The sequence below is a fragment of the Gymnodraco acuticeps genome, unplaced genomic scaffold, assembly GCF_902827175.1.
Source record: "Gymnodraco acuticeps unplaced genomic scaffold, fGymAcu1.1, whole genome shotgun sequence".
NCBI lineage: Eukaryota > Metazoa > Chordata > Actinopteri > Perciformes > Bathydraconidae > Gymnodraco > Gymnodraco acuticeps.
In genome coordinates, this window is record NW_022990254.1 from 131,778 (window position 1) to 203,866 (window position 72,089).

Genomic DNA, 72,089 nt, shown 5'->3' on the forward strand with positions numbered 1-72,089 from the left:
ATCTTTGTATTGATTGCAAGTCTCAAATGAGTATTTACTCTTCCATTCATTTCATCTAATCGAGGTGGGAGTAGTGTTGGAGCTCCAGACAGCGTACCATCTGTTTTCCACTGTTCCACAGAAACGTACAGGGCATGCACGGACACGTCTGTCTGTCTGCTTGGTTGGCACAAGCACAGCTGTATTTACTAACTTGATTACAGACTCTTTTTACTACCAAAACACTCAGGCGTCCTTTTCCATCATTCCACTCTTACTTACTCACTCTCTTGACTGGCTTTCTTCTCACCTCCCCTCTGCACTCTGCCCTGAGCTCCACCTCCAGTTCAGCTGGAATGGTACTGTTTGTCCATGGAAACCATATATGACATGTCAGACACTGCATCGTTGAAGTCATATACAGAATGGGACTTTGACTGGAGGGAGCATCCACATGAAAAAGCTCAACTACTTTCCTCTACGGAAGCTAAAGAGACATTTACATTTTTTCAAACATATACTATATTACATCATACATAAGAGCAGACAGGAAATTGCAAGAAAGCCCCAGACAGATTCGAATAGTGTATTGCAGGAATGAGTCCTAAATTCAAGTCAAAAAATGAGTCCTGTTCTCTTGTCTCAAAGTCAATCGTTTGAATGGGTTTTGGTTAGATGACTGAAATCAAGTCTGGGGTTAACTCAAGCATAAGAGATTTTGAGAAAGTCATAGCTAACCAGTGGCTAGGTAGGGACATTACACATAAACACGGCCGTAGCTTTGTCGTGGTTGCGTTGTCATGAATACACTACTGGATGTCAAGCCTATAACAGCAATGTTTTTTTTTGTATTTTTTTTAACTTATTTTTATGGTTTTTCAAGCATTTCAGATTGTATTACATTCTATTATCAAAGAGCAGACAGGAAATGAGGAAGTGGTAGTCTGATAGGTTTGTAGCCTTTAGCTTTGTGGTATGTCTCAACATTACATTGAGCCAATGAACACACCAGCCAGGGTGAGCACCTGGACCCCCACACTGCTCCCCGGATTTTAAGACTACATTAGGTTAAATGTCTAAATGACACTGTGTGTTATGCTGTGTACATGTGTGACAGTAAAAAGTACATTTGAATACTCCATTTATTTCATTATAAGAGATTTAAGTTTATTAAAGGAGGACATTTAATACATATACAGTATTTCAGTTGCAGAGAAACAAAGAAAAGCAGACGTACACACAGGAGTATGCCATACAAAATGTAAAAGAAGCAGATGTAATGATGGGGAATGCATCTTGACTATAGTATTAGAATCCTTGATATTTACATAAATGTTACTTTACATTTGACTTTACTGTACTATAACTCTACCAAGACCTTGCTGAACAACCCACCCAGAAAGACGCTGTGGAAACCGAAATACACGTTTTGTCTTTTTATGAAAATGTAGTACTGGAGCGCCCTCTAGCGGCTTTCCCTTGACAAAGAAAAGGAAAGTTGAGGAAAGTGAGTAGATAAAAGTAAGGTAGGAAGGAGAAGTGAAGAAGCACTTACTACGAATGCCTGCACTGTTTCCTGCAGAGGTGACACTCTCTTGCACTTTATAGGATATACACCTTCATTAGGTGGAAAAGGATGTTTACAACATAGTAATCACAGTTGGCTGGAGCACAGTGTAGAAGTTCATCCCCCCCCGTGCAGCAACGGTCACTTATTCCTCCATTGCTGGCCAGACCACCGAACAGGACACAGACTCGTGGGATTGGTCTAGCTTTCGTCGGCCTGGAGCATCTTCTCGATCTCCTGATCCCACTGCTCGTCTCTGTTTTCTGACTCCGGCACCACCTCGTACTCCTGGAGCTCCTGCTGCAGCTCCTTCTCCCAGTCCGCTGTCTCTTCTGAATATACAAAAAAGGAAGACAATTATTTAGTACACAATTTAATAACACTGAATACAATCAATGTTTTATTCTCTAAAGTGGCTAGATAGGGACAGGGGGTGTTTCTCAATGTTGAGTATGCTTGCTTGGTAGCACATGTCTTCCGAGTCACTTGCTTCAGAAGCGAGGCAAGAATACTTCCTGGCATTCGGAAAACGAAGAGTGGAACAGGCTAGCAAGTGTGCAGGTGTGCGTCATATGAGAGGCCCCGCCTTACATTTTCCGCAACAGATTTGGGGAAATTGGTCCGTGCGCAAAGCATTGTGGGGATTTTAAGACCGGAGTCTACACATGGGCAGCCTCGAAAATTCTCGCTACGAAGTACGCCGGGCTCGGTAGAATTCCAAGTATGCTGGACATTGGAACAGTCCTTCAGCGGCACTCGATGACGTAGTATGCTTGAAATAGTGGCTCTGGAGCAGCTTTACTCGACATTGAGAAACACCCAATAATTAGGAGTATGCGTATAAAAGGCAATATATTGTGACAGGCACTAAACTACAAATAAATAAAGTTGCTAAGAGGCTAAGTTAGGCTTTCAGAATGTCTAATCGAGAGAAAAAAACGAACAATTACAAAATTCGAATTATAGCTATCCGAGCTAGCTCACCTTCTTTGTCTTCAAAACCCCGGCAAACAACAGGTAGACGGAGTACCATTACATTTTAAAAAGGCGAATATTTCCGGAAGTGAAAGCCAAATGGTGTGCAATGTGAACAATTGATGATAATAATAGAAATGATCAACTTAAAATAAATAAGCATTTTAGCTCCTACATTGATATTGCCTAACAATAATATATGGTCTTAAAATGTGGACATCGAAATATCAAATACAGCAGACGTGTTGTCTTTTTCTGGTTTGTGATATTATTGTCATATCATTTTCTGAACTTAACAAACTTTTCTAGCTGTTCTGTAAAGTTCCTTTACACACTAACATATTATATCAACATTACAGATGGATGTAGCTACAATTCCAAGACCAATCATTCAGCCGCTGAGAGGTTTGTCCGACGCTGTGTCCGTACATGGGAGACGTAGGCTCCCTGAACTCTCTTCCCTTTCAAGCAAACAAAACTATTTATCAGCAGGTGCGCTGTTGTTGACCAGCAACAGCAGCTGCATAGTGATAGTGTAAACCAAAATACATTCCTCAACCCCACATAGATAATTATTCTTTAACATTTTTATTGTTTAAATATTTTTGCAAAAAGCATATATATTTGATAGTCTCCATATCCCAAGAACATCTTGCAGGCACTTAAAAGTGTTCTTATCAAAATGTTAATAGCAATCTTTTAGTTCTCTGGTCCCTACGATAGTCTGCTGAAGGCCTTTCCTTTACACCGGTGCAGCTATGTTGCACACTGTTAAGCTGCACTAAATAAATGTTTTGCTATCAGCACCAGACTGTTGTAAAATGAGATGTTAACACCCTGTGCTTATGTGCACTTTGACACTTGATGTTTCTACACTCCTACAATTAAAACAGGTGTGTTGAGAAGAATGCATTGAAATAACAGTTTATACGGCTCCAAGAAAACATTATACGTTTCTACAACTCCTCGTTGTTCATTCCTCTCAATCTTTCACCTGCTGCCTCTACCCTAAACACCGGGTAGCGACTGAATGTTTTTTTAAATACGCTAGCAGACATGCAGTTGCTCGATCCACAACTCCCAAAATGTGTGCGTCAAGAAGGGGAGACTCTGGGATTAAAGGGAGTTAATTAAACTCAACGTGATTGCCACAACATTTAATGCACCCGAACAAATGCCTTGTTTCTGATCCCACCTCATTCCCAAGTAACAGAAGAGAGCATGGCCACAAATTGAGCAAAAGTGCATTTGGCACGCTACCAAAGCACTTCGCAAGGCAGGGCAACACTGACTGCTATATGGGCAAAGAGACAAACGCTGGGTTCACGAAAAAGTAGAACCCGTCCAATTATGACATGTTTTCTGGCTGACGCTTTTATCCAAAGCAACTTACCAAGTGCCCAAGGGCATGCCGACATCTTCACTGCAGGGGTTTGGATTGAGCCGCTAACCCTAACCCTCCTGCACCACTGATCATCGTGATTTCATTTAGATTACACAATGATTGTCAACCTTCTACCATTAATACTTAAACCTTACCATGACCTTTAAGTCATTACCATTATGCATAAAAGTCTTGTTGTCCCCCTATTGGGTGGCAGTTTGTAACAGACGACATTTGTCTGAAGAACCCGTGGAGAATGTATTAATTAACACATGTATTGTAATGTATTAATGCCAACCATCGAGGGACTGGGGGCTGTCCTTCTTGTCCAGCACCAGCTGCTCCATCTCTTTCCGCAGGTCCTCCTGGTCGATGCCTGTCGAGTCGAAAGCGTCGCTCACAAACTCGGACACCCCGGGACTCATCGACATCTCCTCCTCTTCCTCGTGTGCTGGCTGAGAGTAAGAGAAGACAACCCACTGTACTACTTTGTTAAGTTTTTAAATGATGGAAGAACGTATCATTATATGCATTTTGGTATTGTAAAATGTTACAAACCCAGACATGTTTTTATTTGAGTTGTCTTACCTCCTGTGTGTTTTTGATGGAAACTGGTGGAGTTTTTGGTCTGGCGTTGTCTGCAAAACACAACACAGTGCTGTTAAATGTGGTGCGCAGATCAATATGCGTAAATAGTCAATGGATGGAAACGACTGAAGATTTCTTATTCTCATGACTTACTCTAATACACACAAACCTCCTTAACATAATTCTTTGCCATACCACACCTAATCAATTGTATTTTTGTACGCTTCTAGGCATCCAATCAGATCTCTATCTGCTTTCCCAAGAGTATAAAAAAAACTCCCAGCACACATCAACGCAGAAATCCACGCGCTGATATTAATCAAACAAGAACACATGCAACAGAAATGTTTGCGGTAACCAATCTGTGAAGTCATTGGGGGACAAAGCAGAATATTCTATTTTACCACATATTCTGTTTTGAAGTTCAAACAAATGTGTGCTAGTTAACGCAACAAAGGAGTGCAATAAGTATGCACCTTGGGCAGGGACTCATTTTCTATTAGCCACATTTGAACTGGTATTCATAAGTGAATACATTGTGGTGAGAATGTGCGCACCACAGCATACCTCGTGTCTTATGTACATATTTGGATGCTAGCTATGTTTACTTCGGGTTAACATTCTACCCAGTGACTTGTAAAATGTTAGTCAAAGGCGCAACTACCTGAACATGCCACTATTTTTCATCAACTTGTCTAACAGCTAGATGCGGAGTACTGATAGAAGTGCTGGGGAGGAAATCAGGTTCATGCATGTTTGAAGTACTGAACACCTTGTACAAATAGTTATGATAGGCCAAGACGAGACACCACTTAAAAAGGGACAGCTCAAAGAAGTGTCTTTCCTGTAGTGATATTATTTATTGCTCAAGATTGCTTTGGTGTTGGTGGCTGAGTGTTAGCGGTACAAATGTTAATCTTAATGTGGTGCTCAAAGTTCCAAAAAACAACATATTCAAAAACACAACTTCAATGTGTCTGAACCGAAATCATGACCCCAGTAACTCAAGATAATCCCCTAACCTTGTTGTTCTTTCTACCAGACTACGCCCTGCATAAAGCTGCACAGAAGGAAGTGTCTACGTCCTCATGGAGAGGTTCTCCTGAGCTAGCTTACATTACAGCGAGGGGGAAGTTGTTAATGTTGATATCTCGCTGTTCAGAGCCCCAAACCCATAATTGCTTACTTTTGCGCGGTGAAGCGGTAGAAAGAAAATAGTTCCTAGTTGTTAAGATGTATATTTTGTGCCCACTACTTTCATTATATTAGAGAGAGGGCAGACATCTGTATGTTCAGAATTGGGTATTTTTCAGGGCGGGACTTTTTAAATGTTTTATTGTGCCAGTTTTATAATAGTTTCTTTTATTTGCATATTGACTGGTTAGTGTGCCATTTCATTTGTGTTTTACAACCGCTGTATTCGTCTGCCTGGATTGTTTGTGTTCATTTTTTGTAACCTTGTTCAGGCTGCCCGCTTGGCCAGGTCGCTCTTGAAAAAGAGATTTTAATCTCAATGAGACTTTTACCTGGTTAAATAAAGGATATATATATTAAACACTGACGAAAACACAATGCATATAAATGTTATTGAGTCTAATAAATCCCTACAGGGAGAGCAAACAATTCCAGGCGTACAGCTATTTGGGAGCAGCTCCGGGGTCAGTGTGAATGAGCTATAGGATGACAGGCATACCTGTTAAGACGACGTCCTCAGGTGAGACCCCGGCCCCTCGGTCCTCACCGTCCTTCTGCTGCTGCTGCGCTGCCAGCGCTGTGAGCTGGGCCGACTGTTTGACCAGAGACACCCGGTAGAAATAATTCCTCCAGAAAGCCTCCTCCTTCACACTGTCAGACACAAACAAATCCATTTTATTAGTATTCAGTATTTTTGTATAATGAGATTCCAGTAGTATCTGCATAGTATTGTTACCAACTTATGTGATGAACATTTCCAAACACTCCAGAGCATTATAAAGTCCAAATATGTAAATCTATTGAAAAAAGACAAATGTTATAATTGTTCTAAATTTCAAACATGTTTTGATCAAATACATATCATGCTTCAATGCATATTTGTTGACGTTTAGACTTTCAATAAAAGCATTTTCATCAAAAAAAGTTTGCTCTTCCACTTGCTGTACGAATCATGCTCCTGTATTTAAGGGAACTCTAGAGTCAATCTAACAGCACCATATATACTTTTTATATCACCTTAATAACTAAAAATGATTTGTTTTCTTTCTTGTTGTTAGGGTGGCGACATCACATATTATGAAAACAGACATTTGAGATTCAATTAGCACACAATACAAACATATGTTCTGAGGAGAAAAGCACAAGGGTGGAAGAATACTGACTGTTTAGGCACCAGGTCGAAGCGCATGCGGTTGAGCAGCTGGTCTTCCTCCAGCATCACTGCAGCCATGGGATACATCTGCTCCATCTCGAAGTGGAACTGAACTCCAGCGGGAGGGTCGCGCAGGAAGTTCCTCTTGTCCTAGAAATCAGCAGCAAGGGAGATCAGTTTGCACACAGAGTATTAGATACGTATGCAGATTTCCCCTCTGGGACGAATAAAGGCATTCTGATTCTGAAATATAGAGCGATAATATCACGGACACAAGTGTATTTTCTTACAGCGGACAAAGCGAGGATCTGCTGCTGGATTGTCTCCTCCTCATTGTAGCCGACCCAGGGAGGCACCGCTGCATCTAGACACAAACATCAGCACACACACGACTTTAGTTAAATGACACAATAAATGGCCCAGATTTGTACACATCGAAATCTTGTAGTGCAGGAAGAAATACACACTGGCTAAGCCTGCAGGTGATATAGGCTTTGTTTTGCAATATTTATTCAGAGGTCACTTCTTATTTAAATAAATATCTGAAATATATATAATTATGTCTTATCAAAGATAGCAGAATGCATGAAAGAATGTACTTAGGACAGGAGTTTGACCTAGTATTACTCAAAAAGTACAGAGTAAAAGTACTTGATTGTACTTGTGGTAGCATAGTCTAACAAGTACTGAGTCCAACAGTACACATTTTATTAAGAACTTATTGCTACAAATAATTGTATCTCTCATCAAATATAGCAGAAGTGGCATGATTTTGTTCTCAGGAGGGGACTTTGAGAGAGTATTACCCACAAAGTACACAGTAAAAACTTCATTTTATTGTAGCAGTCAAACTAGGACTGAGTCAAACAGTGACAGTTTTATTAAGAACTTTTGGTATAAATGACTTGTATTGCAAATAAAGCGGAACAAACATGCATTATTTTACTCTTGTACAGCGATTACCATAAAGGCGCTATTCATTGCGCACTCAAAAATGAATAGCTGCTGATTTGACCAAGCGAACTCGAGAGACGGCTGAGTTGACCGCAGTTATGTAACAGCAACCGAAGCTAAACTGACTATCTTGACTACTTGTTGCTATCCTATTGTGGCATAAGCCGTTTTCTACAGGCACATTTGACCTTTTCATTATGATTCTACTTGTCCGACAGCACAGCCTGTGCAGCCCATGTATTGATTACATCTGATAGCTGCTATAATACAAAACAACACTTCTGCCTCTCTCCACAATGATCAATGACAGTGAACGGTGGTCAAAGTAAGGTACACATAAACAGAATCACACGAAGCCTGGTTAGTGTTGCCTCACTTTATAAAGTGTGTTATGTTTTTATAAGTGTGTGGTTGAGTTCTAGTCACTTTGCTCAGCGCTACTGCTTGTTACAACTTTCATTTGCCATACTCGCCATAAACTGTTATTATGGCTCAGGTTAATCTCTCCCCCTTCCGACGTGAGCGTGGTTCTTGGTTCTTGCCGGGCAGCCAAGTGGGGTCAGCTAAGAACCGGTTTCGGTGTTTAGAGCCGGCTCCGCTGCGGTTGAAACAGGAAGAACCAGAGCTAAATCAGGCTGTAGCCCGGAACTGGCTCTGGACTCAGAACCAGAAGAACACAAGAACGGTTCTTGAACCGGAACCGGTTAGGTTTATTGGCAGTTTGCAAACCACTTAAGAGTACTGGAGTGTGAAACAAGAGCTATTGAGTCAGTATTGTGGTGCTGTTGCTTTGGTCTGGATCTGTGAGCTAACCACGCCCCGTTCATTTGCATATAAGGAATGAAAATGTGGCATTATGAAATACAAGTATCTTGAAATAAATAAATGTGTATTTAAATGTACATGTATACATATTTATTGCCTCATTTATTTATTTCAGAATTTATTTCATAGGCATATTTATATATGTATTTATTTAATTAATTATTAATGTATTTATTTATTTAATTGTGGCTTAAATGGCATTCCATATAGCCATGCCCCTTTGTAGCGTCACGCAGATTTCCCCTGCTACTGCTAGAGACAGATTTCTACCGGGAGATCTTAAACGCTGCCGTGATTAAATGCCATGTTATGCTCCTAACCAGTTCAAGCTTTATTTCTGAAACAGTATGGAGCTCAAACCTTTCTCTCTCGCAGGGTTTACCACAAGGACAGTACGCAGGGCTGCCAACCTTTGAGTTCAGCTTGGAGTGAGATTTTTTTTTTGTGTACAGTGTTACAAAAGTATTGAACATGTACAAACTAGGGTTTCCCATGAATGTACCGGGCGCTACAGTGGAATACGCACATACACACACAGTGTACCCGCGACTCTTACAATGAAGGCTCGATAATCAGCTCTCAGCATATCAAATGGCATTGGTAAGCAGAGGTAAAGTGATATTTTATGGGGGGGGGACCTCACCCGGGGGCATGCTCCACCGGGACGATTTTTATTAAAATATTGAAGTAAAATGCATCAATCTGGTGCACTTTAAGAGCACCATTAAGAGACCTATGGATACATCTCTCAACACCCATATGAAACAGAACTGTAAACAGATTTTCTTTTTCTTTATGGATATTTTACAAATCACTCTCCTTTTAAACTGTATTCTTGTTTTACGGTCATATAGTATTTCATAACTGTTTTTCATTTATTCTCATAAATGGTGACCAAACCGTTTGAGACCCACTGAGATAACTAGACTAAAGTGAACTAAACGGAGTCCCTTACCTCACTGAGCTGTAGTTCTCTCAGTCTGACAGGACAGAGCTCTCCCTCTCCTTGTTTTAGAAACGGCTTCTAATATCCGTTAGCGCAGCTAGCTAACCAGATGCTAACAACAACAATGCAAATAGTGAGTTTGGTAGAAATACACTGTATAATAGTAAAGTTATTTAAGATGATGCCAGTTATTGAAGATTTACATTATAAATATTCCCCAAAATTATTTAAAAGCATATTCTTCAAAACTCTCTGCTGTAGTATGACACACAGGAGACTATTGATGTGTGTGGTGAGTTTGGTAGCAATATACTGTAATAGTGATTGAATATTATGATTTGATTGTAGTTCGTTGCCAACCTTACCACGGTACTTAAGAGACGTCATTTGTGTCTGAATAACGTTGTGTTCATGAGTTATTGATCCGTGAAATCCGAATCTCCCAATATCGTTCCAACTTTACTGAACTAAGCCAGAAGACCGTCTCATTTCGTAGACCGCTCGGTTTGCTGTTCCTTCACTTTATTTTTACATTTATATACATTTATTTTGGACGAAAGCTTAGCGTGAGGAAAGGCATGTGAGTGCGTGAGATATGGGTTAATTGCGTGACTCTCACGCTCAATGCGTGAGTGTTGGCAGCCCTGCATTACGTTACACATTCTCTCCAGTAGTCTACAGCGTTAGCTCCATGGTTAGCATGCTTGCTAATGTAAACACACAGCATATTACTCCCAAAACACGCCGCGTATTGTTTCTGATACAGCACATGTTCTTGACGTGTGCCGGAGAATATAGGTTGGAACGTGTCATGTGTGCCGGAGACGATAGGTTGGGACGTGTCGAGGGGGGTGCTAACAAGCAGATCCAGACAATTCTGGATCTGCTTGCTAGCACCCCCCTTTTTTCTTTTTATTTAGAGATGTGGGTGCGGAGGAAAAGAGAGAGTTTTGTTTTCTGACACTTTTGCATAATAGGTAGGGATGGGTATCGTTTGAAATTTATCGATTCCGATTTCGATTCCGGTTCTGCTTATCGATTCCGGTTCTTATCGATTCCCCGTTTCGATTCCAAAATTGTAAAATAAAGAGGTCAAACGTTTAGATAACAAAAATATATTTATTCTTAAAAGCTTTAACTGAAATTGTTACTAAAAAATATACATGCAATACAAATGTATTGCACAATAGCTGTGCTTTATTTTAACTGAGCTATGCCTGTGGCAAGCTATTAACAGGCATTACACTTTGCCTTTTCTTTTTCTTTTTTAGTGTAGTGGAGCCTCACTTCAGAGTGTTTACCGCGACCTATCTTTGGTGTTATGAAGTGACTGAGCTCGTGAAATGTCTACGGGAGGGCGGGGGAGCATCGCTGCGGGGCAACTGTGGACCTCTGTCGCCTGTCAGCGCAATTTATATGATGCCGTTTAAAAAAATGAAGGGCGGTGCCGGCCGTCAGCGTACCGAGCCGGCCGTCAACGGCCCGCTGACGACCGGCCGTTCTGTGATTCTCCAGGTCCGCCCTGTATTCCACCGGGTCACCGCAGCACCGCGGTGCAGACGGACCCGCTGGAATACAGGGTCTACCGCGTTTAGGAACCGTTAAGCAGAACCGAAATTGTGTATTTTGTATGGGTACCCGGTACCCGGCATTTTCTTATCGGTTCTCATCTGGAACCGAGTTTCGGTTCCCAACCCTAATAATAGGTCCCCTTTAAGTTATTTAAACTGATAATGTACATTTACTGACAGATGGCAGATGTGAAGATTTCCACATTTTGTATCAATAAAGTTTGACAAGATTGCAATTTGAATAAACATCTGTATCTTTCAGTAGTGGTTTTTTTGAGTCGGGGAAAAAATAAGAAGCAATAATAGCTCTTATGGCATGTTATGGTATAAGCTTGCACACCAGACAAAGCATTCAGTGGTGTACTCGTATGTTACATGTTTAGATCATTTGCCATCATCTTATTAAATATGAAGTCAGTCCCATGCTCCTATCACATGTTTGTCCCACACTCTTGAACTGTGTGAGCCAAAGAAACTCATATGTTCATGTAAGTTTTGACTATATTCCTGGAGCAAATATGGATTTTGGGAATTTTTTATTTAACCTGAAGATAGCAGCCTAAAGCAAAGTGCACCGTTTAAAACGTAGTAACACCTTAGCTAGTTCTAGTTGTTGCTAGTTAGCTCTGTGTGGGATGTAACTTGAGCCTGCTAATTGAAGGCGTACGCCTTCTATCCACTGCGACACACGTGTGGCGCAGTGGATAGAGCCTTGGCATAGGGATCAGGGGGTCACAGGCTCAAACCCCACTGCAGTCAGCATGTCGTTGTGTCCCTGGGCACTTGACCCCAAATTGCTCCTGTGGGGATTGTCCACAGTATTGAGTATGTAAGTCGCTTTGGTTAAAAGCGTCTAACAAGTAACATGTAATGTAATGAAGGGTTAAATTCCCCTTTCTATATTAAGTATTTATTATAAAACTGTGACTGAGTTGATCACTGTAATCATTAAACCCACATTGTGTGCTTGAATAACTTCTTAAAGGGAAAACATGCTCGCTAGCTAACTCACTACATGGGACACTTCACACTGTATGTGACAAATTAAAGAGAGTGTCTGCCAATTATATGTTAAACGTTTGTTTCTATCTGCACATGACATAGTGAATAAGCCTGAGCAGATAACCCCTATAGTGAGGTTAAAACACGAGGCAACATTTTAGTGTAATCATCAAAATAAGCTTCCCTTTACTCACACATTACTGTTACTCTTTGATGTATCACTATTTCCCCGAAGAGCTAGAATTCCAAGACATTTTCATTGTGTTTCCCACAACAAACCATGACATGCTAATCGAGTGGATACATTGATGCTGGTTTGCCTTGAAAGTCAAGGGGCTCTTTCACAGAAGATACATCCATTTGGAAGAGATTCCTTTGTTAGCTTATTCATATATAAGATTCTTGCCGGTTCAATCTGGTTTTACCTGATTTTTTGGACTTGTTCTCTTGGACGAACTTCTCCTGCTCTTTTTGAAAGTCTCCTAGGAAAGTCTGCAAATACACAAGTGTAACAAACAGATGCACATTAAATGTAGGTTAAGGACTGGGGGGGGGGGGGGGGGGGGGGGGGGGGGGGTGATAGTATGTAGGGAATAACACAATATATATTTTTAATCACCATCGCTGTGTCAACTTCCACAATAACCACAATTTAAATATTGTAACAATGCATGAAGCGACATGATTCTGTTCATAGTCGTTATTTGGTCTAAAATGTGCCATGCCGTGAACTAGTGCAGACTAGTGTATTTTGGATTATTGCAGAAAACAAGATGTTTGGTAAACTAACGTTTAGGATATTTACATATTTTGTTCAGCAGGAATATCTCCAGGTTTCAGGACTCATTGCTGCACCATTACATCAAATAAGGTTGGAAATATTTTCCTTTCATTTTTTTCTACAATCAATTGGTTGTTTTTAGCAGTATGCTGAAGCAGCAGAAAGGCAGAGCTGAGTACACTTAAATATCTGCTCCTGCTGTTTATAGTGTGCAGCACTTTATCATGTTACAGAGGGCACTATCATGCTTTTTGGGTTCTCCCTCTCCTGTGCTGTGTTTTATAGTTTTGTGTGCATGTAAATGGTCTGTAAAGTCTAAAATCCCTGGGTTCCCTCCAGAGGGAGTTTCTCTCTCCCCCCCCCCGCCTGAAACACCTCCATTGGACTCCTTTGTTTACTTCTTTAACATAGTGACATCACTGTAATACTCGTGCTTCTATTGGCTAGCGCTCCAACACATTGTACGTGATAGGCGATTGACCAATCACAACAGATCAGCTAACCAATCAGAGCAGACTGGGCTCTGGTTTCAGACAGAGGGTGAAAAGAGGTGCTGCAGCAACAATGAAGAGCTTTACACATTTCACAGTAGAGGCACAAACATAAACCTGAAAATGAGCATAATAGGCCCCATTTAAGCAAGTTGCTGTACTTGACAACAAGTAACCCCTTCCACAAAGTTGTGTTCTACATGCCCATTGCATGTATGATATGTGTAATGTGTATTTGTAAAGCGCTTTGAGCATCTGGAAAAGCGCTATAATAAATGTAAGGAATTATTATTATTATTAATTATTATTACATGCTTTTAAACTTGTGAAACCAGAAACAACTGCAACATGCCTTGTCTATGATGCCGTCGATCTTCCCCTCTTCCACACTCTTCTTGATGGTCTGAGCCGTCTCCACCACAGACTCCGAGATCTTCTTGGTGGCACTGGAGGCAAAACTGAAGATGTAATCTTCAGGAAGAGAAATGCAATTAGAAGTTAGCATGGGTGTCAAATCATCATCCTGTGGGGCTATTGCTAAAAAAATATCTACAACAACAACAACAAACATAAGTAAGACAGATACCCCTTTAGGTAGGGAGGTATTTTGAGCTTTACACCACTTCTTATTTGCTTCTATTTTGTTTTTTTGTATTCATATTTCTCTATATTTTAATGTTAGAATAGTTCTTTTTTATTATTATTATTATTATTATTATAACTATTTCATATTATATAATTATTTTTGGGTGGTTTTTCTTACAATAGATCTTCTTTAACTGTGTGTATGTATGCACTACATACATACATGTGTAAACCTACTTAGCAATACACCTGATTCTGATATTTTGCTGCTTAAAGAACGGTGACATTTAACTGGTTTACTTTGTGTTTTAAATAAATGATATGAAGGGTTAACATTGAACAAATAACCATTGTAGAACTTCATTTCTGTATGACGTGTTAAAACAGACTGCCAGATAACAGGCACGGTACATGACCAGCTAATTACCTAGCTTAATCTCAAACACAGCAATGCATCGTATGTATTTCTCACCGCTGAGTCCTTTCCCGTGCACAGAGTCTTCCTGGCTGGCCTCTGGGTGTCCATGGTCAGCTGCTTGCTGTTTGTTTACTTCGTTTTGTGCCTCCACCACCTTTTCTTCCTGCTCCACTGTCAGGGCTTCTTGGTCGTCCGACGTCTTGCTGTACGTCTGGTTCTCCAACCCCAACCACGACCCAAAACCTTTAAACATGTTGGTCGGATAAAGCGACCGTGAAGCTTAAAGATAAGAACAACAACACTCAGAAAAAAGAGGAGGATTCTTGACTTTATGCAGCCAGGAACTAAACCGACAGGTTTTCTTCTTCTCTGTTTTCTTTGATTCTTTGTAGATATGTAGGCTGTTTGATACTGCCGCCCAGTGGGCAAAAGGGGGAAATGATGCATTCAGTGTTGTCTGTGTCAATGGGTAAAATATATGCAGTTGATTTAAATGTGAAATGCCGACATAAATGTAACACCCTGGCTTGGCATCATGACATTTGTTTGAACAAAGTATTATCAAAAGAGTTTATCAATCAATCTAATGGGTTTTCTGTCGATGATTAAAATGTTTTGGGCACGACAATCCAAATGTGTACAGTTACTGAAGCTGTAACATAATTGTGGTGCAGTAAAGAGTACAATGTTTGTATTAAGTGGCATGAAAAAGAAGACTCCAGTAAAACACAAGTACCTCAAATGTGTATTTAACAGCAGCCTACTTGATTACATGGAGTTACATTATTTTTGCAGCATTATTACACAGTTGCAAACTATAACACTATTACAAAGATAAGTATAATTTCTCAAAGTCTGGTAGTTTTACATGGGATATTTATATATAGCCAAGAGTCTGAGGTTATTACGGGTACTGCTGCTATGATAACAGCAAGTCATTTTAAAAGCGGCCCTTCACCAGCAGGAGGCGGTAATGAGACCAGATGAAGATCACATCGTGTCGTGCGACAGACAAGAAGACCGGTAGGAAGTCAGAGCCGTGGACCGATGTCATACAGACTCAGGTCAGTTTCATCACAGTTTCATCCAACATTATGCATGTTACGTATGTGAACGTGATAGATAGTGTAGTACAACTATCGCTACCCCTGTTTTCCCCCTGAGCCGGATCTTGATAGCTGGAGTAGAATATGAATAGAGGGGTTAGCAGAGAGGCTAGGCCGATGACTTGTAAGGAGGCGAAGTTACACCAGACCTCTAATAAAAATGCGTCATTTAAAACACAATTCGTTTTTCATTAATCTTATACATTTATTAGAAAATAACTTACACCATATTAGGGTTGATACAGGACCTGTGGTTCAGTCGGCATATAATAGTTTGGCGATGTATTGAGGTTGTTTGGTACAGTCACAGTTTGTGCTTATGGAAGATAAGGTGGCAGTGCAACAAATATGTTGTTAACTGACCAAACCCTAGTGTCATGTCATGAACGAGAAAACCTGCGTAGTACAACGATACTATAATAATAATAATAATAATAGTAGTAATCATAATATCTTCTTCACTTCTTGTACAATTTTCTATATCTGACCCAATGTTTTATTTCAGCTGAAACATGAAGACTCTGATGGTGTTTGACTTTGACCACACTGTGGTTGATGACAACAGTGACACTTGGGTGATAAGGTAAATAATATGATTTAATGAATTTATGAATCAATACAAAAATTCATTAAAAAAACAGGTTTGGTAGTATTTTTTATACTCCTGCAAAATGTAAACAAATGTTTGACTATTCACTGACAGGTTCAAGATACAGTTAAAATATGCAGAGGAAATATTCATTCATATATTTTAATATCAAGCAACAATGTTATCCACTGTGGATCTTTCCTGCTTTTACTCTCCACAGAAGCCTTCCCTCTCAGACTCTTCCTGACTCTGTAAAGAAATCCTACAGAAAAGGCCACTGGACTGAGTTCATGGGCAGCGTGATGAAGTACATAGGTGAGCATTTACTATCCTGTTAGCTGGCAACTCATTCATTCATACAACTAGAAAGCTGCTAAACATTTGATCAATAACCTTTTATTTCGACTTTCAAGCTATGGAAGCCGTTTTCTGACAATGTGAGAAAAAAAACCCTGTAGGTCATTTTAAGGAAAATGTCTTAGTACCTTCAAATATTGCTTTAGTATCTCAAATAATAATTTAATTTGTCAAAAATATTGACTTAATGTATCATATTTATGAAATACTTACACAAAACCATTACTTTGTATCTCAAATGTATGAACTCCTATTGCAATATAGTGACAAAATGATGCTATATTTCCAAGTAATAGTTTATCCTCTCTAAATAATTACTTAAAATATCCCCAAAAATATAGTAATTCCAAAATAGTGACTTAGTATCTCATAGTAAAGAGAAACGTACTCAAAACAATGACTTAATATCCTTAAATAATGTGTACAAAGTCATTTTCCCCCCGATACTCGATCATTATTTTGAAATAATTATTTTGAGATATTAAGTTATTGTTATTTAAAGATGTTTGGCATTTTTTTCCATCACAATGCTATGTTTTCAATTATTTTTGACTGGTAGAAATGTGCTTCCATACAGACCGTTACATCTCAGCTCTCTGATCATTTTTCTGTCTGTCCAACCAGGAGAGCAGGAGGTCAGCTCCGACAGCATCCGCAGCGTTATGGAGACCATCCCCTTCACAGCTGGGATGAAAGACTTGCTGACCTTCATTTCAGAGCATAAAAGCACCATTGACTGTATAGTCATCTCTGACTCCAACTCCTTGTTCATAGACTGGATCATCCAGGCATCTGGATTCCACGCAGCCATCGATCAGGTTTACACCAACCCAGCTAAGTTCAACGAGCTCGGGTACATGGAGGTGCAGAACTACCACTCTCATGACTGTGATCAATGCTCCGTAAACCTCTGCAAGAAAAAGGTTCTGGAGGTGTATCTGTCAGAGCAGTCCAATAGAGGGGTAGAGTACGAGCAGGTATTTTACTCAGGGGATGGCAGGAATGATTTCTGCCCCACTTCCTGTCTGAGAGGGAATGATTTTGTGATGCCCAGGAAGGGGTACCCCCTGGAGAAACTGCTGGTCACACTACAAGATCAGAAAGATAACTCTTCTCTGAGAGCTAAAGTCATAGTCTGGAGCAGTGGCACTGACATCCTCGAGGAACTGAAAGCAAGTATCAAGTTTTAGCCATGAAGTAGCAAACTTGGTCCAATCCTAAGTGGTAGCACTAATGGAAAGAAATGTAGTCTGTACTGTTGAGGGCACATGCTGCTCCCCATAATTGTTGGATTTTAGTTTTTCAAATTGTTGAGAAAGTAGTACAATTCTGTTTCTAAAATGTTTTCAATCATCATTAAATCCCTTGAGATGTGGTTTTTACTTTGAAAAACAGTAATTACCAGTCGAACAAGATTGGACTCGAAAAAATACAGTACAAAATCAATGTTTACATTGAACTGAAATGTAGTGATCAAAGTTTACAAAAAAAAACCTGTTCGAGACACTGGGTTAACTTGCAACTAAGTCTTGAACTTTCCCATCAAATGAAGGATACAGTTAGAGTTAGAGCAGAAATACATTTAGCAGATAGGGCTGCTGTTTAATGGCAACTGGTGCTGAATACAAGTATACATTTTACATTTTCTAAAATCAGCTTTTTTAATGTTACGTTTTTTCTTATTTCAGATGGAGTCAAGCTAGCCAATTCCCTGTGCTCTCGGTCTTCGTGCTACGCTAAGCTAATGGATCTCCATTTTTGGATGATCGACATTGTAGAAGTACCAAAATTCTCTTTCAACTTTTGGCAAATAAGTATATTTTTCCGCCCACAAAAATCCCTTGAAGCCAGCAAGAGTAAGGTACTTAAAAAACTCAAAAATGATCCACCCACGTGTTAAGAAGTATGCAGGGCCGCCCCTCCCTACACGCAGAACACAAGCAGTGTGTAGGGCCTCATCTTATGTGCAAATGCGGCGCAATTTCGCGCGCCGCAGTTTCCCCGCGCTAACAGTTCATGAGCGTTCGCGAGTTGTGTACAGGCCGCAACCCAGCAGCTTGTGGAAGATTCTGGTGACGCGCAATGAAAGCGCGGACCGGTAGATTTGCAGGTATTTATTGTTGCGGTCACATTGTGAAGGGCATTTGAAGATACTGTATACAAAAATCTAAAATGCATTTACAACTACAAGGTAGCTTTAACCACAGCTATCAACATATGTTATCACAATCTTCTAAACACACTGAAACGCAATACTTTATCCCCTTGCTCAATGTCAACAGTATATAAATAAGAGTTTATAATTAGCAACCTCTGCAGAGCACTTCATCTAACTTACATGCTTCTTGAAAAACACTATAAAACATACAAATAAACAAACTACTATGACTTGTATTGAATTGCAATAGGCCTTTTAGACTTGTCATAATAGGAACATACTAGTGTAACATGGTTCTGTTCTTTGTAAAAGTAAACTGAATTTGTGATCATGGCTAGTATCTTCAGCATTTTGAATGTAACACCACAATATGACTTATTTTCCTATATGCTGTTAAAATTAAATTTAAATTAACTATTGTGCCAAATACATTTTTTTCATTTGCCAAAATGGTCTAATGTTTCTGAATCTCAAAACAGAAAGAATAACCTTTAATACAAATATGATTTTAAGATCATATCATACACTCGCATAACTTAACACATAGCTTTTTAGGTATTTCATTGGTTGAACTATATTTTTGTTCTTTTTACAATGTGTGCGTGTGCTTCTCTGCGGCAGTGAACATCCCTGCCTTTTGGTGATTTTCACTGTTTTATATTAGGGATGGGAACGATTCATCAAATATTCTAATATTTTCTTTTTTTGGGAGGGGTGCCTAAGGTGATTACATATTATCAAATGGAATAATTCAATGTATACGACAGTGCCATAGCTAAATGTGTTAGGTGACGTCTAAAGGTGTGTTTTGCTCCGCTCACCGGTCCCTCACAGCGGGCAGAGCTGCAGGTGCTGATCTCTCTCTCTCGCGTCCGGTTAGACTTCACTCGCGTTTATGTCCAAATCCATCAGATCTAGCTAGTTCTAGCCAATGATATGGCTGCTGCCCCTCCCTACACGCAGACCACGCAGACTCAAACCTCATCTTATGTCCAAATTCCAGCTGAGAGGGTCTTCTCTACAGCTGGCCTGATTGTGAATCGCCTCCGCACCCACCTCTCCCCTGAGTAGACATGCTCATATTCTTAAAGAAGAATGAGTATTGAATAGCAGCATTCTGTGCATAGGCCCTGTTATAGGTTGTTGATCTCTGTTGTAATAGGGTTGCGTTACCCTAACCCGTTATGTTGTTCGTGTATGATCCCTCATTAATTTAAAAACCAAGTTATGTTTTAAGCATGAAAGCTGTAGGCCTATAGCTGTCAACTGTTCAAACAGTGATCACCAGTTCAATACATCTGACAAATTCGACTTGGTTTCTATACTTATTTGAACATGTATTTATTTATTTTTCAAAATTAAATCTTTTTTCTTTTTTTTTTTTCCCGTAAACCTTTTTCCCACATTTTTACTGGATATGTACATTTCGGTTAATCGGTTAACCGTTTTTTGGGGGTTGAATATTCGAATATACATTTGCTTTCAAATTCCCATCCCTATTTTATATGTAGTTTGTAGTCCTGTGTGATCGTTTATAACAGGTTTGGATTAACCTCATGTTACCTCCGAGTTGGCTATATTGCAAAAACCTCAACCTATTGTTTATGCTGAATTAACAAAAGGTCCTGGTCTCTGAACAGCTGTCTTTCCATCCATCCATGATTCACTCATGTGAGAAGGCCCCATGTTTTATTCAATAATTAATATCCAGATTACTAGGAGACTTTCTCTTGGATAATATTAGAATATTCATAGGACTTTGTCAATATCTAGTAAAGCACCTGGATAGAGTATTGCTTTGACAACCTTAATGTTCATGGAAACATGTGTTGAGAGATTTTGGTTGACATTGTCATGAAACATAATGTGAAATGTGTATTTTCTTAATCTTGTGATTCTAAGGATGCAATTAAAACCAGAAACCTCTTGGATCCCTTTAGTCTTTTATTTACTTTTTCTATTGGTGTAAAGTAACTTAGTACATTTACTCAAGTATTATACTTTAGTACAATTTAGATGTACAATACTTCGTACTTCTACTCCACTACAGTTCAGAGGTAAATGGTGTACTTTTACTAATTATTTAATACCTTTAGTTACTTTACAGATTTGGATGAATGATGTGAAATATGATCAACATTTAAATCAGACTTTAGTATACAAATTCATTAAAACTAGCTGCACCTTTACCAGATTTGAGAACACTTTAATTCATCAATATAATCAAACATCTCATATATATCTTATATATTATTCTGAAATTGACTAATCTGCACAATGACTACTTTTACTTTTGGCACTTTAAGTATATTTTGATGCTAATACTTTTGTAATTGTACTTGAGTAACAATGAGATACACTCTGGTACTTCTAATTATACTCAAGTTCAAGATCTAAGTACTTTTGCCACCTCAGTGACCAGAAAAACTGCATTGCATTCAAACAGCAGATGGTGATGAGCTGGATTACATTGCAATCATTTAGTTTTGTAATAGATAAATGTAGTAACAAGAAACACGTAATGCAGTCCAATTAAGTTAGTGGTTCCCAATTTAGGGTCAGGTCCCCAAGTGGCGGTGTTAAGCTTCAAGGGGAATTATTTAGTTTAATGTGTGTAAAATAAATATTAAGATAACTTGTACAATCCATAAACATGTGTTCAGCATAATGGTTCTCTTAACCCTTATGTTGTGTTCGGGTCTCCCGTGACCCGTTTCAAGTTAAAATTATATAATAACTACGCTCTAGTTTTTTTTATCGGAACAAGGCTTCATGATATCCTCCACAAAGCTATATAAACACTACAAAACTGATTTTGACAATTTTAGCCAAGTCTGAAGGTTTCTAAAAAAAAAAGTGTATAATTTGGTGTTCGGGTCTGGGAAGACCCAGCAGAATTGTTTTGGGTCACTCGGGGTCAGATTTCACCAAATCAAGATTCATCTTTGACTTTAGACACCCCAGCCCCACCCCCCTTCATCCACTGTAACAATCATTGTTCGCAACATGCACCTGGTCTCCCATCCCTCTGGCCCCCTCCCCCCACGGGAACTCAACCTTTCTCAAATAATATGTACACTAACACTTGAACACACACATGCACGTGTGCAATATGTGGTGTAATGTGTTTTGGGGCAATACAATAAAATTACAACAGAATTGTACGGTTATGGATGCATTATAAGTTAGTTAGGATGTAGTTAAAACAATATTGGATGATAGTCATTCTTTTTGAGTGTTTTGGACTGAGATAAATCATGGGTCAAAATGTACCCGCGAACACCATGAACGGTAACAGCTTTCGAACACAACACAAGGGTTAAAGGTCCCATGTCTTGGCCATCTCTACTGATCATAATTCCATTGTTGAGGTCTACTAGAATAGATTTACATTGATCAATGTTCCAAAATCACATTGGTTTTCTCATACAGCATCTCTGTATATTCACTCTCCTACACGCCTTGTTGGAGCTCCCGCTCCCTATGAGCCCACAGTGCTCTGATTGGTCAGCTCGCCCACTCTGTACTGATTAGTCAACCACCGTTACGGCGGAACATCAGTGTTTATGTTTTACAATGGCGTTTGTTAGCAACCAGAAAATGACACCAGTAATGACAAACAGATGAGAATGCTGTGTGGGGTCTGGGTGCCGAGTTGGCAGGACGTTGCGGGGCTCGCTGGTCCGCCCTTTGGGGCTCGAGAAGCGGACAGTGTGAGCTGGACTACTGGTGTTGTTTCCTGGTTGCTGCGTGGGGTGTCGTAAACAAAGCGGTTTTAATTAGGTCAACTAAAATATGCGTCATATCCTGCTACGGTCCCTCGCCAGCGCCTTTTCTTGTAGACGAATAACCTGATCCCCGGCTCAATGAGCAAACTATGGATAAATCAACGAAAATAAAAGTATCGGAGGAACACAGGATTTAATTCTGCGTGGTTAGAGTTATATGCTTTCACAGCAAACGATGCCGGCTTCCCGGTATGTTTGATATGTAGAGAGAAGTTGTTAAAGGTGCTGCAGCCTTTACGTATTGAGGGAAAAAACGGAAGAGGAAGACAGCTGACGATCTTATGTCATAATTCAATCAGTTAACTCTTTTTAGGGTGCAGCTATGTGTTTTATTTATTTCAAAGTGGGTCAATTCTTATTCTATTTTCTTTCCTTCAAATGTGCAGAGGACTCCCCAAGTGCTGTGTTGATTTATTTTAAAGTGGACCTATCATGCTATATTTGAAACATATATTGTGAAGTTTTGTTTTCAAAATACCAAACAGATCATGCATTTTACAGCCTGTCCTCCTACAAAAAACGACGATATAGGCCGATTGTTCAAGCCCTTATTATGATCCAGAGACACGTTTTAAAGTGTATGTTGTTTCTTACACGACCACTAGAGGTGCTCTAGTGGTCGTGTAAGAAACAACATGCTCCCGGCCCGTTCATTGCAAACGCTCCGGAGGGACGTTTATTCACAAATAACCCTCTCTGGAAAATCCTAAATTGTGGAATACTTTGGCCATTAAAATGCTTTTTGATTCGATTTCTGGCGAGAAGTGTGTATTGTATTCTTAGAATCCACGTCCAGTCGATGTGTAGGATCTATAGTTTGATAGATATTACGAAGATGATTTGAGGTCTCGCCAAGATAACGTGTATGCACTATGCAGCTTCCATGTAAAGTTAGCGTCAACCCTCACGGGGTGAAAACAGTTTTTCCGGTCTCGAAGTTTTCATAATAAAACCGGATATATTCCCCTCACTGTCAAATGATTACACAGTGATATCTGCATTACTCATCCACTAAAAACATCAGTTTATCCTTGTTAACTACACAATATTGATTGGTTTAAATTGTGTACAATGGTTTTGTGTTTTTAACCTTCGATTCAGAGAAACAAATGTTTTTTTCGGAATTTAGACACTACAGTTTCCGAAGACACTACACTACCCAGAATCCCCAGCTATCGTTTGGGACTACAACATCCGCCTTGCTTTACAAACCCTGTGATTAGTCATCAAGCCCTGTGATTGGATGTTGGAGTGGCAGTGCGACAAGGTTACGCTGAGCGTCAACAGCTCTTTGAAATGGAATGGAACCACGGCAGACTTTCCAAAACTGGAATTGGACAGGTCCAGTGCCCCCCTCCCCCCCCCCCAGAACTACACATGCTGGCTATTGTGTGTTTCGCAACATGTTCTATGACACGTCTCATTATAAGACGTTTTCGTATTTCCCACAATTAGAAGTTGCCAGTATTAAACTGTGTACACCTTGGAGGTTTAGGGGATACGAAACACAGTGGTGTTATCAAATTTAAAACATATAATTAATAAATAGGTGAATTAATATACCCACATGACACCTAAGGTCAGAAGAGCTTTGTTTAACAGCTGGTCTTATGTCTGTGACCCCTCTTGTTGTTCATTGATAAGCCTGAAACATGCACTTGTCAAGGTTCAGAGGCACATTTTGCAAATATGGCAGTAGCCATCGATCATCTTAAGATAAGATAAGATATACTTTATTGATCCCAAGTTGGGAAATGTTTTTGTTACAGCAGCATACTACTTTGTTCTACTCCACTACAATTCAGAGGTTAACCTGGTATTTTTACTCCACTACATGTATTTGAGTTACTTTGCAGATTCTGATTAATGATGTGAAATATAAACAACCCTTAAATCAGACTTTAGTTACACCTGAGTCAAATTCAGGGAAGGTGATTGTCAAGTGCCAAAATAAACTATGCATTATATTGGACGTTAAGTACTTTGTCAGACTTCATATTTATCTGTGGATAACCCCAACGTTTTCTTCTTATTCAAAAGAAGACCTTAACTTAAAGTATTCTTTAATGTTTAAATAAAGCCTTATTAGTTTGTCTGTTTTGCACATCCTCCTGTTAATATCTTTGGACGTCCTGCACTAAACTGTTTTATTGTAGAGATCACTACAGTATCTTCTTGATATTTTCTATTCTATATTTCTATCATGCCTTCTACTTTCCCCCAATTGTGTATGTACACTCTAAAAACAAATGCCTTGGCTCAACAAAGAAAATCAATGCAACAGTTTGCATCAATGTTTATTGAGTTAAGACAACTTCTAATGAAATTGTCTTAAAGCAACAAAGTTATTTGAGTTAGGGGAGAAGGCTTTTCCTCTACAATCAGAGGTGTTTTCAATGACCACTTACTTAATAATTGGTAGCATAAACCGATAGTTACGGCTGTAACTACGGTTCTATGAGTCCCGGATGACCGCCAGAGGCGGTGCTTTAAGCACTGGATATGTCCATCGCGCGCATGCGCAGCTCGAGTACCAATAACAACAAAGTTATATCAGCCGGTGTCGTCAGAGGATCTGTTCCCAGAATCTTCTCGTGAGCACACAAGAATTCTGAGTGACAGGGAACTCTGGCGGTCATCCGGGACTCATAGAACCGTAGTTACAGCCGTAACTATCGTTCTATTTCGTCCCTACTGACCGCCAGAGGCGGTGTTTTAAGCACTGGATGACTTATACCAACAATGTCATGAAGAATCCAAGCCCTTGCTCACCACTGGAAACAGTGGAGCTCGGCAAAAGGACCACGCCCAAAGAATGGGGAGTGGCGACATTGACCTGATGACAACTGGAGAATGTGCCAGAAGATGCCCACGACGCCGCGGCGCAAATGGTCTCCAGGGGCACCACCCTCAGGGCAGCCCAAGATGTTGAGATGCTCCTTGTAGAGTGGCATCTCAGCCTGATGGCAGGGGGCGGCCACTGGCCCCGTAAGCCTGTGAGATGGTATCGACAACCCAGTGGGGCAGCCACTGGTTAGAGGGCATAACCTCCTTTAGTGCTGCCAGGGCAAAATCAAGAGTTGCTCCTACTGCCGTATACAGGCAGTAGCCTTGATATACGCCCTTTGTGCACCCCCCAGGGCACAGCAACTTCGACGTGCCGTACTCCTGAATGTCAAAGCGTGCCAGCTGGGCAGGCTGATTGAAGTGGGTTTGTGGAAGGACCCCGGGCAGGAATGCCACATTTGCCCAAAGGGCAACGCCTGAGAGCCCCACCTCGGGCATGTATTGTTTATGGAGAGGACATGCAACTCCCCGACTCGCTTCCCTGAGGCTATGGCAAGCAGAAATGCTGCCCTCGTGGGCAGCCACCTAAGCCCCACCTGGGCCAGGGGCTCGAAGGGAGGAGATGATCAGGCATCCGGCAGCAGGGGCAGGTCCCAAGCCGGAGCCCTCGGGGTGCTAGGGGGAGGGACGCTGCCGTAAAGCCCCTCTCATAAAGAGGGACACCGACCAGAAATCGCAGCCACATAAATTCAGAGTGGAGTGAGAACGTCCACTATCTAGAAGGGACTGTTGTCTAAGCAACAACGTACATGCTGTCCCCAAGGAACACACATATTCTTGCCCCCCAGTTGGGGTAGAAAGTGCGTGAGTGCAAGCTGCACAGCCCGAAGCTCTAGCACGTTGACCTGGCGCGCACTCTCCTGGGCAGACCGCTGACCCTGAACGGTCCTGCCCTGCCGCACTGCACCCCACCCTGAGAGACATGCACCTATGGTGATGGTCTCCTGGCGGGATGGGATGGCGCCCATGGGCACGCCCACTAGGAGATAGGCCCTGCCCCTCCAGCGTGACAGAGAGTGGAGGCAATGCTGCGACACCCTGACTTCCCTGTGCCTGTGCCACTTGGCGTCCAAGTGAAGGCTGTTCAGCCACATCTGCATGGGGCGCAACGACAGCGGGCCTAAGGGCCCAGCGGTCGAGGCAGCTGCCAGTCTGCCCAAGGGCCGGAGGAACTGAATATAAGGCACCATCTTGCCTGGCCCACGTGGAAGTAGGCATCCCTCAAAGTACGCCGAGTAGAACCCCCTGGGCTAAGCAGAGGGTCTTACTGGCTTGATTACGTCCTTGGACAGAAGGACGGCCAACTCTTGGGCCAGAGCTAGGGCCCCTGCCGGATCGCTGACAACTGTCAATTAGACCCAGCCGAAGGCTAGGGGCCGGAGCTGCGGTCCGTACCCCTGGGTTAAGGTGAAAACCACCCAAGGGACGGAAGTACAGACCGCCCAGTAACTGAGCTGCTGCTGGGAAAGCAGCCGACGACCGCCCCCGGGATTTCAGGGCCCAGCCCCCCGGCCCCTGGAGCCTCTTGGGGGGCGCCGGTAAGGCTCTGGGGCACGAGGCCGCCTGGAAGGCGGGCGACCTGGGGCACGAAAGTCATTGGGTCGCGCCGCTAAGACCTCTGCAGACCACCCCTGTAATCCGGCGGCTGAGTGCGGCTGCTAGAGCGGCCCCTGGGCCTTCTGGGAGTGGGCACAGGTCTGCGAAGACCCGAGAGCTGCTGCCTGGTCTGCCTAGCTTGGGCGGCACGCTCCAGTGCCTCCAGGGCAGCTGACCTAAACAGCTCCCCTGGCTCGACTGGTACGCTACGGAGGACTCTCTTACATGCCTCCGTTAGTGGTGACTGGGCCAGCGAAACCTGGCGACGAGTCTGTACCAGCGACAAGGCGTCCTCATACAGAGGTGAGTCAACCGAAGGAGGTGCGTCAGCCGAAGGAGGTGCGCCAACCGAAGGAGGTGCGCCAACCGAAGGAGGGGCGTCAACCGAAGGGGGGGGGGGGGGGGACAGGCGGCCCGCTAGCAGCCCCTACACCGGGCCCAGGCTGAAGGGCCAAGAGGCGACTTCATCATGCCCCTATTGGCAGCTAGCCGATCCACTTTAGAGGACAGCCTGTTTCTAGTCCTTCTATTGGGGGGAGCACACATAGCCATCGCTCCCTCAAGTCGCCGGGAACGGCCGAATTGATCTGGAGGAGGATGTGACAAGGAGAGGTGTCTGTTGGCTGCTGCCAGACGTTCCACCTCAGTGATTCTAGCCACTCTGAGCGCCCGAGGCATGCAGCTACAGCTCATGCAGGCGTTTACCGTGAGAACCTCCCTCAGATGCTCACATTTCGTCCCCACTGACCGCCAGAGGCGGCCGAGGCAGGAGGGGCAGCGGTCATGGCCGTCCTCGGGCTCAAAAGAAGCCATGAGCCATTCTGTAGGTAGCCAGATGCAGCGTAGCCGGGAGCGGGTGCGGGAACAAAGCCTTCACCAGCTACCTGCTTAATGGAAAGAGTAGAGCGTTGCTGCGTCTCGCCGAACAGATAAGAGGGATGTAATTACACCCACGTTACCGGCAGAGGGAGCGGGAGCGAGAGCACTGCCTTCACCTGGCTGGATTAATAAACACGGCAGTTCAGCGTCTACCAGGAGCGGGGGCGAGAACACTGCCGGCTGAGTTAGAGACGAATGCCAGATGCAGCATAACCGGGAGCGGGTGCGGGAACACAGCCTTCACCAGCTACCTGCTTAACTGAATAACAGGGCAGTTCCGCGTCTACCAGGAGCGGGGGCGAGAACACTACCTTCACTGGTTGAGTTAGAGACGAATGCCAGATGCAGCGTAACCGGGAGCGGGGTGCGGGAACACAGCCTTCACCAGCTACCTGCTTAACGGAGAAACAAGGCAGTTCCGCGTCTACCAGGAGTGGGGGCGAGAACACTGCCTTCACTAGTTGAGTTAGAGACGAATGCCAGATGCAGCGTAACCGGGAGTGGGTGCGGGAACACAGCCTTCACCAGATACCTGCTTAACAGAAAAACAAGGCAGTTCTGCATCTGCCAGGAGCGGGGGCGAGAACACTGCCTTCACTGGTTGAGTTAGGACGAATGCAGATTGCAGCGTAACCGGGAGCGGGTGGCGGGAACACAGCCTTTACCGGCTACCTGCTTAACGGAAAAACGAGGCAGTTTGGCGTCTACCAGGAGCGGGGGCGAGAACTGCCTTCACTGGTTGAGTTAGAGACGAATGCCAGATGCAGCGTAACCGGGAGCGGGTGCAGGAACACAGCCTTCACCAGCTACCTGCTTAACGGAAAAACGTGGCAGTTCAGCGTCTACCAGGAGCGGGGGCGAGAACACGGCCTTCACTGGTTTGAGTTAGAGACGAATGCCAGATGCAGCGTAACCGGGAGCGGGTGCGGGAACACAGCCTTCACCAGCTACCTGCTTAACGGAAAAACGAGGCAGTTCAGTGTCTACCAGGAGCGGGGGCGAGAACACTGCCTTCACTGGTTGAGTTAGAGACGAATGCCAGATGCAGCGTAACCGGGAGCGGGTGCGGGAACACAGCCTTCACCAGCTACCTGCTGAACGGGAAGAGTAGAGCGGTGCTACTACTCAGCGAACAGAAAAAGGGATGTACTGTAGCTACATCCGCATTACCGGTAGAGGGAGCGGGAGCGAGAGCACTGCCTTCACCTAGTTGGGTAAAATAAAGAAGCTTAACAGTACACACAAGACGTTAGCCGAGCAGCTGCTGCTAACGATCAAGCGAGATCAAGTCAAATAACACACATGTTTAAGACCAAATAACTAGCTTCTAAAGAAGAGAACAGCACAGAGCCGTAGTTACAGCAGTAACCATGGCCAGTGCTCACACGGCATATAACCGTAGTTACAGTAGTAACTATGGCCAGTACTTACACGGCTTAGAACCGTAGTTACAGTCGTAACTATGGCCAGAACTTACACAGCATAGAGCCGTAGTTACAGTAGTAACTCTGGCCAGTACTTGCATGGCTTGGAACCGTAGTTACAGTAGTAACTATGGCCAGTACTTACATGGCTTGGAACCGTAGTTACAGTAGTAACTATGACCAGTACTTACACAGCATAGAGCCGTTTACGGTATTGACTATGGCCAGTACTTGCACGGCTTGGAACCGTAGTTACAGTAGTAACTATGGCCAGTACTTACAGCTTAAAACCGTAGTTACAGTAGTAACTATGACCAGTACTTACACAGCATAGAGCCGTAGTTACGGTATTGACTATGGCCAGTACTTACACGGCTTGGAACCGTAGTTACAGTAGTAATTATGGCCAGTACTTACGGCTTAGAACCTTAGTTACAGTAGTAACTGTGGCCGGTGCCTAAAAGTGTCAGCCAAACGGCTGCCCACTAGATAATATAATATTTGGAGGATGAAATCCTCCTTAATGGCCACACATGCAGAGCACACAGCGAAGATTGTTCTCTGCATATCGTCCTAGTGCTAGGAGTCTAGTACTAGGAGCAGTAAATACAACGATATAGCGCTACTGCAACCATACCATGCGTTTACCGCGAGTTAAATAATGAAGCTTAAAAGTACATGCAAGGTGTTAGCCAAGCGGCTGCTGCTAACAATCAAGCAACCAAGTCAGAACACAATGTTAAGACCAGATAATTAGCTTCTAAGAAAGAGAACAGCCCGCATAGAACCGTAGGCCATGGTTACAGTAGTAACCGCACATGTGGAGCACACAGCACCCGCAGTGAAGATGTTCTCTGCATATCATCCTAGTGCTAGGAGTCTAGTACTAGGAGCAGTAATAGTTAATAGTTAAGCTTAACAGCAAGGTGTTAGCCAAGCGGCTGCTGCTAACAATCAAGCGACCAAGTCAGAACACAAATGTTAAGACCAGATAATAGCTTCTAAGAAATAGAAAGTACTTACCTTACTCTCTGCATCTAAACGAAAAACGGGTTTAAAATATGACACTCTGGGCTTTCCATACTAAATTGAATGAGGAACACAGCCAAAGCTGGGACTCAAATGCTAATGATAGCTCGGGCACAACGCCACAAGCAGAACTTTCAAAAGAGCATAAGGGCAACTTTATGGGAGAGGAAGCGGGAACACTGTCGTCACCAGAAAGTCTAAGCCAAACAAAAAACAAGACAGCAATTAGGACAACTTGGCTGGGAGAGGGTGCGGGGACACAGCCATCACCAGCAACAAGCTGACACCAACCTGTCTGTCGAGGCTCTGCACAGCGCACAGCCGGCCACAGCTCCTGGAGGACGCGTTAACGACCCGTAGCTCCGACTGTCAGTCACGAAGCTGCACGCGGCCAGCTGCTTGCAGAGCAAATGAATTGGAAATGGGGGACCCTGATGTAAACAAGACCAAAGTCTTTCTCTGGTCTGCATCCCCTTAACAATTGTATGTTTTGAGCTGTACTGTACTGTACCCAATATACAAGCTGTTAATAAACGTTTCAATCAATCAATCAATCAATCAATCAATCAATCAATCCCTCAGATCAAACGTTCAAACCTGAACGCTGTAGGCTACAAAAATGTAGCCACGGTACACTCGCACAGCGAGAAGATGAAAGGGGAACAGATCCTCTGACGACACCGGCTGATATAGCCGGTGTCACGTGGGTCACAGGTGACTTTGTTGTTATTGGTATTCGAGCTGCGCATGCGCGCGATGGACATATCCAGTGCTTAAAGCACCGCCTCTGGCGGTCAGTAGGGACGAAATAGAAACAAGTTTTGAAGTTGATTACTCAAAAGATTAAGTTGTTCCGACTTGTTTTACCGCATGATTTAAAAGGAATTTTAAGTTGTATGTACTTAATTACCATTATTTTGAACACACGTTTTTAAGTTGACAACCATTTATAAATTAAGTTGCACCAAATATATTGTTTTCAATAGTTTTTTCATGTGTTTGCCTTTAAAGAAATAAATTAATTGATTCCACAACAAAAATATTAGGCAATTCACTTTTTATTTTGAACTGCAGTTGTTTATTTCAACACCTGATGTTTCAATCAGGAGAGAATTCATTTAGTTTGAACATTTATTGACACATGCCACACAGTATGATAAGGTGCATGAACACCTGAAATCACAGCTGACTGCAGGAGAGAGGAGAACCATTTTATAGTTTGGCTGCAGCACGGTGATTGGCTGCTGGAGAATGAGGTGAAATGCAATAGATTAAAGAGAACGCCTGTGATGAGCTGATTATATGCAGCTGCGGAGTGAATGTATATACACCCAGTCTTCCTGAAAGAACTTGCGCTGAGCTTCATTTAAATCTTGAAAAAAAAGATAAATAACACAAATTTAAATTTCCCCACAAATAATAAATTACAATCCATTACATTACATTGTATTTAGCTGACGCTTTTATCCAAAGCGACTTACAATGAGTACATTCGACCAGGAAGACACAACCTTGAAGAAAACAGAATCATATAAGTACATCAGGTTTCATAGAGCCAAACATTTCAAGTGCTACTCAACTGGCTTTAGGTGAGCCAGTCCTTTATTAGTATAAAAGTGCTTCGTTAATAGTTCTAACGCTCGAAGTGGAGTCGAAAGAGATGAGTTTTCAGTTTGCGCCGGAAGATGTGCAAGCTATCTGCCGTCCTGATGTCAATGGGGAGCTCATTCCACCATCCTGGAGCCAGGACAGATAAATAAACACATTAGCCATATTACCATGGGACATAGCAAATACATGCTGCCATCACATCGAAGTTAGAGGCCTTTGCATATTTAAAACCAGTGCCAAATATGTCAAATCTGTAAAGTTGTTGTGAAACTACAGAAACAAACTCTCAATGGCCACCAATCTGCAGATCACACACATCCATTTGACAAAAGATGTAACAAAGATGTTTACACTGCCGACAGTCATTATTTCAAACAGTATGAACACATTTAACGCAGAATGCTTGCTCATTCATTTGTTTCCCTTGACCACGATGGTTGCCATCGTATGGTCAGATCCTGGGGTGGACCGGTCACTGATGAAGGCGATATTCATGTCCTTTTGAAGCACATTAAATAATAGGTTAGCGCATAAGAGATAATGAATTAGGTAACTGCATACTTTTTAAACTATCACTCTTAGCTAATTCAGAGCCATTATTACCAGCTGCTAAAGCAACGCTGGTATTGTTTTCACCTATTGAGTCTGCATGTGTGTGTCGTCATGGCAATGTGGTCCTGAAGACACACAGAGGTGGTTTAGAGTACTTTGCCTAGTGTTTAAATGCATGTGGACAGATTTAGTAGATAAGTTTTAGTGTACCTTCTCATCTTTTTGCAGGTTCCATACAATATGTGAACTGGTTAAGTGAAGAGCAGAAGCCACTTTTCAAATGCGACACAATCCTTTTCCCATGCCATTGCTGTCAACACCTATCCATGCTGAACGTTGCTAAGATATTATTGATTGGGGTGTGGCCAAAAGTGCAATATGCTTCAAAATGTAACTGACAGAGAGCAGTGCTTTTGTCCTGTGACACTGTGCCCGTGGATTTTATGTTATTTCAAGATTTTGAATTACGTCGCTAAACTCCTTGAAAAGGTCCTTTTCTCCAAGGTACACGACAAGGCAGCAGATGGCTATAGTTCTCTGCGTACTTCAATTGTATTGTGCTATTTTTTAAAAAGGGAAAAAAGGGAAATGACCTAAATGAATATATTCTGAATGGGTGACTGCCAACAACTTGCATTTCAATGACAACTCTAAATAACGATCCTACCTCAAGAAGCATGTCCTTGATCTGCTTCACCGAGATTCATTTTTAATATAAAGCGATATCACAATAGTAACCAAAGTATTTGTACTCTCACAGTAGCCTCTAGTACTTTGTATCCTCTCACAGAACTATTCACAGTTCAAAGGCTGCTAGTTTTGGTCAAACAGCAATTTGCCTATACAGTGCAACTACAAGGCTATCTACTGTATTTAAATGACAAAAGATGACACTCACCTTAAAATGTCCTTTGTATATTTCTATTTGTTTGAACTGTGGGAACTTGTCCAGGCATGTTAAGTGGGAGTGGACTTGAAATCCTTAACTCAAGGTGTAGAACAATTAAGTTATCAAGCCAATTGCATTACTTACTACAACTTGAATTTAGTTTTTAAGTCAATTAACGCAGAAATCAGAGTTCAAATTACACACAATATCAAGTTGATGTAATTACCAACATTATTACGTCAACACAACTTATAAATTAATGTTTGCAACTTAAGATGTTCATCTAAATCAATTAACTCACATTTTTATCTTGCAACCATGCATTTAATTAAGTGGAGCTGAAAGGTCGCCTGAATTCGTTTTTAGAGTGTAGGCTACTCTTAATCAGTGTTGGGCAAGTTACTTCCAAAATGTAATATATTACATATTACTTATTACTGTCTTTTGAAAGTAATAAGTTACATTACAATATTACTGTCTCTGAAATGTAATGAGTTACACTACTTTAGTTACCTTTTAGTTACTTTCACCAAAATAACCGCAAAAGAATGGCTAGGTATTTTAAATGCTAAAATGTAGTTTAGTGCAGCTCATTATACATCCAGTGAAGGGCAATGTGGTATAGCATAACAACTGTGTAGGCCCTTAAGGCTACTAACAACCTGTATTACACGGCTTAGTTGAATACTCGATTCTGATTGTAACTTCTTAACATGTGACACGTTGTTAATCCAGTACAGACCGCTGTCAAGGACTATAATGAAGGTTGCTAAGGAGGATCAAGAAAGAGAAAGGAAAAGAGGTTAAAAGACGGAGCACTGGACGTCAGATAAATCACCAGAAGAAGGCAGACAGGAAGTAAACAATAACAGGACAGGGAATGGGCTCTGTAGTGTGTTTAGTATATGGCCGTGTACAGGCCCGGTTCCAGAACAAAATGACTCAGGGTGCATCTGAGATTACAGGGGGCGCAGCAGTAGTAGGTTTACATGAGCAATAGTGGCCGGCAACAGCAATGAAAAATAGCATTGATGGTCCCCAATGAACAGATTATGGCATTTGTTATGTTTTGAAACCAAGCAAGTGAGAACATTTCAAGTGAGTTAAAAGTGCAATCCTGAAATATGTCATATAGTCCAAAGTGGACTGTGGCAAAGAAAAGCACAACAGCTTCAAAACTGTACTGATAAAACAAATGAGAACATATTGTAAATCAAGGCAAATATTATTTGAACCAGCTCATGGTTTGAAATGACAAACATTGAAAAGCAAAAGTATTATTAAAACCATGTACTAAATCATCACCTTGGTCCCATCATATACTCTGGGAAGAGAATATTTACTGTGCTTGAAAACTGGTATCACATCATGTGAGGTTGACTTTGTGACCTGGAGAACATTTCAGCTGCAACATTAGCTTGTTGATAAGCTTTGGATATGAGATCTTTTTGTAGCCATTCTTGGTGAAGGCATCTGTGCTATTGTATGCATTCTTTTTGACCCAACATTTCTACAGGCATGGCAGAATATGGCACTATTTTCACATGAATATTCTAGCCCTTGTCTATTTTTATGCCACGAGCTGCAAGATGACCGCCTAACCCCACTGTACAGGCGGGTACTTGTTTAGATATACCTGGGCAGGCTCTGTTTTGCCGTGGTATCCTGGCACCTGCGGGCCGCAGAGGGCGTAGTTTCGGGCGACGAAGACTGCTGCTCCGGGAGCGAGGGGCGGCGAGTCAGGCGGGAGTAAGGTCCACAACGGAGGGTAACGTGATGTCCCCATCTGACCTGTTGCTACTGTCTGCAGTAGATGCAGTGTTGCTGGCCTTTAGTGATGGTTGCTTTAACCATTTTCGTATAAATGATTATCCACAGATGTGTGTCACTGCTGTGGAAGCACTTTGGAAATGATGCACGCGCAGCGGAGCAGGTCACGCGCACCTGACACAATTTGTTGTTTGTATTTTTCGCTCCATTCTCTTTTTTGAATAGAGGGTGCATAACATTCAACTGCCCCGAAGATCCCGACGCGAAGCCTGAAGGGTAAACACACCAGGTTTACTAATATACCCGCACAATTTGTCTCTGGTGTCGGAATGTCTCTATGTTAGTACATTCTTAAAAAACAAAACACCATTTAATTTCGGGTTGAAATGTGTTGTAACTGCGTTACTGAGCATTGAAACGGGTAATATATTACCCACATTTAATTAGTAATGCGTTACATTACTTCGTTACAGCAAAAAGTAATATATTACTGTAACTCCGTTACTTTTGTAACGCGTTACACCCAACACTGCTCTTAATATTTAAATGTTTTCATCAAATAAAACGTATTCAACAACAAAATACAATAACGTGCTTTAACCACTAGGTGGTGCGGGTTAAAAAAACAGTGGTGTAGTTAACAAAACATAATAATATCAAACATAATATGACTATTAACTTTATTGTGAAATTACAACAGAACGGTAAAGGAAAATACAGTTTCAGTCTCTCGATTTGAAGCTTATGCATTGTACCATGAACCTGTATAGACCTGTAACAGTCAACTGCACGAGGAGTTGGAAAGGTAGTAAATAACTACAACAAAATCCCTTTCTATCAGCTGTGCACCGTTATGGTGTAAATACAGCCTATCTACCAATTGGATCAAATATAAAAGTCAGCCGAATTAGTGTTGATACTGTAAGGAGACGTATTGTGTGAAAAGAAATGGAAGATGTTGTTTAATTGCTGATATATTTATGATCCACGTCACGTATTCAGTTTTGGCGACATTTCTTACAGTTTGTCAAAAGTGTCTTCTGATCAGGGCTCTATAAATACATATCTACGGCAGATATGTAATATTTAATGCAGCCGAACCGTGTATTACAATGCCGTTATGTCATGACTTCCAAAGAGAAAAGCAAGAACACTCGGAATAAAGTATTATTTTATTTAAAAAAAAATGTTGTTCCGATTTCATATCATATAAACACCATCTCCCAACATGCATTGCGGCTAAAACAATCAAAACCTCTGAAAAAAGAAAGGTGTCTCTCAGAATCGAAAGAGAAAAACCTATGGGAAAAACACAAAAGCATTGTACACAATTTAAAACCAATACATGTCGTATAATTAACAAGGATAAACTGGTGTTTTTTACTTGATGAGTACTGCAGATATCATTGTTATATCATTTGATCATTGGTTTTATTTTGAAAACCTCGAGACCGGAAATACTGTTTTCAACCCGTAACTTTACATGGAGGCTGCCGCATACCTCAAATCATCTTCGTAATATCTATCAAACTATAGATCCTACATATCAACTGGACGTGGATTCTAAAAGTACAATATATACTTCTCGCTAGAAATCTAATCAAAAAGCGTTTTAATGGCCAAACTATCCTACAATTTAGGATTTTACAGAGAGGGTTATTTGTGAATAAACAACCATCTGTAACGTTAGCATTCAACGGGAGCACTAGAGGGCGAAAACTTTAAAACGTAATTATAGGACGTATTAAGCGCTTGAACAAACAACATATTTGGTCGTAATAAGGGCCTGAACAATCGGCCCATTTGGTTGTATGAGTTGGAGGACTTGTTGGCATTTTAGCCATGCCTCATTTCGCTCTATTTGCTCTTTTCCAGCCCTGTTTTTGCAAGGGCTGATTCTGCTTTTGTGGCAGACTACAGCGCCACTTACAGGCCTGGCATATGTACTACATCGACTCCAGCGCTTTCGAGCGGTCTCTCATTCCCCTGATAGGTGGAGAGTTGCCCATATAGGCGGAGCACCCCTTTTCAGACGTCAGAAAAATTCAAATAATAATCAGCTCCGTTGCAGCCCCGTTTTTAGAGATTTGGGTATGGAGGAAAAGAGAGAGAGTGTTGTGTTTTCTGATACTTGATGAGTTCCCGGACACATCTAAAACTTCCATAGATCGCGAAATTTGCGCTGAGAAAATACGGAAAACATCGTGTCGGCTTTTGATATGGCGGCCATTACTGAACTCACGAAGTCTCGCAAAATATCGCAACTGCTCGCGAGATCTGTGTGACGTCAAGGGAAGCTAGTGATGTGATTGGCTTAGACATAGTGGATTGTCAAAATTGTATGTATGTATGTACATCACTATGTATGTAGTATGTACTGTATAATGTACACATGTAGAGTTGTAGAAAATACATGGTGTACAGACAGTACAGTACACTCTGACTGTACAGTCACTATAGTGTATACTGTATAGTAGGTGTGTAACAGTGTAATGCGTATAGTCTACTCTACACTCTACCTTTCAGCAACGTTTTAGGGATTTAGGCTCAGTCAGCTCAGGGACTGTTTGGTTACTTTAGTTTGGTAAATGAAATAAATGTTTGAACTTTGTAGTAGTTCACTGTAGTTGCTGTCATAAGTCATTTGTAGATTAAGTGGCAAAAAGTTTTTTTTTTACATTTGTAGACACAAGTTGGAAGGGAGCACAATAAACCTGACGAGTTTGAATTTGAGTTGATTATGAGTTTATTTTCAATTGATAATTAGCTCACAATAACTTCACTTTAGTTACTCACACAACTTGACACAAGCCATGGGTTCAGGTCCGGACTTATAAGTCTGGACCTGAACCTGAACCCTTGGACTTGAGTCCGGACCTGAACCTGAATGTGAGTCCAGGTACGCAGCACTACCGGGGACACATATTCATGTATAAAAGACGTACAAAAGTGCATTTTGCATGATAGGAGACCTTTAAAGTAGGCCTGTGTATTTTTTTGTATTCTCCTTATAATAGTTCTTTGTTTCTTATTAGAGGTTAACAGTTTTATATAATGTAATAAATAATAAATGCAAAAAAACTGTAGTTTTTGTCTATGATATAACAATAAATACAACTTTATAAGCTATCAAGCTATCAAATATGTTTTGCGGCTCCAGACAAAATTATTTTTGGAAAAGGGGACGAAATGGCTCTTTTGCTCAAAAAGGTTGCAGACCCCTGGTCATGGCGAATACAGTCGCTGGTTTATTTATGTCTGTAGGCCGTTGTTGTGAGTGTGGACGGAGCAGATACAACGTTAGCTTAGCCTGATCGATCGGATCTCCATTCAGAAAACACGCATTTTAAAAGGTTTTCGCCTGCCGTCTTGTCTGCAGACCGGTATCAGTATGTTGTTACTTCGGCATCATTTTGAAACGTGTATTACAATTAACACTAGAACCGCCAACGGGTACATTTTACCTGCAGCTGTTTTTTGATTGTATGTAACTTTTTTTCAATTACATATTAAAGTCTCCCAGTCCGTGACTTTTCCTGAAAGTGTGTTATGTAGCACCCTGAAAAAAATCGCCCAAAAAATGCCATTTATACCTATATCCATCAGCGGGTAATATTTACCTCATAGAAAATGCAGCGTAAACATGACGTGTTGCTATAGCAACGCCTTTTGTCTACTGCGGTTCCATATATATAGAGAGATAGATTGAGAGAGAGAGAGATGGATAGAGAGAGAGAGATAGATAGTTATAGATAGTGTAACATCTTGGAGAATACAAGATCTTGGATGACTGAGCTCACGTTGAGGACGTAATGCATGTGTGCAGGTTACGTGCCAGTTGAATAAAGATGGACACTCGGAATGAGAGAAGTAGTCCGCGTCGTCTGTTTATGTAGACTATTATATGTCCATAGAACAGAACATTACAGATAGATCGATAGATAGTTATAGATAGATAGATAGAGAGATTTGTACCTAAACAAAACACAAGTCTAACACCAAGCGTTTAAATCAGCATTCTTAGCGATATTTTATACTTCATGCTATCTGCACAAACTATATCATATGAAACGCTGAGAGTCCACAGATTCTATTGGTATACGTTTCATCCCTGTGCGATCAAAACTCACTGTTCTGTATGATAAATAAAAGAACATTGTACCTTGAAAATCAATAGCGGGTACATTTTACCCGTTGGCGGTTTTAGGTATACGGCGACCTCTGGCGGTTCTAGTGTTAAATCACAGTAAAATATGTTCATTTTGTTGTAGTTGTAGCCCCCTCTTGCCAGCGATTCTCTCTGTCCAATCAGCAGTCGAGAGTGTTTACGTCACTAGTTTAGCATATTCAGCCCGGTTGTTGGCCCGGTAAGAACCTCGATTTTGGAGGGCTAGAAAAAAGGTGAAAAAGTAGCCGTGAGCCGGAACTACCCCTAGTGGAAAAGCAAAAAAAAAAGCCTAAACCGTGCTACGTGCTGCAGTTGAAAAGCGCCATAAGTCTATATCCAGCATCCAGGGAAAGACAGCGGGAAATCCACCTCACACTGTCCGCTCCGGGAGCCTCGTGGGGCGGACTCCTGAGCTGCTCGGGAGTCCACCCTGCCTATTGTTCTATAGCTGTGTGCCAATTGGTCTATTTGGGCTTAGTGACATCAACCTGCCCCGGAAGAAAAAAATGGAAAAATAAAAATCTACAACGAGGCGTTCTGGGGCAGCATCGACACGTCTTTTCTGTGTTAGAGTTTTTTCTCACTACAGTGAGGGTTTGTGACTTTGAAGACCGTTTACATGCAGAAAAAGCTACATAACACGCATAACAATCTGTTTCCACCAAAACTTCAGCCATACATTTCAGATATAAAACTGTGAAGTTACAAAGATATACTTACCAAGATTCACAGTGGGAAAAATAATCATTGAATTGGCGCAAATGGAGTGGGATTTGAAGTTGGATTTTGGGAAGAATGCATCTCAACAACTCACAGAGACAGCTCTCACCTGGTATTATGATCCAAGACTCCGCAGGCTTTGTTTACCCTCTGAATTCATTCTGCAGAGGGAAGGAGCTTTAGAGGAGGCTTAAAGGAAGATGCTTGGTTGCATAAGTAACAGCCGGGCTCAACAGTGAGGCTGTCAAACTAGGATACAAGTTTAGAATAGTTTACTCAGAAAGTTTGGTGATTATCCAAGAGACACGAAGTGGATCTGTGAATGGCCAGAGATTTTATACCATCATCATATTGAGTACTCACATACAGTATTAGCCTAAGAGAAACCTGTTAGTGTCAACCAACATTAATAAGCATGGTAGATTCCTGAATGAGTTTATCAGACAGACAGAGCCAGAGAACGAAAAGTGTTAGTAACCCCCCCAAAACAGCTTCAAAGAGACTACAAAGAGACACAGGGACTATAAAGATTCGCAAAACAACCACAAAGAGACAAATAATGACTACACCAAGCCTCCAAATTACCACAATAATAACTAAATGAAAAAGAAAAAGAACGGATACAAAGAGATTCACCATCACTTCAGTGGCAAAATGACCACAAAGAGTTGCAAATCGACTAAAAAGAGAGGAAGAATGACCACAAAGAGACTTGCAAAGACTACAAAGAAAACCGAATACCACAAAGACAAACAAAAATGACCCAAAACAAGCTAAATTACAGGCAAAACGACTAGAAAAACCCCCAAAAATTACTACAAAGAGACAATTTACAACAAAGACATTCAAAAATAACTACATACTCTAGGAGCTCAAAATGACTACAAAGAGACACAAAAACGAAGACGAATACAAATGTTGTCTCATAATCTGCACATGTTACTAAGACAGCTTTAAGTAAATAAAATAAGGTAATAGCCGGTATAGTTGTATCATTCTTTCTGTTTGTAGGAGTCTCAATAGAGCAGCATGCTGTGCAGCCTCAAAATGTTTGTGTATATTGAGCATGTTTTGCCATTTGTAAAAGGAAAGCTAACAAAACAACCAAGCTTCTAAAAATCTAAAGACTTTCAAATTAATAATACATAAGGCATTATTGTAATGGTGTGTCACTGGGCTTACCTATAATAATATTAATGCTTCTCTAATGTGTTTCCTATGTATCTGTATTAGCAAAAGCTGAACAAGGTAAACCAGATCTATAGTACAAACTCAGCACCATCATTTAACAGCCCAGATGATGCATGTATATGTATTATAATACCATAACACTATTTATAATGCATGAAGTGTTGATAAATATTTAATATTTGATTTCAGCGGGCAACTCTCTCATTTGTACACCGAACTGAAGAATGGGGTAAAAGACCTTGGGGCGCCAAAATATTTTACATCCCTCTTTTCTGATACATTAAATATTTCTTGTCTCATAGTGAGAACAACATAATTTTAAAAGACACATATTGTAAAAATCCTTACCCCAAGTGAAGGAGTTCAAGTATCTCGGGGTCTTGTTCTTGAGTGAGGGAACAATGGAGCGTGAGATGGGCCGGAGAATCGGAGCAGCGGGAGCGGTACTGCAGTCGCTTTACCGCACCGTTGTGACGAAAAGGGAGCTGAGCCAGAAGGCAAAGCTCTCTGTCTACCGGGCCATTTTCGTTCCTACCCTCACCTATGGTCATGAAGGATGGGTCATGACCGAAAGAACGAGATCGCGGATACAAGCGGCCGAGATGGGTTTTCTCCGCAGGGTGGCTGGTGTCTCCCTTAGGGATAAGGTGAGAAGTTCGGTCATCAGGGAGGGACTCGGAGTTGAGCCGCTCCTCCTTCGCGTCGAAAGGAGCCAGTTGAGGTGGTTCGGGCACCTAGTTAGGATGCCACCTGGGCGCCTCCCTAGGGAGGTGTTCCAGGCACGTCCAGCTGGGAAGAGACCAAGGGGTAGACCTAGGACCAGGTGGAGGGATTATATCTCTTCGCTGGCCTGGGAGCGCCTTGGGATCCCCCAGTCAGAGCTGGTTGATGTTGCCAGGGAAAAGAAAGTTTGGGGCTCTCTGCTGGAACTGCTACCCCCGCGACCCGACCACGGATAAGCGGGAGAAGATGGATGGATGGATGGATATTGTAAAATTCCATTTGCAAAACAATATGAGGGAGTATGGTAATATTTTAAATAATATATATTCCCATCACAAGTTTTGTGTTATGTGTAAATATGGAATGAAGTCATTTTTCTAATGCTAACTTTTTGGAGAAATATGCAGAGATAAACACAGTTACACACCTAAATATCTGTTTTGGATGATTTGTTCTACTAGTCTAAAATAACACATGTTATAGAAGCAAAATAGCCCAAACACAAAAAAATAGACCAACAAATTAAAAAGTTGTGTTTATGCCCGTAGTGTCTCGCTGTATAATGTGTTCGTCATAATCCATCTGACAATGACTATCAAACCTATGACAATTATGTGACATGGCACAGTTTAATACGGTAATACACAGGAAGCCTACAACCGCATCACGCAGAAGACCCCAGGATCTTTATGTACGTAAAGCAGGGGTGTCAAACTCAATTTCATCTCGGGCCACATTCGCATTATGGTTGCACTTAAAGGGCCGGTTGTAACTTTAAGACTATATAAAAAGACATATATAGATATTTAATATATATAAAATAATGTATTATATTACATTATTGCCTCTGCATTGGATTATTATCGGATAGGGTAATAACTTCATAATTAACTACGTCGGAAATCAGAAGATAGGGTAAATAATTGGAAGTCTCTTCAGTGAGAATGCCACAAAATGATTGAAAAAGAAAAGCCAAATTCTGGAAAAAAAGAAAAAAAAAAGTAACATTTTGAGAAAAGGTCAAATTCTAAGAAAATTGTCATATTTTGAAGAAAAAAAGTCAAATTCTGAGAAAGAAGGCATATTTGAGATGCATTGTGGGACATGTAGTTTATGGGCAACGTGCTTCTGTAAATCGGCATGTAACCGTATAATAAACATATAATATTCTTTGCAAGCTCTTGTGGGGCCACAGAAAATGAAGTCGTGAGCCGGATTTGGCCCCCGGGCCTTGAGTTTGAGACCCCTGATGTAAAGGATTTCCAGGGTGTGAGGCACCAAGAAGCAGCTGGAGGCCCTGAGTGGCTTTTATTTGGAAGGCCACTTCACTGACAACGTGTACGAAAGTGACGGGTCAATGTGGATGGTGACACACTATGTGGATGGTTATTGTATTTTTATACTCTGGTCAACTTTGAGAGTTTCAGCCATTTCAGAGGCCATAGACTGTATATATTAGTGGAAATAAATCATTTGCAAAACCCATTTATGTGTATATCTTACTTCAGTCTTATTTTGTCTGTAGATTTCCCCTTAATTCACCATTAGTTAGTATTAATGCCTAACTTGCACATTTAAACCTAACATTGCAGAAAAGTTGGACAAAATATAATGACAACCTTCCCAGTTTCATATCTGTACTCTGAAGGTTTATTTATATATCATTCATAGCCTCATGTATATCACATATTATTCCTAAAACATGGTACATTTTTAAAACAGTATTAAAATAGAGTTATGGTTTATGGAGTGATAAAAAGAGAGACTGAAAAACGTTTGACTTTTTAATTTGTTAACAAAGTGAATCAAGATTTTTGAAAATATAGCTTTATTCAGTGTTCAGATTTCTGTTCTGGAAATGTATGCCCATGTTCATTTATTAAAAAAGATATTGCCTGATTGGCCATTTTTAAACATACAATTTCAGAGCACTACCTGTTTAAACTGAAAAAACTAAAACGTAATTAAATGTATTATGTCAACAGATTTATTAGGTTAGTTGAAAGTCATTGATTTAGTCAACTTTGTAACACCCGGCCATAAAGAAAAGGAATTAGTAACCATCTGGATCAGAACACACACACACACACACACACACACACACACACACACACACACACACACACACACACACACACACACACACACACACACACACACACACACACACACACACACACACACACACACACACACACACACACACCACACACACACACACACACACACACACACACACACACACACACACACACACACACACACACACACACACACACACACACACACACACACACACACACACACACACACACGTCTTTTTTCAGATCACAAAGAAATGATCATGACCAGTTTAGGCCTTGCTATTGTCCTTACTATACAAAGGATTATCTTGTCACATTTGCATCACAAGACACTCCTTGCAGTCAGCAATAAGCACTCTCATAATAACGTAACACAATCAGAGACTGGATATATCCCCCCACCTCTCTCGCTGAAATGGGGAATTTAAATTACGGGTTTTATTTACAAGTATTAAAAGTAAGCAAAGGACACCAAATCAACTGAGACTTGTCTGTCCGCCGCATCTACGCACTGTACAACATGCACACTGTACCACACACACCTACACACTGTACCACACACACCTACACACTATACAACACACACCTACGCACTGTACCACACACACCTACATACTGTACCACACACACCTACATACTGTACAACACACACCTACACACTGTACCACACACACCTACAGCTCCTAAAACATATAATCAGGCTACAGCCGTTGTGTATTTTATTATGTGAAGCACTAAATGGTTTTAGAAAAATTATCGACTCTTTGTTTGTAGTTATCTACTAAACTAAAGCAAATACAGAGAGTAATGTAGGCCTGTTACTGTATACTGAGTGTTATATATTATACACACTGCTCTGCTTTCTGCACGGACCTCACAGCTGTTCTCACTGTTAACATTGCGTCGCCGTTCAAGCAGTTAATAAAATAATATCCAGGGGATGCATGCAGAGCTGTCATTGGCTGAGATAAGTCCGGCCGTGCGTCATGACTCTTTGAAACATCACTGTTGCCGGAAATACTCCTCCGCGGAGGAACCATCAGTGTATCCTCGATCATACAGTAGCTCCTCCAGAGAGCCTCCTCGATGCTCGATGCTCGGTCCTCGATGTGCATTTACAGAAATGAGATGTCCTTCAACATGGCGAGCTGAAATCCATGTCCAGGTCACTATCGGAGGACCGAGGAGTCGAGGAGGGGAAATTAGATAAATGAGAAGCCTTCAAGATGTGTTTCCCCTATAGCAGGGCCGGACTGGGACAATAAGTCAGGCCGGGAATTATACACCCGGCCATGCCACTACCAGTTTTTTGTGCCATTTTGCTGGATTTATTTGTCAATATTTACAGCGTTGCTGCCCATAGTGATAGCCCTCTAGTTGAAATCTACTACCCAAAAATAAACATATGGGGATGGGTTACTATTTAAAGAAATGTGCAAATCTATTTAGGAACCTATTCATGTGAACATCTTTTCAATGGGGGTGGACCTCAAATCCTATAGGGGGGTCCGGGGGCATGCTCCCCCGGTAAGATTTTTTTTTTAATGTTGGGCTTAAATGCATCAATCTGGTGCACTTGAGGGGGAAATAAAGAGACTACACCCATATGAAACAGAACTGTATACATTTAAATAATCATAAAATCATAAGGACATGGCCATAACCAATAACATACCATATCCAATATGAAAACACATTGAAACTTGTATATTTATTTGTCTTTGGTTCATTTATATGTGTGAGTGTGTCTGGGCTCCTTAATCAGCCTCTCCTGTCTCCCTCCTCTCCCCCTGCTCCTCTTTGAGGCAGCAGCAAAGACTAGTTTTAGCTCTCAACAGTAAACACTCATGCCCCTTTCACACCAGCGCTTTTTCAGCTCCGGCTCGGAGCTGGAGCCTGAAAAGCGCCGGTTTTTCCTGTTCACACCGCAGCGGCGCTGGCTCTTAGCTCCGGAATCCGGTTCACTTCCAGCTCCAAAAAATTGTCGGTCTAGAGGCAAGAGCTTCGGAGCAAAGAGGTGGCGTCGCTTACGTCTCTCTTACGTCGAGGCGTGCAGGAAACTAAACCCTCCTCCCCTGAACATGGGTCGACTGTCATGCCTGCCTACAAGCAGTAGTGCTTATAAACACACTTTATAAAGTCAGGCAACACTAACCAGGCTTCGTGTGATTCTGTTTATTTGTACCTTACTTTGACCATCCGTTCACTGTTATTGATCATTGTGGAGAGAGGCAGACGTGTTGTTTTGTATTGTAGCAGCTATCGGATGGAATCAATACATGGGCTGCACAGGTTGTCGTGTCCGACTATCACAAGTAGAATCATAATAAAAATACGCCGGTAAAATGTGCCCGTAGAAAACGGTTTATGCCACAATAGGATAGCAATAGCAAGTAGTCAGTTTAGCTTCGGTTGCTATGCTACCATCACCCATTTTATACCAGAGAAACTTTCATAACAGCGTTGTGATGCCAAACAGCGTCAATTCAGACTGACACACATTCAGGGGAACTGGGGATATGTATCAGCTGCTTGTGTGAGTTGGACAGTGAATACTTTAGAGCGGCCGCTGCAGTGTGAGCTAACCGGGAGCTAACGGGAGAATAAACTCCCGTGGAAGAGCAGCCAACACTGCAGCGGTCGGTAAATGCCGCAGAAACACATTAATAAACAATGAACCACGGCACTCTGGAGAAAAGCATAAGGTTGGAGAAGTCGTTATTCAATTGAATCTGGCTTCGTGTGATTAAAAGCAACACGATCATCGACCTGACGCAGTTGTTGTTGTTGTGAGCGCCGTAACGCCGTTGGGGAGCAAATCAGCGATGTAAACGGTGACGTCATGATGCAGCAGCGGCAGCACCCAGTCGGGCTCTGGGCGGTGTGAACAGAGCGGGAGCAGAAAAGGGAAACCGGAGCTGAACCAGAAAAGCTCCCGCTCGGAGCTAGAAAGGGAAAAGCGCTGGTGTGAAAGCCGCATCAGAGTCCTTCACCTCATCTGAGCTGTAGTTATTACATTACATTGCATTTAGCTGACGCTTTTATCCAAAGCGACTTACAATAAGTACATTCGACCAGGAAGACACAACCTTGGAGAAAACAGAATCATATAAGTACTAGGGCCGGGACTCGATTAAAAAAATTAATCTAATTAGAGGCTTTGTAATTAATTAATCGAAATTAATCGCATTTTTAATCGCATATACATATTTGACCTAAGAACAGTGAGAAGCAATTTTTTTTCACATGGATTTTAGTATACCATTAGGCGCATTCACACCGCAGTACTTTTCCCACAAAGGTTCATGAGAATTTAGTTCATGAGAACTCTTTGAACCTGGGGGTGGATTAGGCAAATTAAGCCGCTGACGTCACTTCTTCTTCTTCTGCTTTGGGTTTACTGGCAGGCCGCAAACCACTTCACGGCGTATACTGCCGCCCAAAGTCCCCGGCCGGAAGTGCCCGGAGTTGGGGACTGGCTTCAGTAGAAGCTGCTGGGAGTCCCAGCAGCCTTCCGAGTAAATCGCCAGAACGCCGACACCTCCTCATCTCCATCGCTCCCATGTTTTATTTTGTGTTGCCATAAGTTAGTCTCTCTGCGTTTCTGCGCTGGGCTAATGCTAATAATGCTAATGCGAGGATAATAAAATGGCGGCTTCACAAAACTTTTTGGGAGTTTTACGGGGCGTGGTTTGCAATCCGCCCAGCCAATCAGAAATATAGCTATTTTCTCACAAGAGAGCCGTACGAAAGTCCCTGCTCTCTAGCAGCTCTCTGCTCTCTAGCAGGGACTTTCGTGGGGGTAAAAAGGTTCTCATGAACTAATTTTAGTACCGGCTCTTTTTGGTGTGAACGCGATAAAAGAGGCTAACGTCCACGCTAGCTTCCACGCTAGCTGCTATATGTTTTGCATTGAGGTGATACTTGAGGCTTGATGTGCTGCGGTGATATGCGAATTCCTTTTTGCATAATTTGCACACAACCGTGCTCTTATCGACGCTTCCATCCGTCCGTTTTTTAAAACAACATTTCCCACTGTTGTTCACTGTGGTTTGTTGTTGTCTGAAGTCATGAACGTTAGTTGGTGCTCCAGTATAATCGGTACGCCTGAAACTCATCCAGTGAGAAACGTTCCGCGGTGCAAAAATAAGTGCGATTAAAATGCGTTAATTTTTTTAACGCGTTAATTTTCGTGTAATTAATTAATCTTAATTAACGCGTTAAAGTCCCGGCCCTAATAAGTACATCAGGTTTCATAGAGCCAAACATTTCAAGTGCTACTCCACTGGCTTTAGGTAAGCCAGTCCTTTATTAGTATAAAAGTGCTTCGTTAGTAGTTCTAACGCTCGAAGTGGAGTCGAAAGAGATGAGTTTTCAGTTTGCGCCGGAAGATGTGCAAGCTATCTGCCGTCCTGATGTCAATGGGGAGCTCATTCCACCATCTTGGAGCCAGGACAGCAAACCCACGTGTTTTCGCCGATGGGAACTTGGGTCCCCCTCGCAGCGAGGGCGCAACGAGTCGTTTGGCTGATGCAGAGCGTAGTGCACGCGCTGGGGTGTACGGTTTAACCATGTCCTGGATGTAGGAAGGGCCAGATCCATTCGCAGCATGGTAAGCAAGTACCAGTGTCTTGAAGTGGATTCTAGCAGTTACCGGAAGCCAGTTATCAGCCTCTCAGTCTGACAGCAGAGGACTCTCCCCCCACCTTGTTGTTGAAACAGCTCCTTATATCCGTTAGCGCAGCTAGCTAGCACCAGATGTTAACAATAATACACGTAACCGGTGCGCACGCTTTCTCTCTCTCGCTCGCGCCACACATACACACACACCCTCCCGAGCTTGAATGACACACAGAGACCAATCGAGGGCATAGTGTATGATCTGTATGAAAGTGGCCATGTCGGCAGGCCACATCATGTAGACAGCCAGTCACCCTCTGTGAGGCAGTCAGACCCACATTTGCGCAGCGTTGCGTTCACAATACATACGTATACAAAAAAAATCCTCAGGCCACTTAACAGGCCAGGCCATCGGGAAACCTCCCAGTCCTCCCGATGGCCAGTCCGGGCCTAGAGTGGCGAAGTCCCTCCCCTTCCGGTGGACCTCCATGGGACCTTATTTCGGAAAAAATATGTATTGAAGTCAATGGAGAGAGAATGATTATCTTTCGATTCTGTTTGAATTGTGCCACGAATTACACATATGATGTTTGTCAATCTAAAAGATCATTTTAAAACTGTGAAGTAACACATTTTTGTGTGTGAAACGCTCAATGAACTACATATCTGCTCTCGCACAACAACACAGTCGTCACCAAGATGGCCGTCACTACTGTCTTGCTAAAAAAGGGATAGACCCTCACTATCACCACAATGAAACACATCCAGAAGAATGTCATGCAAAGCTGCCTGCCTGCCTGCCTGCCTTCCTTTGATTCTCTCTGAACTGCCTGCTCTTTTTAATGTTTAATGTCAACCGCATTGCAGATAGCATGAAGTACAAAAGATCGCCGATGCTAATGTAGCGTTAGCATTTCTCCCTCGGGCTTAAATGGTGTATTATAGAATGATCACACCGGTGTGACAATACTCTTCAAAGGGTTCACGAAATATGACTACTACTCTTACTGTTTAACATTGTGGGTTACTTAATGTCACTTCATGTTAAGGCTAATAAAAATGACAAGGCTAAATGCTGTAATGCTAACTAACGTGCTTGCTACTAGCTAGGTAGCTAACTTGATCCATCCAGCCACTCCTGGTCCTTTCATCAGACGGGAAGCGAAAGAACGAGCAAGACCCATTGCTGGTATGATAACAACCTGGTACTAAGCACACAGGCATCTTGTTAAGTTATATTATCTTCGCTATCTCTTATTTGGTGGAGGAAAACAATTGTGACATCAGTTATGACATGATTTACACGACTCTGGGATTTGTAGTCTTTCTAGTTGCGTATTTTTCATAGTCTTATATTTCAACAGTTTTACGAAAAACTGTGACTTTTTTGAAATGGAAATTATTTTTTAAGATTGACAAACATCATATGTGTAATTCGTGGCACAATTGAAATGGGATCGAAAGATACGTTTTCTCTCTCCGTTGACTTCAATACATAATTTCCCCGAAATAAGGTCCCATGGACCGGAAGTAGATGGGCGTGACTTCACCACTCTATGGTTTCCCCCGTATGTGCCCATCCCCCCATGTGAATCACACCTGGCACACACAATTACACACAGAACAATTTCATACATTTCCCGCTCTTATGTGCCCATCCCCCCACGTGGATCACACCTGGCACATGCAATACATGTTCAGTGTCTATTCTTTGTATATTTACGGCAGTTTTTCATGTATACCAGTAGTCTGATACAATATTTACAGTTTGAAAGGGTGTTAAATGACATTTGGTGATGATTAATGGTTTTTGTGTTAATGTAATAGCAGTTAAAACAGGACCGGTCAAATTTTAGCGCAAACACCAAAGTAAGGGGGGGAAACGAAGACAACAGGAAGGTTAATCAAAGTCCACATTTCAGTTTTTTCAGTGTACAATATTCTATAATAAATGTATAAAAGATAAGTTATCAACTGTGGTGATCTATTAGTACACCTTATTTCTAAACCACGCCCAGTCAAGCAACGTCCTTGTATCATTTTAATAACAATACTGAATATTTAAGGATGAAACTTGAGTTTGCTAATGTGTATAGATGACTGCACATTCCAAACTTCAGAACCTCTCCTCTCCTGCGGTGGAAGTGGAGGTCTGTTTGGTAGAATACACCCACTCCTCCAGACTCACCATGACACTGCTGATGGTGGAGAGCCCGCTGAAGGCTGCTGACCTGCTGTAGTTTGGAGCTGAAGAGGACCGTGAGGGCCTTCCTGGCACATCTGCTACATGTAGACAACTGCCCAGGCATGCTGGCGTTCTCCCAGCTCCAAAAATGCTTCACCCTGGAGAAAGAGGCCTGCAGGCTGCTGTTAGGCAGGTCAGAGATCAGTTCTCTGTATTCATTTTCTTTAGAACTAAGACAAAGTGAAAGCAGAACAGTACTTCTATACATTTTAATCTTTGCTTTTAATAAAATCTTACTGATCTACTGTATAAGAGTCATGTACAATGGTAGTAATGAGACATTGTTTCCTAGTCACACACACATGCAAAAAGGCCTTTATGGTTGTTAAGCTCGTTGTTGTTGTCTCTTTGTGGTATTTTGCATCTCTCTGTGCAAATGTTTTTGCCTATTTATATTTATTTGGTCTGTGGTTGTTTTGTCATTTTGCAGGTTTTTCTTGACTTTTTAAAAAGTTCATTTGAAAAGAGAGAGGAAACTCAATTGTAAAACCAAGGATGTTGAATATTTTCAAAATAAATCAGCCAATTCAAGATATAAAATAAGGACTACTTTTTTCAAAAGACTATCAATGGCGCACATCCCCTCACACTTTCTAACACTAGTCTACCTCTCACTCAGTGGTACTCCAGCACAATTACAATGGGCACATGCCCTCAAAACACAATTGACATGTGTCACACAGAGACACACGGCACGCAGCCTGATCACCCGCTGATTTATGGCAGTCAGAGAGGAGAAGAAAGCTTCTTCATCCCTTTATGGGGTCCTGATGAGGGACTGGGATCACCTGGGAGAGGCTGCACCTGGGGACAGACAATCAGGGGAAGAGACACACGTAAGAATCACACAGGTTGTGGTTAGTATCTTGCAGAGGTGTGGACTCGAGTCACATGACTTGGACTCGAGTCAGACATTTTATGACTTGAGACTCGACTTGACAACATCACAAAAGACTTGCGACTCGACTTGGACTTGAACACCAATGACTCGGGACTTGACTTGGACTTGAGCCTTCTGACTTGAGGTGACTTGCTACTTTAATTCAGAGGTCTCCAACACGCCGATCGCGAGCTGCCGCTAGAAGAGCAGACTCCCGTCGGGGAGAGCAGAATCTTCAGCCGCTCCTACTCTTGCTGAGAATCCTTGCAGGCAGGGGCGGGTCTTTATTTAGCTGGCCCACCATGCGGCCAATCATATGCGAGGACACACTAGGATCATACCATTATGTGAAAGAAGGGTGGGGGGCACAGCATGTGTAGTGGTACAGGCCAGCTGCACAGAGCGACGGGGAGACGGATTTAAATGCAAGCGCGTCGGAAAAAGTCAAGAAATTAGCGAAAACCGAAAAAAGAAGCAGCATCTGGCTGCTTTTCAATGATATTGGAGAAAGCAAAGCTGAGTGCAGGATTTGTAAAATGAAAATAACCTTCAGAGCAGGGTTTTTAAGGCCTTAAAAAGGTCTTAAATATGATCCAGAAGGTCTTAAAAATTATCGGATTTGAAAGATACTTCTATGTTGCGATAGCGTCTAAATGTGTTTTGGGGGAAATGTCCGGGCTGCAAAGTAACCAGTGCGGTAATAGCCTTTCAGTTCCCCCCAACAATTTGTATTGAATTAAATCAACATGGAACCAGTAATCACTAACTTTGTTTTCCCCGGCCCCTTATTGGAGAACACCCAGCTAGTAACCTAGCAACCAAGCTTCAGCTCATGTAGCCTATCTTCGAATCTACTTACAAATAAATATGGGGAAGTGTAAGTTCAACCGTATTTTGTTGGAAAACATCTAATTTAGTGCTTGGTTGAAACCAGTGGAGGGAACGTGTTTGAAGCCCGCTGCACCTTTTGCAAAAATAAATTAGCGTTTGTTTTGCTAATGTAGCGTTAGCTAATGTAGTGTTAGCTAGTGCAGCGTTAGCTAGTGCAGCAGCTCCCGCAACAACACCGGGGGACCTCCGGGCTAAGTTTGGGTCTACGTCAACCCTAAAAGCGGAGGTGCTGTAGACGCTAAATACCGTAGCTAAACACCAATCATACAACAGCAACGATGAAATAGTGTAGCCAAGGCAGCAGAGCTCTGAATATAGCTCACTCTCTCTCAGACACACACACACACTGCTCGATTATGGTAATAATCAAGATTATGTTGGTCAATAATTAATATCACGTTTATTAAATATGATTATTCATTGACTTTGAAAACATCCATTTATTGAACTTTAAAACAAATAATAATTTGAACAGTATATTTTTAACTGTTGATTACCCTGAACGTATAATTCAACTGAAAAACTAATACAAAAATTAATTAAATAAATGATACATTACTAAAAAATTCATTAGATCAAATATGTTGTGGTGCACTGTCACAACCTAGCAAAGCAAAATAATCGTTTTTTCCGATTATGTTGTTTTCGTAATTGTGGCAGGCCAAAATCGTAATTGCGATTAAAATATGATTAATTGCACAGCCCTAACACACAGACGCACACACATACACACTTTTTGTCTAACACGCTAACACAGTTCTGTACTGTTACGCTGTTGTGTTCAGTCATTGTTCTTATGTTGAACATGAATACATTTACTTTGTAAGTGATTATGGGACGTATTTCTTCTTTATATACATTTTCCTTCACTTTATTGCCGTGAAATAGGTCTTAAATTCTATTCAAAGTGGTCTTAAAAAGGTGTTAAAAAGTCTTAAATTTGAGTTGGCGAAACCTGCAGGAACCCTGTACAATAAAAAGTCCTGCATTCAAAATGTTACAAGTAAAAGTACAAAAGTATTAGCATCAAAATATACTTAAAGTACCACCTGCAGAGGGATCTAGATTCAGGTGTTCGTTTCCCCATAGAGACCGCCTCGCTGCACATTATCCCTTGCATAAAGATAGATTGTGGGTCCCTTATAACATGTTGTACACAGTGGAAATAAACATTCTGGTTACCTCAACATCAGGGATCTTATACATTAAACTCCTTCTGAATCAAACCGTCACGGTAGCCTTACCTTACTGATCCCTCTTAAATTAGAAAAAAACACGTTACTTTACCAGCAGAGAGAAAATGGATTATTAAATTATTAATGTGACTAATAAAGAGCAATTTGATTATTAAGTATTATTCTGTTGATCGATGTCATTACATTTGGTGAAAAACACATAATGACTTGTTTATGACTCGTTTTGTCAAAGTTTAGGACTTGGACTTGACTTGAACTTGCCCATCCTGACTTGAGACTTGACTTGGACTTGCAAAACAATGACTTGAGACTTGACTCGGACTTGAGCGCAAAGACTTGAGACTTGACTCGGACTTGCAAAACAATGACTTGGTCCCACCTCTGGTATCTTGTATCTGGAACTTTCTAGGACCACCTTGTCGAGTTTCCAAATGAGCTGGGCTTATAATGTGGCATCAAAACACTGCCGCCCACTGATCGGTCAGAGATAATCGTCAATAGGACACACGGGCTATCCAACACAAACAAAACGTTTTTAAATAGCCAAGCTACTGTCTATTGCTATAAAAAATGTTTAATTAATTTTGCCATGCCAATCCATGCATAGGTAATCTGTTCCTAATGTTTCCAGGTGTTATGCTAAGCTAACTGGCTGCTGATTCTAGCCCTATACTGAACTGACTGGTTTCAACCTTTTTTTTTTATCAAACTAAGAAACTAAAAAAGCGAGTTGGTATTTGTTCCCAATATATGAAAGTACTCCTATATTGACCAGAATGATATTGATGAAATGATCCTGTCGGTTTTCGCAGGTGGAGGGAACGCCTCCACGACTGTTGTGGGAAACAACATCTATGTAGCAGGTGGTCATTCTGCGTCAAGGGCAGCTGCAGCTACAACAAGATCGAGAGTTACACATTGGACCAGTGAAGTATCCAAACCACTTGCCCCCATAAAGGTAGTTCTGATATCAAACCTAAATTATAAAGAAAATAATTCTGGGAAAGAAATGGATTCATAATAAAACAAGCTACACAAAAAAGACAAGATCAGATTTATTGATCCCAATTGTTCTGGTCACAGCAACATGTTAAAAAAAGGCTGCACATAATGTGAATATAAAAAGAGTTGAAAATAAACAAAAATAAAATATGAATACCCAAAAATAGAAAATAAAACAGAACAAAAAAGGAGAATATACACATGTTGACAGTGAAAGATAAAAATCTGTAGACTATCCGTCAAATAAACACTTTGAAGGACCGAATTGCAGCTAACAAAATGCCTTTGAAACTCTGATTAAATCTGAAATTAACATAAAAAAGCTTGGATTGAAACCCAGTTACTGTCATGTCCTCGCTCCCTGCAGAGGATGTGCCTGGTGTCTTTGAAAAGCAGTCTGTAGCTGGTGGGGGGGCCAGACCACCCTCCTTGAACACTTCGACCCAGACACAGAAGAATGGATCCCCCTTGGCAGAATGAAGGAGAGGAGGATAGAGTGCAGGGCAGTGGCCATGCTGGGCCGTGAGAACATCACTGGGGGCCGTTCGTGCTCCAAAAGGACCTGCAGAGCGTGGAGAAATATGACCCTCACACAGATACATGAGAACTAGTGGGAGATCACGCTTGCATGGCTGTATCTGCGTTTATCATGGCGCCAAGTGTACAAAGACTGTAGCAAGCCAAAGATACAGCTTTTCTTGGATTGTAGTGGGAAGAGTGAACTGGTTAGTTTATCCATTTAGGCAGCTGTGTACAAGCTGGTGGGAGTTTTTTGGAAATATGTGGTTCTCCAAGGGTGGGTTATCCAACCGGCTGTGAGAACTGGAAAACAAACTGGAAAAGGAGTGTTGAATGCTTATGTACATTACCTTGTTTTTATATTAGTGATTAAAGAACTAAAGACAAATAAAGTTGACATTCGGGGAACATGAATATTCACTTTTCTTTTTTTTATAAAGATAATACTTTTCAAAACCATCTCTTCTTAAGCTCAATATTTAACACAGGAAGTCCCTCCCACTGCTGGCAAGAAAACGTATTTAATATGAAACTGTAAAGACAAAAACTTTATTTTGACGTGTTAATTATGTCCTTTGGTTACATGTGGACAATGTTTCACAATGTTTTCATTCTTTATGCTAAGCTAGCTGTCTCCTGGCTGTAGCTACATATTTTATGAGCAGTTATTAAAGCAATTTCGATGTTCTCATTCCTCTTTTGGCAAAGAAGTGAATCATTTTATTTCCCAAATGTCAAACTATCAGTAGAATTAGCAGCTGTGACCTTATAGTTGAAAAATATGGTGGCTCGGTTGGCCACAGTATATAGTTTTCCATGTGACATAAACATCGGCCGAAACTCCCCCCCTACTTTACTCACCCAATGCTCTCCCACTGTCACCCACCCTGCTGTAAACCACGTTTACAACTGTTAATTGTAAAGCAAGCTGTAGCAAGACTGCTGTATAACTTTTTATTGGAATCAATCTGCCGCCTCATTGTTTTGTACATATTGAATACACACAAAGAATGCAAGAATATGTCAAGGACTTCTGGCTGGTGTTTCCTGGGGGCAGAAATAACCCAATCCAATATCCTTCTCATAGCAGGAAAGGTGCAGGTGTAAGTAATAACATTAATGGAGTTTCAGATCCAGGAGTTTTCCGCTGAGCCATGTCATTGTGAATGGCTCTGGGCTTTAGTCTGTTGTTATGCAGAAAGACAGACACAGTACTTTAGGCCTTTAGGGTTTGTACAGTGAGGTTGAACTATAACTTGAGATTTTCTCTAACTGGAGAAAGATCTTCCAATAAGAACAATCTGCTTGCCAGAGACAGGCACAGGGGGACAGTCTCCGGTCATCTGAGTTGTTCTACCTCACCCTTGTCTGAACTCCTGACTCACTGGGAGTTCCTTTGGTATAGTCTGACCCTGATCATCACAGAGAGACTGTACCATCCAGAGCAGAGTACTTTTAGGAACAGCTAGCATGCTACTGTGTAAAATGTAGTTAATATTGCGAAACTTTTGTCATTAAATGTCTTTATTGAACAAGGACCATACATATAAGGAGAAGAGATGCTACATGCAAGATTATAGCAAATAGCTCATTTCCATCTGCAGTCCCTGCCATCTTAGTGGCATCGGGATGACAGTGTTGGTTAGTTTGTTGATCTTCCACTTTGATCCAGATAATGAGGTTCACAGTTTTGTTTGTAAGCGAAATATCTCAACTAATTCATGGATTGACATCATCTTAAAACTGCCATCCATGCACCCCTCAGGATGAATTCTAATTACCTAGGTGATCCCTAAACTTTAAATATAGTGCCAGCATCAGATGAACATTTCAATATTTCCAGTCCTTTACCAAAGTAATTTAGTCTCTGCATTTAGGTCCATTTAGCAAGTGATATCATTCTTACATGGGGGACTAAAATGGTCAACTAAGCAAGCAACCGGCTAAACATCATCATTATAGAATTGTCATTGTGAGTATGCTGATGTTAGCATTTAGCTAAAGCACTGCTTTGCTTAAGGGCAGTCTGGTTTAGCTAGCACTGCTGTAGTACTGTTGTTAATTACATCGAAAAGTATTATCTTTAAAAAGTATTTATCTAATTATTTAGCGTAATTTGATGTTGGAATGACAGCAAGCCGAACAATATATATATATGATAATTGCCATTGTGAATAATTTACCATTGGTGCATAAAAGTAATTATACCTCCTTATAGGGAGGTGTGTGGTGCAGTGGGTTGAGCGTTGGTGTTGGGATCAGTGGAGGTCACAGGTTCAAACCCCACTGCAGTCAGCATGTCGTTGTGTCCCTGAGACTCTTCACCCCAAATCGCTCCTGTGGGGATTGCCCACAGTACTGAGTATGTAAGTTGCTTTGGATAAAAGCGTCTAACAAGTAACATGTAATAATAATAATACAATATAAGTCAATGCTCTACTGTTTCACTCTAAGGTTGTTATACAGCTGGAGAAAGAGGGTTTCTTTATCAAGCAGCTGAAGGGTGACACATATTCATTATACTGGGAAATAGCTAAAATGGCACTGGCTGCAATAAAGCAAATACTCCTTTGTAAATGGTGTAAAATCCTATTAGGTATGCACAGAACCCAGTCTGAACTTACATGAAAAATGCTCACCCCTTTCTACCAATTACTCCAAATCCTATGCTCATTGTTCTCTTTCACGATAATGGCCCAGATCTAAATCTCCTTGACCCATTTCATTCAAAGTTCCACTGCTGTGCTCTGAAGGCTGAACACCAGGCATGCATACTCTGCTCTTTCTTACATTTGGTGCCTTTGCTGCACTCTTTGTACTGTGATATGTCTGAGTAATGAACAGAGGCTAACAGGGGATGGCAGTGTTGCTCCATGTAGAATCTACCACTAGTCTTGGCATGAGTACAAAGTCTGCATGGGTATGAATGCTTTGTACCATGCTCTTTTGAGTATTTCCACATTTTGAAACCGAACTCAAAGGACACGAACAATCATAAAATCAATGAAAGAGCTAACGGACAAGAGAATCTTGGAGAATTACCTTTGGATGTAGCCTGAGTAAATGTCCATCCTTCATCAGTTATGTGCTGGAGGGTAAAGCCCCCTTGTCTAGACCACTTTCACTTGCAGAAGGCTGGGAAGCAAACAGCGTTCGCAACCATCTTACAACCCTTTTGTGGAGCTGCCCTTGAGCAAGTTTTTAACCGTAAACAGCAGCAGTGTAAACATGTGTGGGTACTTTAGAGGGGTTTTGATAATACTTGTGACTCAACTGACAGTCGGTTGTGAATAACCCTATTTCACTCACAAAAGCTAAATAGTTCTTAGGACAAATCTGTGTTACAGATGTTGGTATACCTTTTTACTACATGTTTTTGTTGTATCAATTCATCCTGGAGATAATGGTAATCCAGTTATTAAAGGGTTGAGTGGCTTCAGGTTGAGAAGATGAGATTGAAGATAACTGGTTATCAATAGAGGTTGATAAAGGTCAAACGTTATTTGATGTGACCATGAGGAACACTAGGAGGGCCATTAAAAATCCACCTCTTCTACACACCCAATACATTCCACTTATTCCCCCTGTTCATCTTTCCTCTTGTCACAGCTCTGCTCCGTGCCCTGATCCTTGTTGTTTTCGCCCACTTAAAGCTGATAATGAAATGTATGCACTGGGCGAAGCAGGCGATTAATCAGAGCAGATGTGTATCTAGGTGAGTGCCAGAGCAAGTCTCTGGAGCACAGAGGCCCGACGGCTCTAACTCCACCCTGGTTTTAGCGGGGAAGTCGAGCCCTCGCCTCTCACCCCATGCCTGTCATTGCCAACGCATGTGCCAGCTGGTCTTATTACAATTAATTAGCCCGTGCCGAAATGTCCTCACACTTCAGAAATGATCACGTCTCATCTCGGCCAGCGAAAAGGCTGCTGGTGGTCTGTTGTCACGTTTGCTGGCCTGATCAATTTGGGATGACAATTTAATAGCCCAACATAGCGGTTTTATTCTTAGAGAAATATCACAGTAATCGTCCTTTGACATTTAACATTGGAGTATTGCAGTTCCACAAGTCGTAAATACACATTTTAGTGACTTCATGATAATTTCTGTCCCAAATAGTCATTATAATATTCCTATATTGGTACAACGGTTTTATTTATAGAGCCCTCTATAAAAACTATAATTATCTAAAATCAGTAAATAAACCACTAGAAAAGAAAGAACATACATAAAAAACAAACAAACTACAACAACCGTACATTTAAAAAAGAAATAAATCACATGACACATGTTACTGAGTCCGCATCTTACTCAGTAGTTAGTTTCTCTCTTATATTCAATCTTTATTATATTCCTGAAATCAGATGTTGCACATCATTTATGTTCCATTTTTCTAAAATGTATTTTTCACTTCCTGGGGGCTACACCATTAAAACAGCCCGCAGGTACTGACTAAATATTCTCAGAGTGTTGCTTGCTTTATTCCTTTAGATGAATTGCAGCGTGGAGCTAGATGTCATTAAGTGAACTCATCACATATTCAGGCTTTCCAAACAGCAGATGCCATTGCTTAGCTGACTAGTTGAAATGGGCTAAACAAGTATTTGGTCCATTACATGGGCCCTGATGCACATACTCAAGGCTATATTAGTTGCTTACTGAGATGTCCACAGATGTAAACTTGACTTGTGAGTATGTGATTAGGAATTACCTTCAAGCGTTATCTCACTGTGTTTCTGTGAGCTTCAGTAGCTTCACAGAATTGTGCCTACTGTCTGCACAATCAAAATAACATATTTAAGAGTATGCTGTGCAGTGGAATACATATTTCCTTAGACTGCTGTCAATGCGTTGAATGATACAAGATATAATATTGGATTTTGTTAAGTAAAAAGCAAATAAGGATAGCCCTTACCCTTACTCGGGGCATCCAATATCAGTGGTTGATGCATGTGTGCAAAAAGGCAAACATTTCTGACAAAAGTGAGATATTACTTTAAAGTATATTATATCACACAAGAGGACTGTCTACTGCAGCGTGGCAGTAATATGGCGCCTGTTCATTCGCTTCTCAACATGTCTACATTGCATCACAACAGAGTTCCAGGAATTTCAGAATGGCCCTGTTCACACCTGGCATTAACTTGCGTCTTGGGTGATCCGATCACTAGTGGCCGGCTGTAAGTACGTCACTCCACACCTGGCATTATAATGTGTCTCCTCTGAACACTTGTCATTGGATTTCTCTCCTAGCTCTAAGCAATTAAGCATATACATCACAACCGTTTGCAAAGACCAAATTAGTTGTTAAATAAACCGGCGAGAGGCAGCTGTGCACTTCCTGTGCCCCTTCTAATGAAAATTAAGAGCTACAAGAAATAAATAAAAAATACAAACTGAGTATGCTTTTTCTCAAGCTAACGTATACTTTCTTCAGCCTTTTCTCTCATAACCCAGAAATGGTTTCTTCGTCAACATGAAGGGTATTAATATTCCTTAAATGCACCATTAGGACACGAGGAGCAATTTGAAAAAGGAAGCTCCTAGGATCAAGAAAACACAGGTGTATCTTACACATCTCCACAGCACGCCATACGTAACTGACATCGCTGATGACGCTATGGAACCAAGGATTTCTCAATTGACAGTTTTTGCTCCTCCATCCTTCCATCTCCCTCCTCCATCCTTCCATCTCCCTCCTCCATCCTTCCATCTCCCTCCTCCATCCTTCCATCTCCCTCCTCCATCCTTCCATCTCCCTCCTCCATCCTTCCATCTCCCTCCTCCATCCTTCCATCTCCCTCCTCCATCCTTCCATCTCCCTCCTCCATCCTTCCATCTCCCTCCTCCATCCTTCCTAAGAGGAGCTGAGAAGCAAATAAGGGACCAAATCAGGGAAACATAAATGAAGAGCGCAAATTAAAGCCAAGGCCTTGAAGAACGTTTCTTCAATACGTCAAAGATCACTTCAAAGATTTGAGGTCAAATGTGTCGACACCTCCACAAGTGGTTCAACGAGCTGTGCTTTTGTGATCTGATCGCCATAGAAACAGGGTGTCAACAGGGTCAATGTATTTAAGGAGAAAAAAAATAAATGAGGCAAGAATCATTTTCAAAGGAAGGCCTTGTGCTCTTATCAAAATCACATTGCTGAGGATAGAGGAGACCAAGTATTTTTCTCTGAAATCCTGTTTAATACTGACACATCATGCTTTATGAGCTGTCTCTTACACTCTCTGCTGTGACAGCCCTGAACAACTACAATTCATAATGACACCACACAGTCTCATTTAAGGAACCAGAGAATGGTGGTGAGGTGAGGGGCTTAGGGTCAGTAGCATTGTTATAAGTGTCGTAGTGTATTTCTTCTGTACTAGATGATCACAGAAATGCATCCACTCTGCCTTAAGGGTTGCTTTTTTTTTTGCTACACCTCATGCATCTGGAAATGAGGGTGATGAATTGCTTGTCAGTGGGGAAAACTATTTGTTTCTCAAGGATGTACGTGAGAACTGAAATGGCCCTTAGATTTCTGATGCAAAGCATCTATTTGCCTTCTATTTGTTTGGCTAAGCTGGGACCAGGGAGGCGTGGGCCAGGTCTGCAAGGAGACACCAAATGACAAAGTTAATTTGTTGCTAGAAAAAAGCTCTGTTCATCTCATGTCTCATATAAGCAACTCAAGGTACTGGCATTCTTATTTTTCTCTTCATTTGCTTCTCTGCAGGCTGTCATTTAGGCCCTATTTACATGGGAACGCAAATGCAAACAAACCAAATTCAATATAAAAAAAGTCTTCCGTTCACACGGATACGGCTCGATAAACGTGTCCCTTCACACGAGACCGCTCGACTCGCTGGAGACGCTGTACTACATATGCCGGGCCTGTAAGTGGCGCTGTACTTCCGCCACAAAATACACCAAAAGCAACGAAGAAGAACCGAGCATGGTTGTCATGGTTGCCCTTCTGTTTATTCTCTGCGGTGGATTTAGCATCATGTAGTTCATGTAGTTCTCCATGTCCACTTGTTGCTGATGGTTGTGGTAGAGGAGCTGTATATTTTGCACTAACCTCTGTAGCATGGTCAGTAGCTACTGACAGTAGCTACTGACCATGCTACAGCAGTGAGCAGCAGAGGTGGGGAGAGGCGGGGCTATGGCTTCATCGTTATCAGGAAATGATCGTATAGGACGTACAGACGGAGCCGTTTGGCCCCCCAGAGCGTTCCGTCCGCAGATCTATCCACCTTGGGACCCGTTATCGTTTGAGGGCTCCGTTTCCGCGGTTCTGTTACGGCCTCGTGTGAAAGAACGGGCTATACGAAAGAGAAAAGTAGCAGATACAACCTGTTTCGTTCCTGTGTAAACAGCGCCTTAGTCTGCTCACTTGTACTTCTATAAATCACTAACACCGCCACTCAAGACATTATCTCCTTCACACACACACACACACACACACACACACACACACACACACACACACACACACACACACACACACACACACACACACACACACACACACACACACACACACACACACACACACACACACACACACACAGGGAAGGCTTCTCATTTCTCTAATTCCCCTCCCCGACTCCTATCCTCGTGTCTTAGTCCCGCCCGCAGGAGATGCGAGCGGAGGAGCCATAATGATCATGACCAGTTTAGGCCTTGCTATTGTCCTTACTATACAAAGGATTATCTTGTCACATTTGCATCACAAGACACTCCTTGCAGTCAGCAATAAGCACGCCAGGTTCAGTTCAGGTTCAGGTTTTTTATTTGTACCCAGCCGTGAGTAGATATGGTGTGCAGTTATCAAACATGAACAACTGACAAACCGTTAAAAAGTACCCCAGGCTCCAGCACATTAATCAAACTACATGCACACATTATGATATGTGATAAACAAATCTCAATTTGTACCAGTTTCATTAATAATAAATAATCTAGAATTTCGTGTTTGCAAAACTTGATTTCCATCATATTTGATTGTTTATTTACATGTCCTGAAACTGGCAGTAAAGACAATTAAAACCTCAACCTATGCAACCCTATTCAGCAAAACTCAATTTCTCAATGCCAGTGTTTTAATAAAGCATTCTATAAATAGTAGAAACAGACAGTTTTATAATGTTGTTGTTGTAATAGTAAACAGACTTAGCAAAGTTCATTTTCCAGCAGTCTCAACATAGAATCAACACTAATTTGGACTGAATTTAATGCAAGTTTAATTTTCACCTTAAACTCTATTTTGGTCTCCACCAGCTGTTGTCAGGACGATGAGAGCTGAGAGACTGAACAAAATCAGTAGTTGGAGTCTGAAAGACAGATATAGAGAACTATTTATTTTGGATTAGCACAAATTGGAATACATCGAGCCTCATGACTTTGGGGTTTCCTGTTCGTATGGAAAACAATAAGCAAACACTGGGACCTCTAGTTAAAGAATGGAGCTGAAGCGCTATAACACCTTTTGATTTAAGAATAGTTTTAAAGTTATATATTTTGCAGTAAAACTGCAAAAAACCTTATTAATTCATCTGTAATACTGTTTTTTAGAAGCGCTGCATTACATGCATTATGGAATATGTTATTATGAAATAACTAATAGTAAAGAAAACCTAAATATTACATATTTGTGTTGACTCAAAATGTTTGCATTATTGATTTACTGTAGGTGTCCACTGCAGGGTCATATTTTTTTGTAGCATTTCATATGAGCAGCTATGTGAATATTCTTTAAATGAGGCAATTACTTTTATTACATTATTACTTGGTGCCAGATGGAAATGTTATCATAATTATAATAAGGGATATTCATATCTGCAAGATATTTGCATTTTCTCGTACTGTTTTTGAGTTTTACTCCAAGGACATACTGAAGAAAGGACACTACATTCAAGTGAAACATTCCAATTGAATATAACAAGAGGTCAATGTTGTTTGGAAGTTGATTGACAACTCACTAAAACAACTTTGAAATAAACAGTTTGACCTCCATTACTCTCTGTAGAGTTTAAGCTGCTCACATCTGAACAGGAATTAAACACAGATTGACTGCATCAGTTAACATTTGTAATTTAAAAAAAATGTAGGCTTAATCTATTTTATTATTTTTAAAACCTATTTGCGAATGTTATATAGTGATGCGTTTTGGTACTTGTATTGTATTTGCTGTTCTTGCATCAAGCCAAAGACAAATATCCACTGACATGGACAATAAAGTCAATCTAATCCAACCAATGTAATCTAATACTGTGAGACACGGTCCCTTTTTCCCCACAATTGAGAAGAATATGATATATTCTATATTGCACAGCCCTGGTAACCAAGTGTGAAATCATTGTAGGGGTCTTCAGAATGAAGCCCCCAGAGCTTGACATGGAGCGGGACAAGGCCCCCTGGGAGATCTGCCACCAAGGGAACTCTTCCACAAGTGGAAGTAACCAAGCAGAACCACAGAACAGGTCGGTGAGAATCTCCTTCTTGAACAGTTCGGTTGCATGCTGTCACCAGGGGTCAGAGTACGGGTCAAAGAACATGATCAGAAATTGGCTCACATAGTTACAAAGTGGTGGGGACCTACCATGAAACAGGATAATAAATCAAGACCTTCTACTGTGAGACTCAGCTGAACCCCACTGGAGCCAAAGGAAAGCAAGATGGGTCTGAGGGCCATTTCAGATTCTATTTGAGCTAGAATCGGCAGAAAATAGTTCAGTTTCCCCACTGTGGGCAGGAAGACAGTTCATGAAAATGGCTATTTTATTTTGAAATTCAGTTTCTGACGGACGCAGAAAAAAGCCAGAGATTACAAATTAAACAAATAAATAAAAACAAGGATAATTGTGTGTTATTGTTGAGTAAATAACAGTGTGTTATTTAGAAAAGGGAAAAAAGATTTAAAAAAATACAGATTTCAGTATTCTGATATTCATTTTCCTAACGGACAGCAAAAAAAGTCAGACACTATATGATTTAAAATAAAAACAATAATCGTGGCTTGATATTGAGTAAGAACATGTTTTTATGAACCCCACAGCTTCCGTTCTTCCAAGACCCGACCGGACAAAAAGACGTGTGCAGGCATGAAACACACTACCAATAGAAATACATTGCTTTTAAAATCGTTCTGTGTGACATAGGAATAGGACCACAGAAGTTGTCGAGGACGTTGTATGTCTTTACACCGAACACGTAAACACTCCCGCTAAGTTTGTTTGCCCCTATTCTGCTTGAAAGCAAGTACCTGCCTCCTGCAAACTGTTAAAACAAACACTTCAACTTGTACAATTTTGAATCTGTATTTTTAAATATCAATCTTAAATTGGCGTGACGTTGAAGTCGTACGACCCTGGTGTACTCGGCTGTAGTTCGTTTATAGCATAACGTTAGCATTTTGCTTCTGGCGATTAGATTTATGATTCGAAAATGATAAAAGTAGGGTAGACGTGGAGATTATCCGGTTGAACAAAACGTGCATTTATCTAACAGGTTCGTTTTCCGCAGATCTTATTTTTTACAATATTCCAAAATCCTATGGAGAAATCATTTTTTGTCGAGGGTGTCACTACCAGATCTGTCCCCCTGCCCGATCTGTACTGCGCATGTGCGAGATGGTCCGCCATATTGGACAACTCCGGACGGCAACCCAAGATGGACACTTGACACAGTGGCTTTTAGCAAAGCTCAAAAATAAAACGAGAGAGAGATGAGTTATTGTTATTACAACGTGACTTCACTATTATTTAACAACTCTTTTTATTGGGTTCTTTTATTTGGGGTTAAGTACATTGTCAGAATAAGTGAGAAAATAATTTAACTTCTGTTAGACAGCCATATGCCATACATTTATGCACACATTCACAGTAAATATTTATTCAGTATGATAGCTGTCTAACAGAAGTTAAATCCAAAACTAGTTGACAGTTACTGATGTTTTTGGCCCTGGATTGGATTGTATTGTTCCTTTTTTTATTCCAAAAGATGTTCCCTTTTGTCTCACCGCTACCAATAAAACTAAGCTTGCCTAGAGTGAAGAGCATGAGAAGAGATTCATTGATCTGCAATGAATCTGTGAATTTGAGCCTCAAATTTGATCTGCCCTTCTTCATCCAACATACCCTTTTGCTCTTTATTAAATGTTCTTTTATTTATTCCGGAAAGAAGTGGATAATGTCAGTAGAGTATCAATTTAAAATTAAATTGATTATTGAAGATATTTTTCAGTGGTCGATTTGTAGGCAACTAAATGCGATAATGACATTTGGTGAGATATTGCCACATTTCTATGCACATGAGCTGCAGTTACAATACAATTATTAGCGTCTTCAGAGAGTTGGTAGAAACTGTAGCGCATTGTGTCACCTTGTGATTTTCCATGGATCATAGCAGCATTGATGATACCGCGGGAAAGTTATCGTCATAACGTGCAGAACTTGTTTGTTTTGGGATGCACTGAAATTATTCAGTTTGTGTCATAATAAAGTTATGAAGGAAGCTCTTCCACTTATGTCTTGAAAATACATGACTAAATCACAGTGGCGAGCCGTCAGGGTCAGAGGGCCTAGGTATAAAAGTCACGGCTCGCCACTGCTAAATCAAATTTGAAAATCATTTATTTGTGTATGATCAAACCATACACCGAAGCAAGCTCACTTCGCTCTGTTTCAACCAATCGACTCGCTACTCCTGCTTCCAGTTGGAGCATTATTGCTATTACTTTACCTAGCATTGCAAGTGTTTTGTTTTTTTTGCCTTTGAATGATTTGTTATTAAGTGACCTTTTTGATTACCAATTAGTGATGATGAGGTTATCCAAATTACTCATATTTAGGAATTCAATGGCGATTTGTAGAGCTGTAAGTGATGACTCTATGAGAATGCCCGGTCAGCTTAAAAAAAGGAAATTTTAACTGTTTGTATAATTTCTCTTACCCCAGAACGGTAGACACAGTTCCCCACTGCAAGTCTAAAAATAAGGTATTAAATAATAATTATAATTCAACCCAATCTCACAGCATTTCGTGTTATAGTCACGAAATTAATTGAATCTATTGATTCGTGTTCACCAACACGATTTTCGCATTTTTTTCCAGTCACACAGAACGAATTTAAAAGCAATGTATTTCTATTATGTTTCGTGCCTGGACCACGTCTTTTTGTCCAGTCGCGTCTTGGAAGATCGGAAGCTGTGTGGTTCATAAAAACATTTTCTTATTCAATATCTTACCCTAAGCCTAACCCTTTTATTTTAAATAGTATAATGTCGGAGTTTTTTTGCAGTCCGCAAGGAAAAGAAATGGGGCTCAGAGCCTCAGAATACTGAAATCTGTATTTTTTTAAATCTCTTTTTCCTTCTAATTTGTTATTATTTACATTGCTTTTTAAATCCTTCTTAGTGACACGAAAAAAATGGGGAAATCGTGTTGGTGAACACGAATCAATAGATTAATTTCGTGACAATAACATGAAATGCTGTGAGACTGTGTTGTATAATTAAGGTTACTATTTGGCAATAGCTAGCTAAATTAGATGTTAGCTAAAACGTTTGCTAGCTTGTAAAGTACGTAGATTGCTCACTTTTGCTAGCTTGTTAACTAGATAGCTAATGTTCGCTAGCTAGTTTGACAGATAGATAAATATTGTCCGCTAGCCAGCTTGTTAGAGAGATAGCTAAAGTTTGCAAGATAGATAGAAAGATAGATCGATGAAGTCTGCTAGCCAGTTTGTTAGATACAAGCTTACATTTACACGTTCGTTATATAGATAGATAGATAGATAGATAGATAGATAGATAGATAGATAGATAGATAGATAGATAGATAGATAGATAACGGCATACCCAGCTTGTTAGCAGTGGCGGCTGGTGGAAAATATTTTTGGTCAGCATGGGAGACCGGGCTTTCTCCTCCCTGGGTCCATGTCTGTGGAATCAGCTTCCAGAGAACATACGGACCTCGGCATCACTCTCAGTTTTTAGGAAAAGCCTCAAGACCATAGACTGTATATATAAATGGACGTAGGGTCCGTGACGTCACCCATAGGATTCTGCAGAGTTGCCGTGAAGCCCTTAGTAGGCGGAGTCGGCCACTAACGGCTCGACAGTGACGTCAGAGTTCAACTCCCGCCTGTTCCAGCCTGCTCCAAATAAGGGCAAAGAGGCGGAGCTGAGGCGGGACCTGCTGCCACCGAGCTGAAAGTTCCAGAGCTAGCTGAAGCTACCAAGCTAAGCTAACATGCTCCCCATCTGCACGCTGCCGTCGCATTTTACGTTTCTAAGGTAAGCGGACATGAAACTATAAATAATAATCTAAGTTATTGAGTTTTTAGCATAATACTTCAGAATCTTAAAACCCCTTAACGTTTGTATGCAATTGTGCTAAATTCAACACTGGAATCAAGCAAATATGAATATGTTTGCATGACATTAATTATTTATATTTTGATATCACTTAACTATAAGTTTAATACATTTAAGTCAAGCTAAGGTACATGTGATGGTAGCTAGTTAGTGCTCTTACCTGTGAGGCCTCCTCCAAACAGCATAATAACCAGACTATATCATTAAAACTAAGTACCAGTTCTAGATCCTTGACTTTAGACAAACAATTCAAAAGACAAAATGTATTTAAAGACCAATCTTTATTTGAATGTGCCTCTTAACCTGAGATATTAGTTATACAGTAATAGTATTGACAATCTAAAAAAACTGAGCAACTCAACAGTCAACTTTATGTTTCTTATTGTCTAAAGCATTTATTATTTTCATTTTCCCCCTCTCATATTCAGTGTGGACGGATTGAGACAGCGTGGTGTCCAGAGAGCAGCAGAGACATCAGGGAGAAACCTCCGTGTGATGGACGTCCTGTCTGTTGGTTTGGAGAGGACTGAGGGTCTTTCCTCTGTGAGGAGGACTGAGGGTCTTTCCTCTGCGAGGAGGACCAGGGCTGATGAAGGAGCCCATGCTGGGCAAAGCTGATACCAACTGCACAGGCCTAGTCGGTCACTTTATTTGACTAAATGTGTTTACTTATACATTTAATAGGTTTACACCTTCTGTCCATATGTGCTTTTGGTTCACATTTCAATAAATTGTATTTGTATTTGCACTCCTTTTGTCCATTATTCTTACTGAAAATGTTAGATTACACATTCACATCTGACTGAAGATTGGCCCCATTTATTTGTGACGTTGCAAAACAAGTGAAGCTCATAAAGTGAGGCAAATAGAAATAATCAGCTGATGGAGTGTAGATGTGGAAATAGCTGCATTCGATCAGCTGACTGTTTTTACAATAAAAGTAGTTTATTAGTGAATGTCCTGTACTGGTCTTAAAATCTCATAACATCAGCTTTTAATGTTCCTCTTGGATGTTCTTCTTGACCCTCAGAGAAGGAGAAAATGTCCTGTCTTTCAGGCATGTCCTTTCCTAACAAAAATGACAGGAAACATAAAACATATTATTGCAGAACAAGTGTGTTATTTATGAAAGCGGTGTGTTTGTGTGTTTAGGGGCTGTAGATATAATTATTTTGTAATTGTAATGTTTTTTTTTTATTTCAACAATGAGCTACAAAGACAATCAGATTATGAATGAACAGTATGAAGTTCATCAACATTGAAATATATGTTATTATCAAAATAATATTTAACTGTTATCAAAACGTAGTGCAACTGTAGAAGCTTGCTCTGTTGTCTCACTGAAATAATCACTTTTACCACGTTTTTTACAGACAATATTGAGAGATAAATAGTAGCAGTTCTCACTATGTGTTAAATATCTTTGCCTTCAATACATTCAATTAGAAAGCTGACAAAGTCATATTGCTAAATATCTAAATGTAACTTTTTGCATGGAAAAAACCCTCAACTTCACTGATGTGTAGGTGATCTAGTATTTAGTATTGTTTAATGGAATGTATATCAGTGTATTCAAGTCAATACTTCATTCATTTAAACCAATATCTTTCTTGATTCTTTGTACAGTATGAAAAAAGAGTCTTTGTACCTGTGCTGAAGTTCACTGCTGTGAGGAGTCCAGTTCTGTCTCTCACTCTCTGGTCCAGCCTGTCTGCATCACCTGGACACCTTAAACAAACAGATATATATATACATGTAAAGTACCATGTGTACAAACAATATAACTGATTCTCTTCTGTTGAACATGTTGGATTGTGTATTGTCCGAGTCAGGGTCCTTTTTATTTTACTGTAACTTTGGAAGTTGTGTTACCAATGCTTACTGTTTATTTGATACCCATTTGGTAATGCAATTAATAAAAACAACAAGGTTTGGGTTCGTTCTTCAGATGACTGTGACGTTAACTTGTAAGCTCGATAATGAACTCCAGCTCAACCAACCATATTGTAATATCTAAGTAATTATCTTGAAATATGACATTAATAATTGTAATATACACACATCTTATTGTGAGGTTGATTTCACATACACTACTTCGACATTAGCTTGTCTACATACTTGAGCATAGCCAATTTAAATTAACCTTAGATGCATACAGTTCTACCTATATAATAAAATATCTCTAAGTTACAAGGATGTAACCTTATTTTATCAACCTCAAACAGAAGCCGTTTGTTTAGTTTTAACCTTTATATATACAGTCTATGATTTTAACTTGGAGGCTACGATTACAATCGTTAGCACCGATGTAGCTACCACTAGCCACTAACTAACCCAGTGGTTCTCAAAGTGTGGGGCGCTCCCCCCCTGGGGGGCGCAGAGGCATGCCAGGGGGGGCGCGAAAGACCAGGAGGAAAAATGGTTATATAAAACCTGTGTGTGTGGAACGAGCCATTTTGTGTGCGCGCGAGAGAGAGCGCACCGGTACCGGAGATCGTTGTTCTTAGCTTCTGGTGCTAGCGAGCTACGCTAACGGATATAAGGAGTTTTTTCAACAACAAAGTGGAGGAGAGTCCTCTCCTGTCAGACTGAGAGGCTCAGTGAACTAAAGGACTCTTTCATTGTTATCTCAGTGGGTCTCAAACGTTTTGGTCACCATTAATGTAAACAATTATTTCCGAGGCACACATTTATATGATCATTATAGTTATACAAAAATAAGAGAATAAATGAAAAACAGGTATGAAATACTATATGATATTAAAAAAAGAATAAAGTTTAAAAGGGTGATTTGTAAAATATCCATAAAGAAAAAGTACATCTGTTTACAGTTCCGTTTCATCTGGGTGTTGAGAGGTATCCATAGATCTCTTCATTTTGCTCTCAATGTGTCCACACACCACCTATACAAATAGTACTTTACCCCTGCTTACACCTATATGCCGTGAGCTGATTATCGAGCCTTCGTTGTAACAGTTGCGGGAACACTGTGTATGTGCGTGTGGAGAGTGTTGCAGTAGAAAATTCCACTGTAGCGACCGGTACATTAATGGGAAACCCTAAATGTTTGAGCACCCTCTATGAAACGTCAAGCTACCCCACAGCACCCCCAAAAGAAGTCTCTGGCGCCGCCACTGAGCCTGACTATGTGTGTTGGGGGGGGGCCCGACTTTTTTTTTCTCCAAAGGGGGGCCTGACAGAAAAAGTTTGAGAACCACTGAACTAACCCAAGCCTTACCATTCATTACGTAGCCGATTAAAATCATTAACACATAAATAAAGCACTCGAATTTCACTTACCGCATTCATGCACCGTCTGTTTTAACCGCAGAGCGAGTCACAAATAGTCCGATATATAAGCATGAAGACCAAACAACCACGGCCGGCTACAAGTTGTGTTTCCTGGATGAGCTGAGCAGGCAGAGTCCCTGTAGCTAGCTTCACGGAGCAGCTAGCAGAGAGACAAGAAGCT

The 72,089-nt window shown here is 41.2% G+C and overlaps 2 protein-coding genes across 3 annotated transcripts; one reads left to right on the forward strand and one right to left on the reverse strand.

Annotated features, from left to right (window-relative positions):
• Nucleotides 1-1,120: 1,120 nt before the first annotated feature.
• syap1 (synapse associated protein 1) lies at nucleotides 1,121-14,785 on the reverse strand. Of its 2 annotated transcripts, none has more exons than XM_034220596.1 (9): nucleotides 14,468-14,785; nucleotides 13,763-13,881; nucleotides 12,564-12,630; nucleotides 7,131-7,204; nucleotides 6,851-6,990; nucleotides 6,187-6,338; nucleotides 4,494-4,543; nucleotides 4,204-4,360; nucleotides 1,121-1,878 (listed from the first exon to the last, which is right to left on the reverse strand). In XM_034220596.1, the coding sequence occupies exons 1-9, from the start codon at nucleotides 14,664-14,666 to the stop codon at nucleotides 1,748-1,750; spliced, it is 1,089 nt and encodes a 362-aa protein (XP_034076487.1). In that variant the 5' UTR covers nucleotides 14,667-14,785; the 3' UTR covers nucleotides 1,121-1,747. The 2 variants fall into 2 exon arrangements, with proteins under 2 accessions (XP_034076487.1, XP_034076486.1); XM_034220595.1 differs by having other exon boundaries at nucleotides 4,204-4,384.
• Nucleotides 14,786-15,393: 608 nt separating this feature from the next.
• On the forward strand, nucleotides 15,394-17,840 carry phospho2 (phosphatase, orphan 2). Its single transcript, XM_034220581.1, has 4 exons — nucleotides 15,394-15,477; nucleotides 16,025-16,102; nucleotides 16,329-16,423; nucleotides 17,090-17,840. Exons 2-4 carry the CDS (start codon nucleotides 16,032-16,034, stop codon nucleotides 17,653-17,655), a joined length of 732 nt encoding a protein of 243 aa, XP_034076472.1. The 5' UTR covers nucleotides 15,394-15,477; nucleotides 16,025-16,031; the 3' UTR covers nucleotides 17,656-17,840.
• Nucleotides 17,841-72,089: the final 54,249 nt, after the last annotated feature.

Excerpts from the sequence above, each read along its gene's own strand:
- syap1 (XM_034220595.1), bottom strand. The coding sequence starts at position 14,666 with ATGTTTAAAGGTTTTGGGTCGTGGTTGGGGTTGGAGAACCAGACGTAC. Across the intron at positions 13,882-14,467 it reads GCACGGGAAAGGACTCAGCG|ATTACATCTTCAGTTTTGCC; the intron begins GTGAGAAATACA and ends CTCTTCCTGAAG. Across the intron at positions 4,544-6,186 it reads TGAGGACGTCGTCTTAACAG|ACAACGCCAGACCAAAAACT; the intron begins GTATGCCTGTCA and ends TGTGTTTTGCAG.
- phospho2 (XM_034220581.1), top strand. The coding sequence starts at position 16,032 with ATGAAGACTCTGATGGTGTTTGACTTTGACCACACTGTGGTTGATGAC. Across the intron at positions 16,103-16,328 it reads AGTGACACTTGGGTGATAAG|AAGCCTTCCCTCTCAGACTC; the intron begins GTAAATAATATG and ends TACTCTCCACAG. Across the intron at positions 16,424-17,089 it reads CAGCGTGATGAAGTACATAG|GAGAGCAGGAGGTCAGCTCC; the intron begins GTGAGCATTTAC and ends CTGTCCAACCAG.